Source organism: Lissotriton helveticus, chromosome 5_1 (assembly GCF_964261635.1).
Source record: "Lissotriton helveticus chromosome 5_1, aLisHel1.1, whole genome shotgun sequence".
NCBI classification, from domain to species: Eukaryota; Metazoa; Chordata; class Amphibia; order Caudata; family Salamandridae; genus Lissotriton; species Lissotriton helveticus.
In genome coordinates this window covers 228,465,038-228,537,126 of record NC_136065.1, presented here as the reverse complement: position 1 = coordinate 228,537,126, position 72,089 = coordinate 228,465,038, and positions in this window count along the sequence as shown.

The window sequence follows — 72,089 nt, the reverse complement described above, 5'->3', positions numbered from 1 at the left end:
CTTGAGCCTGAATTTTATCTTTCCTACTCTGTTCCAATCATCTAAACAAGAGACTTCAGAAGCATAAAAACAGACCATTTTTTGCTAATATCCTAGGGAAATATCTTTACTGTCGCTGACTTTCCTCTGTATATATGACGAGTGCAGCTACGTGTTCCTTGCTACTCCCTTCAGTGCTACTTTAAGTAAGCGCATTGATACTATTCTTCTTTTCATCGAACTATGGACTATCTGATGTCTCAAGATTTACCTTTTTCATCTTTTTCAGTATTTAAAGCAAGCAGTTTTGACCGGTCTTTGATCTTCGCATTATCCAGCATGCCACATACAAGTGACTGAATGCATACCTCTTCGTAGAGTTACACATGAATAACTGTTGTGATTTGCTGTCAATGACATTACGTTTCTTCCGAGCCATAGATTTCTTTTTTAACTATCTCCAGTACAATTTCTAATTTCAGAAACAGTATTGCAGTCCTGACTTACGGTGACTTCAAACCAAACAAATCAGATTTTTCTGGTGAAATGAGGAAGAAGAAGAATGTTTTTTTTATTGAAAGTATCACATATTATTTGGATTTAGCAAGGGAATTACCGAATTAGGAGGTTTAAAATTGTGTACTTTTACATTTCAATATTTGTTCATTGATTTCTAACAAAATGTTAAAATAAGAGGATGACCCTATTGGTATCAACTGTAATAATTTTTTTTATTTTAAATACATAGATCTCATTAAAATGTACCCTAGGTTAACCTATCAAAGCAGTCTAAATCAAGTAGTTTTTCGACATTTAGGCACACTTACCTACAGTAACATCTGGTAACTCCTGTGACTAGTACCATTGGTGGGATGTCTTACTTTCATTATTCCATTTACTGTAAACCTTTATATCTTTATTGTTAAACTTGGTTTTGTTATTAGATATTTACTTTTTTGTGTTTATATTTTTGTGCAATTTATATTCTACATTTTAGACAGAGGTGACTATGATGACAGATGTCCTGTGGTCCAAAAGAAATCTACTATGAAATTGCTCAGAGTAGCTAAAATGCCCAAAATGACCATTCAAAGACCTTCAACCGTATTTCTCAATAGATACTGATGTATAGTCCCTTTGCGAAGATGTTTCTATTTGGTCAAAACATAGTGTAGATGTTAAAAGTTCTACTTGTTCTTATATTATATATTTGCAGTGTGTCATCCTCCTACATGGTTGTAGTGTTCTATCCCCCAATTAAAAAATTTAAATGGTTTGCAATATTAAGTGATTTCCTGGTCGCCTCTCGAGAACAATATTTCTTTCAACTGTTCATTTAGAAATATGCCTTATTTGTGAATCATATTCTTTTGTTGTAATAACCTATTTATACAATATAATAAATAGTATCTTGAACCTTTCTGCCTTCTTGTAACAATTAAATAAAAGGGTATGGTTGTCTTTGTTTTTAGCACTTCCTAGGGATTTTTTTGACGTATTTTTCTTTAAAGAACAAATACACATCATAATAATTAGTGTTTGTGGTTCCCTTACTGTTACTACAATTTTCAAAGGCATTATGGAGAGATGTATTTTCTATTATATAAAGAAATTCATGCTTGTGGCGTGTATCCTCAAGTTTTGCGTTTTTCAGACAGATATTGCTTTAATTAATCTTATTTCTATGCTGTTTTGGAGAATGTATCGCAGCACAGTGTACTGTACTATGTTCAGCAGCTCACAGAGAAGGTCTGTCTCATGAAATCTTTACAGTGAGTGTGATAGGTATGGTCTGTTTTTAAACGTTTGTAGAATGAAATATTTATTTTCTCCATATAATCATGTTAGGATGAACATTAGGGATTTCTGGGTACTTGTTAGGCTCTGCAAGAGGGTTCTAACCGTAGATATTCACAAGTATGATCGCCTTGGCCTAGGTCCAGTCTTTAAGATTCTTCTGGGCATCTGGGAGATTTTCAGATCACGCGTCCTGCTCGGTGAGTTCCAGTTGGCGCATCTTTACGTTACCCATGTGAGTGAAAATGTTATGGGGAATAATGAGCTCTGGATAATGTGTGCAAATAGTGAAATCATTCACTTTCGCTGAAGTGCTATATTTACTTGATAGTGGGCAATAGATAGTAAGGACAATTTGTTTCCCCGTGAAGTTGGAACCTGTTCGAGGTGGTCTGTAGACCAGCAAGAGGTGCTCAGTTTGATGATTTACTGAGCAGACTTCCACCAGCAATTCACCCATATTATTATAAATAAAGAGCAACTTTTATGAATGATTCTTTGGAAAATTGCCAAACATCTCGTTCAAGCTGTTGTTCTACTCAGAGTAAAGTTGTGCCCCAGTAAGCTCAGCTCGTTAAGCGTAAACTGTGACTGTGAGTGAATTTTTAGTCAGTGAGTGCTTTACTATATCAGTGCACAGGCAGTTAGAGACCCTGCACTAGTACTGCATTAAATGATGCATCAGTTTCTGTGCATAGTGTCAGTGCATTCTTTTTTAATATCAGAGTACACTTGTCTAGTTTCCCTCCATGATCTTTTTCAGTGCATATTCTTTCAGTATCAGTTTATACTCTGCTATTGTTAGTGCATGTTCTTTTAGAATCAGTATATACTCTGTTATTGCTAGTAGGCATTATTTTAGTAACATTGTATACTCTGCTGTTGTTCATGTTCATTCTTTTGGTATCAGTGTATACTCTGTTATTGTTAGTGCACATTCTCAGTATATACTCTGCTATTGTTAGTGCATATTCTTTTAGTATTAGTGCATTGTCCGTTATTGTTAGTACACATTATTTTAGTCACAGCGTATAGGCTGTTATTGTTAATACACCTTCTTTTGGTATCCATGTACAGTCCGTCAGTGTACACTCTGTTATTGTTAGTGCATATTCTTTTAGAATTAGTGTATACTCTGTGATTGCTAGTACACTTTATTTTAGTCACAGTGTATAGGTTGTTATTGTTAGTACACATTCTTTTAGTATCAGTGTTTACTCTACTATTATTAGTGCCTATTCATTTAGTATCAGTGTATACTCTGTTATTGTTAGTGCACATTCTTTTAGTATCAGTGTACACTCTGTTATTGTTAGTGCATATTCTTTTAAAATCAGTGTATGCTCTGCTGTTGTTAGTCCATATTCGATTAATATCAGTGCATACTCTGTTCTAGTTAGTCCATATTCTTATAGTATCAGTGCATACTCTGTTCTAGTTAGTCCATATTCTTTTGATATCAGTGCATACTCTGTTCTAGTTAGTCCATATTCTTTTAATATCAGTGCATACTCTGTTAGAGTTAGTGATTATTCTTTTAGTATCCGTGTATACTCTGTTACTGTTAGTGCATATTCTTTTAGTATCAGTGCATATATTAGTGCAGAGTGTCAGTGCATTCTCTGCCACAGCTTGTGCTGCTAATATCATGGCAACTCTTAGTATCAATGTATTTTTGGTTGGCATCAGTGCAATTTCTATTGTCAGTGCACACGTGGCTATAGACAGTGCATAGTCCGTATTATTGCATACTCTGCTGGTGTTCGTGTGTTCTGCATCATAGCCAATGCATCGTTGGGGGTTTCAGCGCATCCTGTGTTAGTGTTAGGGCACACACTGATAGTATCCAAGCATAATTTGTCAGTGTCAGTGCAGCCGCTGTTAGTGTGAGCGCACACACCGATATTGACCGTGTGTAATTTGTCAGCGTCCGTGCATGCTCTGCTGGAGTCACTGCACACACCGATAGAATTCACGTGTAATTTGTCAGTGTCAGCACATGCTTTGCTAGCGTCATTGTACACATCGTTATAATCCACGTGTAATTTTCCAGCATCAGTGCATTCTTTGCTAGTGTCACTGAACACACTGATAGTAGCCGTGTGTAATGTGACAGTGTCAGTGCATGTACTGATAGTGTCTTTGCACCCACTGATAGTATCCATATGTAATTTGGCAGTGTCAGCACATGCTTTGCTAGTGTCACTGCACACACCGATAGAATCCACGTGTAACTTGTCAGCGTCTGTGCGTGCTTTGCGTGTATCACGGTACGCACAGATAGTAGTCACGTGCCATTTGTCAGTGCATTCCTGCTGGTGGCTCCCTTGGATCGATTATTTACAGTCAGGTCCGCAATGGCTATTCTGCACTCTGGCGTTTCCCCGGTTGGCTGCCAGGACCACTCATGTAGCTTGCCACCCCAAAGGTTTCATTTCCAGCAGCTGTCTCGTGCAGTGTGGGACTGGCTTGAAGATTTTGGCCAGTGCTGATTTCGGATCCCAGTCCTCTCCTTTTCGCAGCATACTGTGGCGCACTCAGAGACTTAAGCACGTGGGCCTCTCACAACAGAGCACTGAGCCAGGCACTTGGTAACACACGTCACCCTTGGGAAACGCTGTCACTAAATCTAGGCTACTTACATCATCATAAAGAGCCCCCGAGGACACCTATAATTAACTGACTTCTGGCGCGAGCGAAACACCTCAGCTGACGCAGGATAAGAAACAGGCGTGAGCGCGAGGCACGTGCCCTCTGGGGTGCGGTGAACCGGCCGTGTACATCGGTGGGTCATGAGAGAAGGCGGAAATGACTGCGAGAGAGAAATATTTATTTTTTTTTTTTTTTTTTTTTTTTTTTTGGGGTTCAAAACTGCTTTATTGGAGAAAACAGAGTATTGTACACAGCTCGATCCGCCTACAACCCGGAGGCCAGCAGCAAAAAATCATGAACAGTACACAGCCCAGAAGCCGGCATCCCGGGGGCCCGGCGGCGTATAGGAAAACATACAAGACGCTGGTTCTGCAGCCTGGGGCGTAGGACAAGCAAGGATGAGCAGCAGTTGAACAGGGCGTTGTAGCAGAGAGATGAAATCCCTCTCCTTTTTTTGTTTTTTGTCGTCAAACAGGAACCAAAACTTCCCAACTTAGGTAACAACTATGAGGCTGTAGAAGACTGTGTGAAAGTTCCAATGAAGGGTGGTGTAGCAAGGCGGGTCAGGCAGGCCGCAGCCCATGGGGGAGCTAATGTCCAGGACTGCAACCCAGTGAAGCAGAGGTCTGTAAAGGTGCATCCTATAGAAGCATGAATTATAACGGGGTGTCACTCAGCAGTAGTGTGAGGCGTGCTGTGGATGCAGAAAAAAAAAAGGGATATACATGTCCAATCATGAGGGGGGTGTGGGTCAGGCCAAGAGAGAGCGGCCCAGGTCATTCAGGACGCTGCAGGGGCATGAGAGTGCATGGGGACAAGGAAAGTCAGACGAAGCAGGAGGTATTGACAGGTTGCGTTCCAAGAAGGACGTCAGCGCATTGAGGAGGGGGAGGCAGATCATCCGATCGTGCATCGTCATCCGAGCGCGCGAGCAGGTAGTGCACCAGAGGTTCCCAGATATCCCTGGGCCTACAAGAAGGGGGTATCAATTCAGCAAAAGTAGTGTGCTGGTCTTGGCAATAAGTCAAGTCTGTAAGCCAATCCTTAAATTTGGGCGCCCTTCCTCTGCCCCAGCGACAAGCCACCCGTCTCTTGGCTAAGAGCAAGGCGGTGTCAACAAATTTCCTGCATCCTCTAGGCAAGTGCACTGTGTATCCGAGGATAGCGATCAAGGGGTCAGCGGGCATCGTCTCACCCACCATCTCCGCGATAGCCTCCACAACCAGCTGCCAGTAATGAGCAACCTGGGGACAGTCCCATGCCAGGTGTAGGAAATCAGCATGGTCGGCATGGCAGCGTTCACATCTGTCGCTGTCAGCCAGCCCAAACCTATACTTCCGAGCCGGAGTATAGTATAGCCGCTGAAGGAATTTGTAGTGAATAATTTTCAATCTGCTGCTAGCGGAGACGCGAGCGGTGAGCGTGCAACAGTAGTTCCACTGCTCATCGGTGATATCGAGGGCAAGTTCAGTAGCCCATCGCAGCCGAGCATTGGAGACCGGTTCCGGAGCCGCGCTTCGGATTTGGCGGTAAAGACCAGAGACTAAGTGGGTCCCGTCTTGTGATCCCAACAGGAAATGCAGTGGCGCTAGGGTCTCAGGTTCATTGGGATAGTCAGGTAAGATGTCCCGCATCCCCGCACGCAGCCCAATATAGTAAAAGAGTTCAAGGGTGGTGTGTTCCTGTGCCCTAAAGAACAGTTCCTTAGTCTTGAAACTACTCTCATGGAACAGGTCGCCCCAGCGGGCGATGAGTAACCTATCACATAATTGACGGAAACCTCGTTCCGACAAGAGAGATAATTGCGGGTGATAAGTAAGCGGTAATTTGGGAGAGTAGGGCATCGGACACGACAGGTGTCTAGCGATGCGACGCCACGCATCTAATGTGCAGGAAACTGAGGTATGCGCAGTGGTGATGGATGTCTCAGGACAGTGTAGCAGTCCGTTGAGTGGTATGGGGTGCACAATCCAGTCCTCCACCGCTATGTGTGGCATGAAAGGAGTTGGAGCCATCCAATGGTAGGCAAAGTGTGCCTGTGCACATTGGTAGTAAGTTTCAAAATTAGGGATGTCAAAACCTCCTCTATCGTAGGGAAGGGTCAACGTCGACCATTTTAAGCGGGGGGACTTGCCGCCCCAGAAAAGTCTGCGCAGCTCCGCACGGAGCGTCCTGAAGAAAAAGGCACCAGGGTAGTAGGGGATATTGAGGAATAGATATAGGAAGCGGGGCAATACCACCATTTTTATAAGTGAGGCTCTTCCCGCCATGGAGAGTGGTAGCGTGATCCACCTGTCCACCGAAGCCGTTAATTTGGTCACGGCCACTCCATAATTGGCACGGAGCGTCTCATCTTTATCGCGAGATATGCGAATTCCCAAATACCTAAGATCATCACTACACCACTCCAGTGGGTAATCGAGAGGGAAGGCATGCACCGCATCCGTGAGGGGGAAAAACTGCGATTTAGCCCAATTGATGTGGACACCCGACACCCCTCCGAACAATATGAATTCTCGAAGCAGGGGATTGAGATGCGTCTCGGGATGTTTAACATAGAGCGTGATATCATCAGCATAAAGTGAGACATCTATTTGCCGCTGCAGGCAGTGTACTGCCCCCGCTCGGTGTAACTGCCGTATACGACAGGCGAGTGGTTCGACCGCGATGGCAAATAGCAGGGGAGAGAGCGGGCATCCCTGACGGGTGCCTCTGGTGAGTGCAATTGGTTGTGACAGGCGGCCATTGATTAGTACCCTCGCCGTCGGGTCCGTATACAAAAGTCGAACCCAAGAGAGAAATAATTTGGGGAAACCCATGCTGGCTAAAACCGAAAACAGGTATGGCCACTCGATCGAGTCGAATGCCTTAGTGGCATCTAGGAACACGGCAGCGATAGGGGTGTCGGGGTGGACCGTGCGAAGCAAGGTAAAAAGGGTGCGAAGATTGTGGGACGTAGATCTCCCTGCCACGAAGCCAGACTGATCAGGCAGGACAATCCGGGTCATGAGCAGCGACAACCGGGTAGCTAAGACTTTGGCCAGTATCTTAACATCGCAGTTCAGAAGGGACAGTGGACGGTACGAGTCGCAAGCGGCAGGGTTTTTATCCGGTTTCAGAAGGGAGGTGATCGCCACTTCACGCATAGAGCAGGGAAGTATCCCATCGGCCAGTGATTCCGTGAAGACCTCACTGAGCACCGGTGCCATTATGTCAACATAGGTTTTATAAAATTCGGCCGGTAAGCCATCGAGCCCCGGCGCCTTGCCATTCTGAAGGGACATGATGGCCTCACGGATCTCATCCAGCTCGAAGGGAGCCGCAAGAAACTCCCTGTCCCCATCGCTAAGCCAGCACAGCGCCACATCATTAAGGTAGGTAGCATATGAAGTGTGTACCTGTGCCGTAGAAGTATAAAGTGAAGAGTAGTGTGCTGTGAAAGTGGATAGTATCTCTGCCGGGTCCCTGACAGCCGTGCCGGTGTCATCAATAAGCTCCAGTATAGTGTTGTGCACCCGTGGTGGTCGTGTGAGTGCAGCAAGCACTTTTCCGGGCCTATCCCCCTCACAATATCTCCGGGCCACCCAGTGTTTGCCCCGGTACTTCACCTCCCTGGCCGCCTCTTCTTCAAATTTTGACAGTGTCTCTCTAAAGGTGGCGTGTAAGTGAGGGTCAGAATCTGTGATCATGCGGTGTTCCAGAGTCCGCAGTTCGCGTTCCAGTGTAGAAATGGACTGAAGGATATCACTGCGAGAGAGAAATATGAATGATATATCTCAATAATTGTTCTTCCATATAAAGTGACAATGTTACGGGGAATAATGAGCTCTGGATAATGTGTGCAAATAGTGTAACAGAACGGGGAGCTCTTTAGGCCTCACAAGTGGTACGAAAAGCGCTACACAAATACCTAACGTGACGATGCGTGGACCCCCATTACTTTTGACAGTAGACCCCCGAGAGGGGCTTCAGAGGAAATTTGTCTAAAGAGCAGAGGTCATGGCGGGTCAGGATTACCTCATTGTCCTTTTCATCCCCTGTTGTACTCTCCTCTCTTGAAGCACCCCCTACACCCGCACACTAGTGAAACGCTTCACTCTGTCTACCTGCATCGAAGTGGCATTTCTGGCGTCAAGCAGCTAGTAAGTAACCCCATGCTGATGGCTGTGGTCCAAGTTTATATAGACCTCTTTCACAGAGGTCGTCCCTCGCCACTAGGGGGAAACACCTGTCTTCTAGACTCGCATAGTGACAGGGATGCTGCAGTTATCTGCCGAGAGCACACTGAGCTGCTGGCCCCATCCGTCAGTATCACAAGAAACAAGCAGATGCATTGACTAACGCCTGCTAATGGCTCCATCAATAGTCTTACTTCAAGCTCTAGCAGTTTGTTGTTTCTGCCGTGAAAGGTCTTAATGTGTCCAGTGATATTTCTCTTAATGGCCTGAGGGGCCTTCTGTGGCGCTGGGTAACAAAACATCTGTAATTAAAGGAATTCAATGTGAACTTATATAGGGTAACTGTGTAAGGTAACAGAGGGATGCGCACAATAAGGGACGCGTCCTGTAGGGTCACTTATGACAGCATTACTGCACCCTTTGCAAGGGGGAATAGCTGTGTGTCTGCTGATATAGTAGTTATAAGCCACTTCAACAAGGTGTATATGTGAACCCTTAGGCCGAAGTTCTGAGTGCATTTCTTTTTTTTTTCTTTCTTTATAAACAACTAGCAGCCCGTCCCGACGTTGTCCGGGTACGAAAAAGAATGTCTTAAATGGTTAGAATAGGCAAGGCAAAGTTTTTTAAAAAGTTCATGGCATAGTGCATTTATTGTTTCATGCGACTTGTCTGTGCGGCTGCTCCGAACCCCTCTTTCTGTTGGTCGGAAGGTGAGCGTGTGCTCTGCGGTTTGTTGTCCTTTCTGCAGATTGCGAACGTGTGTGTCCGCTCCTGCCGACGCCCCTGATCAGTCCTGGCATGCACCCTGAGGGCGTGTGCCTTAGTAGGTTCACACACTCCCCAAAGACTTGCTTGGTGCACTTAGACGCCCCACATAGCGTCACTGCCAAACGCCACAACTCCAAGGACGCTATGCCCCCTCTCCGCAATGCTTCAGGCATCTCTGAAGGCACACGCCCACAACAATGCTAAACGACACGCCCACTTAAAGACGTGTCAGAACGCTATTCTCACACAGAACGCTTTTCTCACACAGAACGCTTTTCGCAAGCATTGCTTTACAGCAAAACGCCCACGTCCACAACGGACTATTTTGTCCCACAACGGTCTTTTTCACTTGTAATGTATATATTGGGCTGGTGTATAGCCTATGTCCATCTGCTCATACTCACCTTTCAAAAGCTGTATTGGGTGTTCTGATTGGGGCTGTAGTTCTGGAGCTTACCCGCCTCAAAGGTTTGGGCTCTCTCTTTATAATATTAGTATTGATTTGGCTCAAATTTAATGGCAGGTTTGAGGTCTAGGTAGAGGGTATGTTATAATGACAACAGGCCAGTATCAAGCTCCAAAAATTCTAACACTTCTCCTTATTTGAATTTGATCACGCTATCAAAAATGCAGGCCATATTCATAAATGCTAGATAGATGGGGCTACCTTTAGATGAAGTGTATTTATTAATAAATAAATGTTGAGAGACTGCTCTTGGGTGCCCAAGCCAGGTCTAAAATCATATTGTACATTGTAGATGATATTGTTTTCAGTAACCCACAACATAATTCTGTTGAGGAGGACACTGCCGATAACATTCACTAAGGATTCCAATAGAAAAATAGGCTTATAACAACAGGGATATGCCCTGTTACCTTTTTTTAAAATTGCAACAATAATGGATGAACATCACGACTCAGGCAGGCCAGCCTTATTGGCTGTATTGGCGTAATTTGTAATAATAGGTGCCCACAAATCCTCCTCCGACCATCAGGATGCGGGAAGTAATAAGTGGGGTATTCACGGATGGCTTAAACTGCATAGGCATACGAGTATCGGATTCCAGGCTGACTATGTTGGACAAATGGAACACTTGTCTAAAGTGGGCCACCCAGGTATCTGCACTATTAGTACAAATCGAGTTGACATCACTTTTAAGGAGTTTGTTATTGTTGACAGTGTGCTAAAACAAACCAGTATTTCTAGGCCTGCAGGAGGTAACCAGGGTGGTCCATACTTCCCCCCTAAGTTCCGCCTTCCGCCTGCTGATGGGCAATTTATATGACCATCTTCAGGAGGCGACGGTGACCAAATCCCAGGGATTAGCCCTTAAGGCACTATGCAAAAACCTTTTTGCCTCCCTGCATGCCTTTTCAAATCCGAAATGGGCGACTGTCTTGGTGCTTGCTAAGAGCTTCAAGAGGTATGCATGTTTTAGTGGTATGACCTGTGGAACAAAAAATGTCCACACTACATGTAAAATCATTAGTCCATCTAAGGCAGTCGTAGAGCATACTCAAATGATCTGCTCAAAGCATGAGCTGGATGTCATTGAAGTTGGTAGTCTTCCACACTAACCTAAGTCTATCACTCCTCAGAAGGACATTTCTGTCTGCCAAAGCAATGCCCCAGGAGCTAAGCTCCGGGCATGTCAATGTAATAGACAGGGGGTTGGGATCACTATAGGTGCTAGGAATAACCTCAAAATCCACAGTATATTCAAGGAAGTACCTCCTGGCAAAAAATATTGTCAATTATGGATGTCCCAGCCCCTCCGATAAAAGTGGGGGTCAAAAGGCACTGTGGCACTACCCATTCAAACATGTTACAGATGTCAAATTTAAGCAAAATGGGAAATAACATTAATCCGCTACAATCCTTGAAACCAGCAGGGGCTACCAATGAATAGGGTTTGAAAATTTATGGGTCAGGATCTGCTAAACCTTCCGTCTCATAACAAAGTTTTGCATTGAAGTCCCCAACAAGAACAATATTCAGACGATTGTCTTAGTCGATAAAACTATGTTCCAGGTTACAAATAAAATCAAAAAGAGAGGCGAAATTTGGGGTATCATTGGTGGAAAAATTAACATTATAGAAATTATTGAGGACAAAAATAAAGGTTTTGAACCAATTGGCTTGGAACACCTGGATTAGCCTACTATTTGTAGGGATGGGCAAGATGAGGCAATCAAGAGTGGCTTTAAACCAAACGGCTAACCCAATACAAGCCCTTCCCATCCCAGAGAATATAGCAAGAACAGAAAAACAGATTAAGCCATCACAGAATAAGTCCAAAGGGGCACCGAATCGCCTGTAGGATGAAAATATCGTATGGTGAGATACAATCCACCCAAGTCTTCATTTAGACTTTGGCTAAAAACCCAGCTATATTCCAACACATCAGTTCGACCTTTTTACTGGGGTGAGATAATACCAATGAGGGCTTGATAGTGGGTCTGTGAACAACTTCCATAATCAAGTCAATAGCAGGTACTCTATTCTGTATCAATCAACAATCAATCAATCAGGGGCTTGTAAAGCGTGGCTACTCACTCATGAGGGTCTCAAGGTGCAGGGGTGGGGGAGGAGGTGCTGCTGGTCCCACTGGGTGTAGGATAATTTGAAGAACTAAGTTTTGAGGTCCTTCTTAAATTGGGTCAGTGATGCAAATTGCCTGAGGTGGAGGGGCCAAGTGTTCCAGGTCTTGGCGGCGAGGTTGGAGAATAAACTTCCTCTGGTTCTAGTCTTCTGGATCCTGAGGTTGGAGGCTAGGGTGGGTTGGGTGGAACGGAGTTGCTGGTGGGTACTTGGAATGCGAGGCGGTGGTTTAGTATTCCTGTCCTTCGTCATGGAGAGCTTTTTCGAGATGTGTGAGGAGCTTGAAGGTGATTCTCTTGTTGACTGGGAGCCAGTGGAGTTGTTAGAGGTGTTGCGTGATGTGGATGTGTTAGGAGAGGTGGAGGACCAGTCTGGCTGTGATGTTTTGGACGTTCTATAGTTTCTTGAGCTGTTTCAGGGTGACGCCGGCATAGAGTGCATTGCTGTTTTCGAGTCTGCTGGTGATGAGTGCATGGCTAACCGTCTTTCTGGATTCTGTGGGGATCCAACTGAATGTCTTTCAAAGTAGGCAGAGCATGTGGAAGTAGGCTGAGGAAACTGCATTGAGTTGGTGGTTCATTGTGAACAATGAGCCCAGTATGATGCCGAAGTTGCAAGCATGGTCCGTTGGGGTGGGAGGGGGTCCCTGAGCGGCTGGCCACCAAAAGTCATCCCAGGCTGAAGGGGAAGGTCCCAGGATTAGTACTTCGGTCTTGACCGAGTTGAGCTTGAGGCAGCTGTCTTTCATCCAGGTGGTAATGGCCTTCGTTCTGCTGTGGGAGTTGGTTCTGGCGGTTGTGCGTTTGTTGGTGAGAGAGAGGAACAGATGGGTTTCACCGGCATAGGAGACGATGTTGAGTCCGTGGCTTCTGACAATGGCTGCAAGGGGGGGCCATGTAGACGTTGAAGATGGTGGGGCTAAGGGAGGAGCCCTGGGAAACCCAGCAGCTGATCTCTGTAGGTTCTGAGAGGAACAGGGGTAGTCAGACTCATTGAGTCTTGTCGGTGAGGAAGGAGTGGATCCAGTCGAGTACCTTGTCACAGATGCCAGTGAAGTGGAGTCTCCTGATTAGGGTGCAGTGTGAAACGGTGTTGAATGTGGCCAATTGGTCAAGTAGGATGAGGGTTGTGGTCTCACCCCAGTCTAGGAGGGAGCGGATGTCATCGGTGGCGGCAATGAGTGCGGTCTCTGTGCTATGGTTGCTTTGGAAGCTAGATTGGGAGGTGTCCAGGACGTGGCTCACTTCTATGAAAGCAGAGATACCTTGGCTGGGAAGGGGAGGAGGGAGATGGTTCTGAAGTTCTTTAAGTCCGTCGGGTCTGAGGACCTCGCGATGGTGGCAGCTGCTCTGTGAAGTATGTGGTATGGACAAGGATCCGACTGTGGCACTGCCGGGAAGTTATGTTGTTGTGCATTATAAGCACAGTAGTCCTGGTGGGAAGCATAGGTCATGCCCATTATGATCATAGCAGGCTTCTTTAGAAGTATTCGTATGGTCCATAATGTATAAGTATAGCTACCCTGCTGAGAAGTGCTGTTACTGTCCATTATAAGTACAGCCACTCTGCTGAAAAGTACAATTACTGTCTATTATAAGCCGAGCAGCCCTGTTGGGAAGTGTTTGCACTAGCTGTGGTAAGTTTAACAGCTCTCTTTAAAAGTTAAGAGGTACAGGCAACAGGGAGTGGTATTCTTCATTTAGAGATATAATCACTGAGAAAGTAACTAGATTTGAAATATCTTGTTAATTTACAACAAAACTTTTTTTTTACAAGGACACTATCCGGGGCTAAACGTAGGTCGCCATTCACTAAGTTTACAGAGATAATGCTTTCTCTATAAGCCCAACGCTGAAAGAGGCATAGAGGTGCCTAAAAGTACCAAAAGTAGAGACGTCATGTTGCTTGTGCCCCACCACAATGGATGCAGCATTGGCATCCGTGCGGTATGGCCAAAGGTACCCCCAAATTTGAAGTTAAATTAGGCATCCGGCAAGGCTGTGTCCTTGCTCCATTGCTTTTTACACTCTTTATCAACGCAGTGGACGCAGCACTTAAACTTGTAAAGTCGGATGCACCTCAGGTGGACGGTCAAGATGTGCTGGTTCTGCTTTATGCAGATGATGCCGTACTTTTATTGAAAACACCTATAGGATTACAGAGGTTAATGGATAAGTTTGTTGATTTTATTAAGGGTACAAAATTGCAGATCAATAAGACCAAAACTTATTCTATGATTTGTGGCTCGAGGCTCAGGAAAACCAAATCCTTCTTTGTAGAAAAAGAGAAAATACTAACAGTAGATATGTTCTGTTACTTAGGGATAACTTTTTCCTGTAACGGTAAATGGTCACAGGAAACGATGAATGTTAGGTCCAAATTGGTAAAAAATGTGCACGGGGTTTTTAGGTTTGCTACCAAAATCTGGGACCGCCAAATTAAAGATATGGTGCATATTTATCAGTCTAGATGTACCTCAATCACACTTTACGGTGCGGGGGTATGGGGCCATTACCATAATCATGACCTGCAAACAGAGGAAAATAAGTTTCTTAAAAAGTTGCTCTGTTTGCCCACTTCTGCATCTTCTGATTTAATACAGAGCGAAGTGGGGATCAATTACCTGACAGATCTAATTGGGTGAAGACCATTATTTTGATAGAAGAGACTACATTTAACAGAAACATTATTAAAGATTGTCTCCAATTAGATAATTGTTTAAAGATTCTTTGTCTCAACTATATAGTACAAACTTTTAAAGATCTATTTAATATATCTATTTAATATAAATATCTTGGAAAACCCCAATAGAGTAATAGACATTCCGAAGATTGAATTGAAAAATAATTTTTTGCGGGAGAAAAAACATGACCGTAAAAAAAAGGAGTGGGCATTAGACAACTTGCCAGTTCTATTACTCTTATCTAGAAACTGAGGGGTTCCAGGCTTATTTGTGCCAGGTAACTAGATCATCACATCGATTCGTTCTTACAAGAATGAGATTAGGCCTTGTCCACCATTTGGTACCATTTCCTTGTGTTAAATATTCCGCTTCCCCGTGCCCATGTGACGGACATACTAAACTGAGCACTTTGCACTTTCTCCTTATATGCGACTTGTATTTGACCTCTGTATTGGTTTCCTTAAACCTTTGTTTAAAAAACACCGCACTGTAACTACGAATGCTGCTATGAGTCTGCTGCTTACCATGCAAGAGCCTGATATTTGTTTTTATACTGCAACTTATATTTTAAGATCAATTAATTTAAGGAAAAGTATTATGTTTTAAAGTGCACTAATAGTCAAGAATGTACTCCATTGATATAATGAATTGTATAGGTCTAATCATGTTTTAATACGTGCTTTTATGGTCGATTTTATTTCAACCGAATAAAGCTTATTGAATTGAATTGGATGTGCCATTGCATAAAATCATAAAGTCATACTTCTCAGCAGAGCTGCTGTGTGTGCAAACAGAACCGTACCACAATATTCAGGACGGTGAACAGACAAAAAATCGAGTTAGTGTGTATTTCAAATGTATTTGTTCTAAAGATTTAACACAAATATTTAAAAACAAATGCAATACTTACACAAAAAATAGAAGGTATAAAAAATGTTTTAGGTAAATTTAGCATTTTTGTTTCGTAGATGGGTTGTGGGTTTATAGGGGAATAGGGTGGGAAGTAATTTAATTATAATTAACTAATTAATCTTTTTTCTTAATTATTATGTATTTAATCATTTATGTTGTTAATTGTGGCAATAAATTTATTATTAGTTATTAATTGGTTGTTCATTTTTAAAAATTATTTGGTAAATATCTTAATTTTTTTTTTTTTTAGGAGTGGGTTGTGGGTTTATACAGGAATCGGGTGAAAAGTAATTTAATAATAATTTATATTTTTGATTATTTAATATTTATGCCCTTAAATTATTAAATTGTTAATTGTGGAAAATAATGTATTGTTAATCATTTATTTATTGGTTATTAATAATTAATTATTTCTTATTTGTGTCATTTTGTGTTTTGTGGATTGATAGGGGAGTAGACATTAAATTGTAATATAAATGTCAAATCAAGCGCACACAACAATTTCAATGATATGGGTAATCAAGATAAAATGTTCTCCAAGGATAAGATCACACAACCTTACCCCATCGTTACTGCTTTACCACTACATGTTGTGCGCCATCCAGGTCTGAACATTGATAACCCTTCGGGGAATTGTAATTAAATTGTAACATATATTTTTACTTTTTTTATTATAACATTTATTTTAAGTTGTTCTATAGTGTTAATTGTGTGAATTAATTTATTGTTGACTGCTTTTAAATAGCTTGTTAAATCTTATTATTAATGAATTAATTAATAAATAATTATGTTAATTGTGTTATATTTTACAACATTGGTGGTGTCATTTATGAGGGAATATGGTGGAAGGTAATTTTTTTAAATTAATTAATTGTTTGTTAATAAATTTTAATTATTTTGCTTGAGTGGGAATAGTAAATTATTTCCCTATGCAATCCAACACTTTCCCTGCTGTTGCACTCGCTGTAGTGGGAATAGTAAATTATTCCTCTCCGCTATCCAACACTTTCCCTACGTAATGGTAAAACGTAAAAATATTTTAATATTTTAATGTATTATATATATATATATATATATATATATATATATATATATATATATATATATATAATTTTACTGGTGTATGTATATATATGTATAATGTATTAAAATAATTATTTATTAATAATAAGTACATTTATATATGATATTTTATATATCTGTATGTTTAATTTTTTTAGATTATATTTTTTTTAATAATTTTAAGCATTTTCTTATAATTCTATCTTCAAATTATATGTATTATGTACTTTATTTTACATTATTTTTTAAACATTTAACAAAAACGAGATTTTTTAACAGCAATATCTTTTTTCTCTATTTTTGTTCCAATATTTTTGTAGCTTGAGATTTTTGTTGTAGATATTCTGACAGTGATCCATTCAGGTCACACCAAAATTTCAGATCAACCCAAAATGTGCCTCAAACGGTTCTGCCCCGTAATTGATATTGCTCTAAAAGGCACCTTCCCCAAACTCAAAGTTCAAAATGAGCAGCAAAATCATAAAGAAATCAAGCAGTATCCATAGTAGAAGACAAAAGTCTTCTTAAAATCGATCTGTCAGAATTACAAATGAAACTGGACAGCTTCTCTAGTGAAATGGGAAATTTTTCTGGCTCACCCCAAAACCAAGGGGTTCTTATTGATAATTCTTGTATAACAAAGTAGAGAAAACGCAGTCTCATTGCGGTATGATCAGAAGTAACAATTTTTCGGCAAATCAGAGAAATTAAGGTCACTGTTAAGTACATAAGCACTAACCCATTAAAAAAAAAATCGAACATCTATGTTATTATCCTCTAGATATGTCTAAAATAATATTAAAACATTTCAACAATGATGTTATCCACCATCTACAGCGGAAGGGCCTTGAAAGCTGCAACAGTTCGGAACACTAGGAAGCGCATTCAAAGTACACAGTAAAAATCCATGACATCAACTTGTCTTTGCTTCTGCAGATGTGCAGGGAGTGAGATGGGAGGGTGAAGAGCAGGAGTGAGTAGCAAAGCAGCATCAGAACAGCATCCATGTTATCCAATGTAGCATTTCTACATAGATGTGGCGCATCTAAATTACATTAATAAACAGACTTCTATATATCATATTAAAAATGTTCAGCTGTAGACAGGTTAATTCGACATTTGCTGATTGGACCCAGCATAAAAATCATTCATTATTATTATTTTTCACAAAAATATAAAATCTGGTAAAAACGTGACCACATGTGCTGATAAGGAGCAGTACCAGTACCTCTCAGCAGGACGGCTATGCTATAGTTTACCACCAGTTACCGGCAGGGCTGCTCAAGTTTTTTTTTGTTGTTTTTTTTTAGTTTAAAAAAAAAACTTTATTCGCTTTCCATACATGCACACAGCTTTCGCCTACAACCCTGGGGCCGGCAGCAATCTAGAAGCACGTCAATACCATTGTCCTGTACCAATGTTCCATAAATTATGCCAAGTTTTGATTGATGGTACCAGCATTGCACTAGGGGGCTGCTGTGCTCTGAATGGGCAGTACCAGTGCTTGGTAGTAGGGCTGTTGTGTGTGTGTGGATTGATCTATGTTAATAAAAAGAAATGCTAATGTCTTTAAAGCTATTACCACAACCACAAAACCATTAGCATAAGCTAGTATCATCAATATTAAATACGTCAGAATCTCGAACCCATAACAAAAAACACCTTAGCCACGAAAAAGACATCCACTTTTTTTTAAAGTAAGATATTGTTAGGTTTTAATATATATTCCTTATACGAGATCTGTGAATAAAAAGATTTTAAACTTCCCTGGGGCGTTCATTTCACACCCTCTCTACACACCTTAAGTAATCCAGATTAAGAATGTTGATTCGCAGCCCACACTGCATTGCGGTGATGCAATGTCAGCCCTAGTTGTAGTGGACTTTCCGGGAAGAGGACTACTACAAACAAGGCCATCCCGAACGTCCCATCTCACTGCCATCATTGATCCAAGCTGACATATTCCTGTCTAACCTTGACAGCGTTCTTCCTTTTCTGAGAACCTCTCTCCTGTCTGTTAGCGTGCCTTAGTTTGATTACACCCCCTGACCCAGTCCCAGCTGTAAAACCCACCTCCCTGACCGCTCTCTTCCGCTCATGAGATCCCTTGTACTGTGTCTACCCTTCCGTTGTCCTTCTACAGTCCCCCTTCCCTGCTACCCACAGTCTGTCGACCTATTCCACCCAAGGTGGATGGACTCAGCTCCCCGGATTGACCCCACTCCATTATTTATTCATCATTCTGAGTGCTGCATCGTGGGATGAACAATGTAAAGGTAACAGGCGTCTGTCATTCCACTCCACTGCCAACCTCTAATTTACCTCTCTCCTTTTCAAGCTATTTCCTCTCTACTCGCACTCTTTCGCTTTAGACTTCTGAAATACATGCATTTATGTTTGACGGAAAGCATAGTACAACATTTGGAAGTTTGACACCTGACCTTCACTTGCACAGCTTCAATTTATTCAGTCTTATATGAAACAAACTTAGCTCAAGGTCATTAGAACTCTCTACACAAGAACACGTTTTACATGTGAACCAGATATTACATTTTTGTCTCGGCATGAGAAGGTTGAGTGATTTGCCCAGGATCACCGGATGTTTAAGCCAGGAAGGAATTCAAACCTGCTCCCTCATTTCCAAAGTTCGCAGCTCTATCCATTAGGCCACATCTCTTGTCCACGTTGGTACTGTACCATTACCTGCCCATACCTCCTGGTCTTCATGCACTTATTCAAAGATATGCCTGGTATACCCCGCCCCAGTGGACATGCCAGAAGCTTTGCTGGGGATGGGGTGTCACCGTTTTTGCCAGGCCTTTCTTGGGTTTATTGCCAAAGAAGCAGGTCTAAACAGATCAACATGTTCTGTAGGGAAAGTGGAACACTGTATTTGTGCCACCTAGTGCTGAAGCCGCATTAGCTGCATGAACAAGGAACAGGTCAAGACATCTTTTTACTAATAACATGTTGTAACAAGAGAGCGGGCCACGAAATGCCCTGGGCAGAAACCCACACCTGCCTCCCCTTGTGATGGTCCTGCGATAAACTTCAGACATGTTCAGCAAAAACAAGCACAAGGTCTCCCCTAGTGTGACGTGAGCTGTCCACTAGCTCCTTGCCATGGTGGTGTCCTCAACCAATCCTGGATTTTTAGCCAAACTATTCTTTGGAAGCTTTACCTTGTAGTTCCACTTCAAGGCATTTGTAGTGTAGCGACCAACATGCCCCATGATTCGGACTTTTGACTGAAAAAAGATAACTACAGATGTCCCTCATCACGACAAGTACTCAGACGTCAGTGATGGCCTTAACCATAGACATCAAACTCAGTTCATCTTCTCCTTGGATGACAAAACACGCACTGTGTATGAGCGCCTGCTTTTGCCAATTGGGGTAATCCTTTTCTGCACGGGTTTCTTTGTTTAATACCGTTCTTCATATTTGAGTAAACGTCCCTGCAGTGAATGGTGTCACAATAGATCCCTAAACCCTAGCAGATGTCATCAAACAAAGCAACCTTCGAGAATGCTTATTGTTGGTGATTGTTAGTGACGTAGGTCCGGGTAAATAGAACAGGGTTTTTCTGTTCACTGCATGACCGCTTTAAATATCTGCCTTTGTCACTTTCTTTTATAGACAATATGCTCTGGTTTCTTCCAGACCCCACAGTCCAGGTGCCATCCTGGCCTGGTTCATTTTCAGACGTTTTCCAACTCAGGGAGCCACTCCACACTTCTACCAATGCGCTTTCGAACATAGAGCGGGGGCATCAGTTTAGCCCTTTCTTCTCACTTTGCTGGAGGTAGTGCCTCGTCCTGTAGCTCTGTTCTGTCGCGGTCTCGCCTTGGCCCATGTCGTAGGTGTTCCATAGTCTGCAGTCAGGCCTCGTGCTCCCACATCCGGTCCTTCTCTCTCCTGACAGCCGTACCCTTAAACGAGTTTGAAAAGACAGTCTTTAGAGAATTTGCAGAGGAAGGAAATCACAAAAGTCTATTTCTCTCCCAGCTTCAGATAGAAATGAAAACGTCCGTTATTTTAGGGTTCACAACTAACATATAAAGGACCGATGATGGGCCTGTTGGAGGTATTATGGCTTTCCTTCATAATTACTTATTACAGTTTCGACGGTTTATCTGATGGAGACCCACCTTCGTAAGACGGGCTTGACAAAGTTATGCCGTTCTCTAGGGCTTTATATTTACCAAGGGTACTGTGTGCTATCGACATGGTACTAAACAGATATTTTGCTGAGGGACGAACATAGGCTAAACAGTTCTTTTTATCAATGCGTCCTGTTTTTCAACTAAACACATATTTTTTTTTTTTTTTTTTTTTTTTTTTTTACTTTCGGCAGGGTTCATTTCAACGACTTCTTCACTTTGGTCTAGTCTTTTAACCTTGTAAAACATCATTCTGGTTCCTACGTAGCTTCCTACGGCCTGAGTACTTAATCAGAAAAGACAGGGGTTTTATGGGAGACAACTAGGGACATAGAAACTTGTGGTAAGGGCGTAAATCGACCCATTCCTCACAACCGGGAATGAGGGGTAGTTTCATAACTCCAGTTTGGAGCGGCTGATACAGGGGATGTAACAGGGGTGATCATTTTTCCTGTTTGGGTATTGCGACAATTCGGGGCGGGGAAGGTCACGTATTCTGAGGTCCTTGTTTTATACCATAGGAGCCGTTGACATGTAGTTCCCTTATTACGGGCCAGATTAGGGAACCTCTGTCGCCTTACCTGTCCTTTCCCTTACGGCCCAACCTCGGTTCATTGACTTCTAGCGGAAAAGGAGAGGTAATGACACGGTCTCAGGGTGATTGTATTAAAGACAAGTTTTTGTGCAAATACTGACGGTATTTGAAGCCAATTAGGTGGTGCGCTAGGGGTGGCAGTCTGCCAATTTCGGGGCTAATCGCTCGGAAGAGTGGGAGTGAAAAAAATAGAAGGAGAGAGAGAGAGAGAGAGAGAGAGCGAGAGAGAGAGAGAGAGAGAGAGAGAGTGCAACGGCAGGCTAAATAGTACACGTGCAACAGAGAGGGTGGCAGTGTATTCAAGAAAGGCTATTTAGTGCATTACACAGTAAAGGACATTCACGGGTCTGCGTTAGGATCTTGTAATCATGCAGTTTGAGTATTAGACAGGGTAGAGGGGACGTGCCTTGAGAAAAGGAAAGAAGAGAGGAGGTACCATTTTGTCGCATTTTCTCGCATTCTCGGTCCTTCGACCAGTTGGGTCAGCGCCTCGGTCACACACACACATTCTCTCATAGTTTCGCATCATACGTGACATGGGTTCATTCGTCCGGTCTGGTTTAAGGGTGATCACTTTTTATCAGGTCGTGCTAATTTTTCGGGTTTGTTCGATACGTGAGTAGTTTGCAGGCGTGCTTAGGCACCACCTTGCGGCGCTAGTCTGCTTCGTGTATTAGACATGGCAAGGCTTCAGATCTTCGCCACACCTCGGCTGTAATTTCTGATGTAACCTGCAGAGGGAGGAAAAAGGGGGAGGGGAGGGAACAGCATTCGCGCATATTTAAATACATGTATTCAAGAGTCCTTTACTCACCTCTTACTCGTCTTCCCTCCTCGGGGCAGAGTCCCCGGGGATATGGTTTCTGGAGTCGGGGGGGGGGGGGGGGGGCAGTGTGTCCATATAGGTCGTGTGCGGGGAACGTGAAAAGGAAACCAGAGGTGCCTAGTGCGAGGTATCTAGTCAAAGGACGTATCTCACTATCGGGATCCTTAAACCTCCTTCAACGCTGTGGCGTTCTAAGGTTCTTCGGTTCTTGGGTCAGCTCCGTTCCCTGATACCTTGGAACGTTGTACTTTATAACGTTTACATTATTTCATTTCACCCTCCTTTTACATTCCCTCATTTACACCGTTCGTTTTACCCATCCTTGGAAGTCAAGGTCTTCCTCCACGCGAGAGTTCATGAGTCAGTCGCGTACTTTGAAGGCAGAGTGTCGTGTTGTCGATCCGATCCGTCCTCCAGGGCTGGGCAACCATCTTCTTTCAACCTTAAAGAGAGAGCAGAGTAGGGTGCACAGAAAAGAACTTTCCCACCGATCCCACATTTTTTAAAATAAAGCATGCAATACCCGTCCATAGTTTCGAAAACCTTTATTTCTCGGAATCATTTCAGTACGTGGATGATGAGGGTGCAGTCGTATTTGGTCGGACATGGCAATGGTTAAAGCGCGTATAGTGGGAGTGTCGTCTTGCGGAAATAAATACATTGGAAAGTTTTATTCATTCATTTGCAGGAAACTAAAACGTCTATTAATTGGCTGGGGGTTCGGGGGCATTTATTTCATAATTTAGAAACATAATCATAATAGTTGCAATCAGATTTCCTATATGCATACTGTATGTGTGCGTCGTAGATGAGGTTATACATCAGCTATAAAAATATAATACATTGTACATTTGTAATCAACATTTTTAACGGGATCCTTTCATACTGTTCGTCGAGTGAGCTCTCCTTGTCTTTTCTAGCCAAGTGTACAAAGGATCATATAAAGTCTCAGAACATCAAGTTTATATTAGTGCGGAGGAACACCACGAGGTGTTCGCAAGTCCCTCTTGATACCGGCGCCATTTTGGGCGGGGCCAGCTCAGTCCGGAAGTAGCATCAGGGGGAAATGTTTCCCATTACTGGCAGTTTGGACCAGAGTCCTTTTCGGCAGTTCTAGAATTCATGCTAACAGAAGGAGTGGCAATGTCATGTTTATTTCGTTGGCGGTCAAGGCAGCCGTCCCTTACCGGAAACCTGCAGAGGCCGAAGGTTCCGCCGGGGACTTTTGTAGGGTCTTCAAGGCTGCGGAGATGCTGTCGGAGATGGGGGCTCGTGCCCCAGTGGGCAAATGTCCGAGTTATATTGCTGGTCAAAGTTACTCTAGTGGCCGGGGCCCGCCTTCCAGCGGACCCAGACGCCATTTTGAGGCCCTACAGGGGCCACTCTCGTCGAGTTTGCAAGAGTGGAAGAGATCCTTCGGAGTGAAAGGAAGAGGTCCCTGTTGTGTGAAAGCGGGACGTTCGGCTGGGGTGCAGCTGTGATGCCCCCACCTGGGGGGGCGAGGGAGACTCGTTCGCGCCGTCTCCTTCTCCCGGTGCACTCCATGCTGCTCTTTTTCATCGCCCCGCATGAAGGTCTCTCCCCATCCGGTGTTCCCCAAGTCTTGTGCTCAGTGCTGTGGGAGTATGGCCACCTGTGGCGCGCATTCGGCGCGGCACGAGTATCGGTGCAGTCATTGCAGGTTCGGTGTTCCGAAAATATGGCCACCATTGCACGTTCGGTGCTGCGCAAATACTGGGGTGCCACCATGGTGTGTTCGGTGCTGTGCAAGTATGGGCACCATCGCCTGACTGGGGGTGTTCGGCGTTGGGCCGGGGGCTGGGAGACCTCCTATCGGTGGAGGTGGGAGAGGCTCGTCCGCGTCGCCTCTCCCTCCCGGCCCGACCTGGACGCATTCCTGCAGGGGTATGGACAGGGCATCCGCCGCCCAGAGCTGCTGCGGCTGTTGCGGAGGAGAAAAGGAAGAGGTGCCTCGCTCTTCTCTGGACATGTGGCGGGACTACTTAAGTCTATCCAGGCCCGTTGCGGCTGGGCCGAGGAGGCATGTGGCGGGACTACCGGCAACTACCTAGGGCCGTTGCGGCTGGACTCCGCTGGCCCCTGCCTCTCCTCCGGCTTCCCCATATGTTAAGATTTCCTGACCAAGAGTTGGCAGCGGGGCCCGCCTTATATGGGTTGCCGCTGGTTGGGCGTAGCCGTAACCCTGCCCTACTTTGGAAGGTTCCAGAATGGGGGGGGGGGCGAATGTTCTGTTTGACTTTCATTTTCTACAGTTTACCGTTATTATTTCTTGTTTGCTGTGTTAAATTAAAAGTTCAAGTTCATCAATGGTCTACGGATTTTGTTGTACCATTTCTTTCTTTCCAGGTTGCTTTTATGCTAAGTTTCTGCTTAACAGAGGTTGAGTAACACGGAAACACGTGTAGAGGGATGACGCAGATTCGTACATTACATACACACAAACTCAGACGGGGGGGGGGGGGGGGGACAGTACAAGTACGACATACAAAGACCCAAGACGAATATAAAACAGTTATTGGTCATAATTATCTCTTTCCGTTTGTGAATCTTAAAGCGTGGCTGGGTTCCCGTCTTGACGTTGCCCGACCTAGGAGAACTTGAGCGAAATTGTCCTGGCGAAATCTGTGCCATCGGGCATAATCAAACATGGTGGTTCTATCTGGTCTGTCTATGTAAGTCGGGTTCTTCTTTGTCTCGCGCTTTTTCTCATACTGCCGATCTGTCGTTCCTGTCGGCCCTTTGCCTTTACTCACGCTCAGTAGAGTCGGGCATTGGGCTTTCCAGTGTCCGACATATCTACAAAAAGCGCATTGGTCTGGCCCTAAGTCTGGTCGTCTTTTGCGTAGTGTCGGGGGATAACTTGTGGGTAGCGGTGTCCTGGGGTTGTCCTGTCGGTATATTTCTCTACTTGGTTTGTCCTCGTCTTTTCTCTGTCGTTGCATAGCCTCTCTGCGCCACATACCGAGACTGTCGAGCATAATAGGCGTTGTCTTATTATTTCGAAGGGCTATTTCTAACGTTTCTATTTTATCAAGGTCAAAGGATCCTGTCAGTGGCCACTGTTTGTCTTGACTTTCTTTGGTATACCTGTGCCACAATTTATTATAGGCTATGGTAACTAATCCATAGTTTATGAACATGTCCTTATTAGGGGTGCCTTCTAGTGGAGCTATATGGTCCACCTCTGATACACAGTCCGGGCTGAACCAATTATCAATCAATGGGGAGAAGACAGACATGACGGCTCGTAACGAGGGACTAATAAGTCAGCAGTGCCTATCTTATCACTAGGTGCAAAGACTAGACAGAATATTCCTATTCTACGTTGTTTGCAGGCAGTGAATACCTCATGAACAAAAAAATAAAAAAGAGTAACCAAGAGCGCGGAACAATCAAGCAATTAATAAATAAATAAATAGGATAGAAAAAGGACAATGGGGAGAGTAAGTAGGGCGCAAAAAGTCTGCGTCCTCTACCCTTTCACTAACCGCAAAGAGGAAGCTGTTGTTTCCGGTTTGCAGACAGAGAATCTCCAGAAGACAATCTGTGAACAGTAGTTCGGGGTTAAAGAACCCAGTTTAATCAGTGAGGGAGAGGGGAGTCTCCCAAAAACCGTTAAGAAATAATAGAGTCAGTGGGGGAGAAAGATAGGCGCGACGGTTACGTTACCTATCCTTCACCGTTTGCAAAAGAGAAGGAGCCTACTGTTTCTCCGTGTGCAGACAGTGAATCTCCAAATAGGTCAAACAAAGAGTAATACTAGTATTTTATAAATAATCAAGCAATCAAACAATCAAGCAATCATTTCGCAACTTGTCGTGATTACACGACCTTACCCGGACCATGTGGACAGTTTCTTGTCTTCCGAATCCAGCGCCCGTTCGTCCTCTTTTTCTCGTATTTCTCACGGCACTCCTAATGGTTCCCAGTCAGGACCGTAGATCACTCGAGAGAGGTCTGTTCGGAACTAGTGAAGTTTGGATGATCGGCTGCCAGACGAGGGTCTATTGGGCAAGAGCTCTCCCGATCGTTGCAGTCGTTCACTCTGTCGTCGGGACCTCTCCCACTGGATCCACGAGTCGCTGATGGGCCCCACGCTTGGGACGCCAATTGTTAAACCTGAGACGGGTCGGGGACAATCGGTATTTGCCCGGCGGTATTGCCTCTGTGACCCTCTAGTTATTTAATCAATGAAGAGGCAGGCGCTGGAGACTGGAAGGCAGGAAACAAGGTTTTTTTATTCTCTCCGGAGGAGAACACAACAAAACGGGCAGAAGGTATCGTTCTGAGGTGCTCTAGCTACATTTCTGAGGCCTGGCCTCTTATACACTGTTTTATGACTTTATTGCAGATCACATATTCATGTTAAAGCTTTGATGTATGGAAAAGACATTCCCGGAACTCCCCTTTGGGCCCGTTCCCACACACATTTACAGTTGAAGTCCCCACCCTAGTCACAACAGGTGATGAGTATCGCGCAGCTGGATATTCCGCCGATTCACGGAATGTGGGGGGTTTGATCGGATCTCATGGAGTGGGGGCTTTGATCAACCCGGGGATCCTTTGGTGGGGGAAGCTTTCTATTGTACGGGGAGGGGCAAGGAATGGTATCGGCAGTGCTGGGTGTCGGCCTGGGAACGGGGAAGACAAACGGGCACACGGGGAAAAAAAGGGGGGGTTTGCATCTAAGGGCCGGGGATCGTGAAAGGGAAGAAGGGAGGTGTCGCGCTGGGAACAGGATGAGGGCCTGGGGCAGAGCAGCGCCGAAGAGGGGTTTATGATTCAAGGCAGGTGCAAGCAGGGGGTTGGTCAGCGTGCAGGCTTAGTGAGGGCGAAGGGCTATATCAGGGGCCAGCGGCATGCAAAAGGGTTCGCTCTGATCAGGGCATCTTAAAATGGCGGGTGCGCACGACAAAAGTGTGGCATCAGGGGAAGAGGCAAGATGGCGCAGATAATGTTCACCAAACCGTACTAATTTTCAACATCTTTGCTTTGTGGGCCCGTTGCGGGCCCCCAGGTTGAAGGTGGGGTGGGGGTGCACATGGGGGGTACCTATCCTGTGTTTCCAAGTACAACGGCAGACACCGTGCAATGCTTGTCATGTTGTGCTTTGAAACGCACAACATGCATTTTTAGCATTGCAGCGGGCGGTGCTTTCAGCACCGCCTGCCGCAATGTTAAAAATGCGGGATCCACCCGCCACTGTGGCGGGTGCATCCTAATACGACGCACAGGACCTCCACCATTATGGCGGACGGTCCCTTGCCACAACAGGATGTCGGACGGACAAAGTCTGTCCGCCATCCTAATCGACCCCCAAAAGCTGATATATGTAAACTCTTAGAACCCCGATAGTGAGAACCACATATCAGTCTACCAAGGCAGTGCCATCGTTCTCAACGACCATGACCACTCCACTGACTCACCTGCAGCAGTCCCACTGGTGGATGTTCACAACACATAACACCAACCTGAGGCAGGCTGTGGTGTCCTGGGTACCCTGCTCCAGTATGCCTGAGCTGGGCTCATGGAATGTTGGTGTGTGGTCTGCAGTGGGAGCCAGGAGATGGGGACAGCAGGAGGAGGCTGGAGCCCTGTCAGGGCCTAACTGCAGGTGCTGTAACCTAAGAGCCTAACAAGAAGTCAAGGACCTATTTGAGGTGCTTCAGGTTCTTGTATAAAGACCCTGCCCGCTGACCGCAGCACAGGCCCTTCTGTGGCAGTAACAAACCCGGGTGCAATAGCACAGCCTGTATACCCCAGTCACGACTTCAAATACATTTAGCTACAGCATGTGTACTAGTTCCAGTGCTCCTGTCGCTGACGTCTGACCTCCCTCACTATCCCCTTACAGGGCGCCACATACAACTCAGCCAATGCACCTTCATATATACCTGCAGCATTCCCTGCTCCATCATTACCTGGCCTACTCACAGCTCTTCCCAAGTACCTCATTCTTGCCCTGCTCAGCCTGCCCCGGCGCAGCAGCGAACAGTCCAGCGCAGGCGTCCAGTACTGTGTCCAGTACTCCTCATTCTCGCCAAAGGACCCCTGACATCCCAGAGTGAAGAACATTGAGGTCTATGCATGCACCTCAACCCTGCCCGCTAGAGCTCCTGCTGCCTCGGAATGGGAAGGAGGACAGAACTGCGGTCAGGCAGCCTGGTCCTGACCCGCCACCTCACTTCTGGTCACATTCTTGAATCCCACACATAATTCCGCTGATGCACTTAACACTGGCCACAATACCACTTGTATGACACTACTGGGACCTAGACATTCCTGACAATGCACTTTAGTAAGCCCCCTGCCATCTCCCACACAGCTCTACCGGTGCTTCTCCACAACTGCAACAATCTGCAAGCCCTGGGGAGACACAGCTCTGCCAAGGAGTCTCTTTTCTGCCCATCTGCACCCCCTGCAACGCCATGACACATGCTCACTCGCAGCACTGCCAGGGCAGTCCAGCCCCTGATGGTCCAGAGGTGGGTCCCGCACAGCTCTGCCAATGTACCTCGATTTGGATCAGATTTCTAATATTTAAATAGAGCAAAATCAAATTATGATAGTGTGCATGAGTATATTGGGATGTATGACGGTACAACGCGGTATAAAACACCGCAGACCATCACAAAGCAGGATTTACAACGCAAGTCGTTACAACGACTTGCGCTGTAGGGTGCTGGACTTAGTAATAGTAAGATTTACTATTCCAACACCGGCCTACGTACAGTAGGGAAGGTGCTGGAACAGTAAATCTACTATTCCTTAGCTTAGAGCGCCATCCAGCGCAAGTCGTGGTAACGACTTGCGTTGTGAAACCCGCGTTGTAATGGCACTGCAGTGTCATTACCGCGTTGTAAAGGATGTTCCCCGTATATAGTGCACAGAAATATCTTATCCTTGCACGCTGCCTGTGAAGTCTGTTCAGAGAAGCATGGCTGCTCATAGTTGTACTGCTTTGAGAAGGCAAAAACGCACTGAATTAACAGAGTAAAGCAGAGGACAGGGCTGAGCCGGCTGGCACCAGTAAAACATTCCCCTCGATTGCCCTCTTCTCACTTGAAACTGAAATGGTCCTGCCAGGCCTGGCTGTCTTCCTTGTATCTGATGTATTGCCTGCTCAGACGTTGAGAGAGTGGCGTGGTGCTAAATTAGTCTTGGCTGTCCCCCATGGTGATTGATCTGCGGATTGTCGGTTTAATTACTTTGAGTGTTTCCACAGATAAAAACAAATTTCAAAAAATGTAATTACAATGCCAGTTATGAGCACCCCTCAAAAAGTAAATTCCCTAAACGCTTAACTGAGCACTTTCTGGTGGCTCTGTGGACTATTGCACTCGCTGCAGTGATCTGGGTTTGCACCCCATCACTGGAGAGTAGTTCTTTATAAGGGCCAAATCAAATGTGTGACCACTTTGACCTGAAATAATCTGAACATGCAAGAGAGATGGTTAGCAGTTGTTGTGGCAGCGATGGCAGGTGCAAGCTGCAGTGGCCCCTTGGTCAGAGCCCTGGCACTTAACATTTTACAAATTAAGCACTGCCAACAGCAACATGGCTAGGTGAAAAACATTGCCATTTATAATACCAACAACTCCAACTTTGTAGACATGCAGTGCTGGTGACTCGCTCACTAGGGAACTCTAGGAGCAGCTTGCGGTACTGCATCTATAACATAACATGTATCTGTTAAAGCGCACGTTCACCCAGCGATCATCTTGGCACTGAAATAACAGATGTATATTGTTACCCAACTCAATGGTACTCTTTTTATCAACCTCAAATGGATGAAAGCCTGAGTGGACTCGCTGGGATTTGAACCTGTGACCATGAGTTCGAACACAGGCCCCTGCAGTGGATGCATTAGTCCACTGAGCCACCAGACCTGGCTATATATACATGCAGTGCTGGTGCCTTGCTCACTCTAGGAGCAGCATGCGATACTGCACTGAGACATACAATGCTGGTTCCTGGCTCACTACGCAAGCATTTGCAATGCACTAGGTCTTGCATTACTGAAAGTATGAGCTGTTGGCGTTGCATTATTATTTGCAATGCCAATACCTCAAACTATCAATAATGCAAGACCTATAGCATTGCAAATGATTGTTCCATCCTGTTAATGAGATACAGTATTTTTGCGCTAGAGACATCAGCCCCTCTTCTCTTCTAGGGCAGGGGAGAAGGTTTGGCAAACCCTTAGACACTTTTGCCTCATGAAGGATGGGGCCTACCAGCCTCGATTCAAAAGTAATCCATAACAACAAAATATGTGAAACTGCACCGAGTATAGGGGCGTTTCAGAAACATCAAGAAGAGAAACAAACCACTTATCCTAGGCCGGGCTGGAAGCGGGGTGAGGTTAAAGGATGGGTTCAAACAAGGGCGGGCACTGTGGGTCCTCTTGGGGTTGGTCTCAGCGGAAGAGTGATTGGTGCGCATACACAGCAGGTGATGTCCCAGCACACACTGCAGTGTGTCCTGTGGCACAAGGTGGAAAGGATGCCCTTCCTCGACTCATTTTTAAATTACTTTCCCGTAATCACCATTACTTTCGGTCTTTTCTCCCAGGCCACTTCATACTGCTGGGTAATGAATTCAGCTGTGTGTGGCGAGCAATTGTTTGGCCCTGAATGGTCGCAAAACTGAATAGATATCTGTGGAATGTAATTTTCAGGCCCCCCTCTTCTCAATTACGTCTACGTGGGGGCCAGTTTGAGTGATATTCTACAACCTTTTTTATGGATGACGTTAGACCCCACTCTGTCCAATGATATGCAGAGAAAAACTATAACCCTTCCTGGAAGAGAGGGGAGGACATGCACACACCTGGCGCTGGGCTAGATTATTGCAGTGCACTGCACACAGTGTGTAGAAAACTACCTGAAATACAAAACTCATCAGCAGAATTGAGCACATATATCATTGGCATTGCTTTGATTACACTGGTAACCAGTGGACAGAATAATACAGTTATGGTTGCAATGCTTGTTCTTGAAGCTTTATGGTCATGATACATAACATAGAAGCCTTAGAAATGTAGGAGGAGTGTACGCCCCGCTGCAGGTTGGTTTCATCTACTGTGAGGGCAGGGGCCAGGGCACAAGTCCTAAAAAAAGAAGTGGGGGGATGCTGTCACCGGAAGTGACGTCACGACAGGAAGTGATGTCACGAAAGGTGGCTTGCACCGTCGGGCTCATTGCTTCCCCTCGCTCACCCCTTAGATGCGATTGCATCTGAGAAGTGAGCGCGTGAGCAGTGTGCTGTGAGCTCCTATCTCGTCCCAGAGAGACCAAAGAATGAAGTCCAGCTGTTTGGCAGGGGGGACGCCGTCCACCCGGTAAAATAAGTGGGGGGACGCCGTCCACCCGTGTGGTACCCCGACTCGAGCCCTGTCTGAGGGTTTGTACATCCATGGGTACATGTAAGTCTCCTCTGTGACTTCAGTTCAGGAGCTGTCAGTCTGAGCTGTGTGCAGACCCTTCAGCCATGGATCCCAAACATAGCTGCTATTAAAAGATTGTACGTCCTGTGCCGCTTTCATAACGCGCACTGCTGGGCCTTCGAGTGCCTAGGCATTAAAAGCCTGTACTCTTTCTTGCCCTCAAAAGAGGCCATCCCCAGTTAGCACAACAAAAAAATGCAAATAAGAAATGTGCAGCCTCTTGAAAGTTTATGAAAGCATATGTTGTTTGTAAACCACCTCATTCATCTCCGAGGGGGCCTCAAAGCGCTGAGAATTGCGTTAGGTGGAAAGGAATGCCCATGTAATAGTGGAGAAATAAACAGGAGAGATTGAATGATAAAGGAAGTATGTGACAAAACAGTATGACGTCACAAGATGCTGCAGTGCTAGTGCACTGTAGTTTGAAGAAGAACTTAGAGGAGAGAGCAAGGTGGAATATAAAAGTTTGGTAGCTCCCGGGTTGTATATACTGGCTCCGCTTGCATACAATGTGTGACATGCATACATCACATTACTGTGCATCTTACAGACAAGCAAGGTGACAGAACCTGCCCTGACAAGAAGCCCATCTGGTTTGCAGGAGAAATTATTGCAACTGACAATCTGGTCGTTGCTTGATCCTAGTACCATGGACGCTGTTAGTCTTTATATTAATGATATCAGAAGCTTGAAGCTGTAGCAGAAGGGCCTGGTCTCCTGGCTGCAGTGCAGGTCAGTGTGTATGAAGGTTTGTCAGACGTTTTGTCATGGGAACATCCCTGTGCCTTGACTCTGAATGAGGAGTATTTGTCTGTGTGGCACTAGACCGGGGGAAGGGTGGTTGCCAAGGCCTGTGTTGTGATCTGCATTACAGCAGTTCCCACAGGAACTGGGGGCTGGATGCAGTAATGGGTTACTGCTTCACTTGTAATAATGCAGGGCCCTTTTGAGTGTGTGCTTGGACATTGTGTCCACCTAGGCGTTTAAGTTAATGTATGAAAGAAAGTGTCCTAGAAAATACAGCATTTCCCCTATTTTTGTGAATAACCCCCATCGAATGCCCATCGGTACAGATGTGCTCTTACCCTTTCAGCATATTCACCCCACCACTTTCAAAGTTCTCCAGTCGCCACTACAAAACAATTCCAAATGTGTTTTATTTTCTACCCCAATATGCACACCAATAAAGTTACCGGGCCTTTTACATATTCTTACATGCCTTTGAGAACTTGTCCCAGACCATCTACCTTTGTAACTTGAGGGGGAGTATTCAGGGAACATTGATAACAAATTGGTACATAAAGAAAGAACTGTTCCCTCTTTTCACTTTTCCTAATAGGGAGTTGGACGTTTCAGGCCCTATGAGAAAGGCATGCAAGAGTACATAAAAGAGTACTCATGAGTACTACTCCCCATGCTCAAAAATGCTTTTCTGAATCAGCCCAATAGTTCTGAAAATAAGTCGCCTTGAACAGAATGATTATAAGCGTTTGGAAAATTGCTGAAGCCAAGACCGATCCAGAGAGCACATGCTTGAACCGCTGGGCAGTACTAGGCATAACAAAGGGTGTTAAACTGTATGAAAGAGTGTGCATCAAAACCTGATGGTAGGACAAGTGCACAAAAGTATTTTTTAAAGCCTGGAGTGCATGTAAACACTGTTAAGCAGAAGTTACCTTTGAATCACCGCAAATTAACACACAGTTCTATGCCTATGAAGTTGCTTACAGTTACGATTGGGCCAAATCCCTGTGATGGCTAAATCAGCTCCCTCGCTCGCTTCTCTTAGCCTCCTTTCAGGCTAGACAGTCAGTGTCTGTACAGCCTCGACATAACACATTCAATTTATTGTAAAGCAGAGTTCACCACACTTCAGAAGCAATGATGGAGAAGCGCTTTCAGACTTCCTAAAGTTTCTGCAATTTTTTCAGGATTCATGCTGCACATTAATTCAATAACTTCTGTATCTCCTCTTCCCAGAAGACTTTGCTCCATGGCTCCCAGATGCAGAATGGCCTTCATCTTTCTTGAGTTTTGCAAATCCTAAATTTTATTATCCATTTTTAGCAACATATACCTTCCCATGAACTTTCTTAGAAAGTGATGTCCCCTATCCTGTAACCCAATTTTAGAAAGAACACAGTAGTGAATGCATTTGCATAGCCTAAAACCCAGTAAACATACATAAATTATTATATTAAATGTTATGACATGTAAACAATATTAATGAAAGCCAACCATGTTGTTTGTATACAAAATATTATTTATAGTTTATCCTGTAACCCACCACCATGATGGTTGATCATCACTACTCTCATGTTCTAAAGTTTGCGGCTTCGAGATCAGTTCCTTTTCCCCGCAACAGATGTTGGAAAACAACTTCCGGAACCATAGGTCACAGTGATCCAGAGAGTACTACCATCCTGCCAATATTCATCTTGCAAAAGGGAGCCTTGCTCTTGTCTCCTTTACTTTTTAACCCTCCATACGAATTGCCAAATCCTCGTCGCCATCTTCGCCCCTTTACTTATTTGTTGCCACGTTCACATTAAGGCCCCTCTACTGGTTACAGTGTAGCAAACAAGACACATTTGTAAGTGATGTAACACGGGCCTCAAATTCAGAAATACATAAACAACCCTGCATGGGTCAAACTGTAACACACACGCCTCAGAAGTGAAGGCTTTATATCAGGAGTGAAATGGAACCAATTCTAGACAGTGAAACAAAGAACCTGCAGCTGGGAACAAGGAATAAGTCAAACTTTTGACAACGAAAAGTGCAAGTACAGCCGGTTTAGAGCTGTGTACATTGTAAAGCCCATCTACTTGCAACTTTGCCCGTTTTTTTAAAGCAATTGAGCTTCAAAAATTACAAAACTCGCAAGGGGAAGCTTCTTTGGCTCTTTGTAGCAGTGGGAAGCTATTATGAGTTACTTATGTAGTGCTCTTAACTCACAAGAGCCGCTTCAGAGCACTGTGGATCAGTCAGCTGCAAACAACATGAAACACAAACTTCAACAGTTGGCAGTCGTTCCTGAGGTGATGGCTAAAGTGAACTAAAGTTTGTAAACCTGTTTCTTCCATGTTTTTCAATATTTGGATGATTTTCATACAGTTGGTCAATGCTTTTACTTTTTAAGGACCAAAGCTAAACAATACCAGAACTGATGTGCAACAGTTTATTATCTACTAGAGGGGTTTTGCATGAAAGTGACATGTTTCCTTCTGACTTCATAAGGGCATTTCATTACAGGTGTGATGGCACAATAGGGTTCATGTTAAAGTTGGTAAAGGGTCTACCCCCATTTTCAGCCTTGGGTCGAGTCCAAGAATCCATATACCAACTATTGATGGCAATCTGCCTTTTGTTGATTGTTCCTGGTTCTGGCAATTTCTTTTCTTTCAGACTCTGCGCCTTACAGCTTAAGCTCTAAGTGATATGCGAAAGAGCACATCCAAACATTCTCCAGCCATCCATTGAATCGATGAAAACAAATTACATGAAAAGGGCAGGAACCTCATTCTTTGGAATTAATACCACGATCATGTAATTCTGCCTTAAAGGAGGACAGAGAAAGCAACGCGCCCAAAGTGCTGGATCTCGTCTGCTGACAATAGTTGCTTTGAAAGCAGGAAAGAGTCTATACCTCAGTGGGCTCAGCCAGTGCTCCATAAGTAAAAAAAAAAAAAAAGTTCTTGCAGGTAATGTTACTTTTGGGAGCACATTGCCTAACGCGGGGGTGACCGAATGCCATAGTTGCCTACTCTTGATTCTACCACATTCCCCTTTCTTCCTCCACCTACAATGCCACTCACTTTTCTATGGCTGCTTTTTCCCTGTCTATTTTTTTTTCTTCCTTTCTCTTCCTGATGCAGTCTTCCTCTTCTGCACTTCTCTGTCGCTGAAACTCGTGCAATGAAAAATATGGCCCAGTCCCCAGAAATGAGTGTTGATGCCCACCACCTGCAAGTTGCAACCACTGGCACACATTTTGCACAAATCTCAGCAGTGAAGCATTCAACCCTAAAGTGGATGTACTGTAGAGCATGCACTTCCAAACTTTCACGGGCTCGACTGGCTTCTGACGAGCACCAACCTGGTGCTTATGATCCGCCTCTAGTTCCACTCCAGGAGCTTGTCTTCTCTGGCAATGGTCCTTCTCCCAGGCCTGCTTGAGCAGAGTCTGGGATCATGAACCACACTCCAGAAGCAATGATGGTGAAGCATTTTCAGACTTCCTAAAAGTCTCTACAATTTTTTCAGGATTCATGATGCACATTCATTCAATAACTTCTGTATCTCCTCTTCCCAAAAGACTTTGCCGTGATCAGAATCCCTATCCAGCTGCTCACGTTGGAGCACCTAATGTCAATTATTTGCTTTCACTTCAAGTGACATCTGTAGGGGCAGACACTTTTGCTAGGCAAGTTACTCCAAAATGTGTTTTTATTGTAGCCCTGGAGCGCAGTTGTAGCAACTCATAAATATGAGTTAAAAATAGAAAGTCCTAGGATAGTGTTTAACCCTGGGTGGGTAACTCAGCTCCGCCAGCGGAGTTTGCGGAGATTTGCCTACTCCGCACTCCATTGCGAACGCCGAGGTAGGTAAAACTCTGACTCCGTGGCAGAGCGGAGTTAGCCGCTCCCTCCCAAATTATTTACAATTTTAAAAAGAAGGCACTTACCTGCTTGGCTGCCGCATCCCCTGCCTGGCCACTCTCCTTTCTGCTCCTCGCGTCCTTCTTCAATGAAAAAACTCCTACGTTGTAAATCTTGCGCAAGATGTACAACGTAGGAGTTTTTTCATTGAAGAAGGACGTGAGGAGCAGGAAGGAAAGCGGCCAGGCAGGGGAGGCGGCAGCCACGCAGGTATGTGCCTTCTTTTTTAAATACCAAATCATTTAAGAGGGGGGAGGGAGCGGAGCTCCACTGAGTTTTTTTCAAACTCGGTGGAGCTCCGCGTAGAGGCACTACGCCAGCTCCGCCCACCCTTAAAAGTGTTTCTCTCTTTGTCTTTATATTTTTCTCTGTCGCTCTTCTTTGCTCATTTCTGTTACTCTTGTTCTCTTTTCCTCACACTCTCTATTTTTGTGCCTTTGCTCTCTATTGCCCTCTCAGTCTCTCTTCTATTTCCTTGTTTGTTTTACTCCCCTACTTCTACCTCTGTGCATGCTTTGGCCTTCTCCTTTTATTTCTTTCCCCTAACTACTTCTTCTCTCTTCCATCTCCCTCATCTCATCATTGCCCTCCTATTTCTCACTTTTCTGATCTCTCACACTTTCTTTCTTGCTATCAGTCTTACTACTTGTATATCACTCTTTACTTCACAATCTCTTCTGCTCTTTCGTGTTTGACTTTTTTGTCCTTTCCTAAAGTATTAACCTAGAGTTATTTTCGTTTTCAATGTATTGTCTCTTTACTGTCTCTCCATCTTTCTTTCCCTGTCTCCCTCTCTTTCTTCCTCTCACTCTACTGACATCTCTGTATCCTTCAATGTCTGACGTCATTCTCTCCTTCTCACCACCTTTTACTTTCAGATTTCTATTGGCATCATGTAATTTTCAGCTCTTGCTAAAAATTGAACCACTCTTTTAGTTACATAATAAGGGGTATAATAAAGGTAAATGCATAAGGCCCACTAAGGAAACAACATGAAGTGCAGGTGCATAATGGCAATATTTGTGGCTTAGTGGCAAGGAAAGTGATCTTGGAGCCTGGAGACCATTGCCCACATGCATCATTGAGAATTGCATTCGCAAACGGTGCAAATTGCAATTTTCGGCCGTTTGCGAATGCAATTCTCAAATTTTGGATGCATCATGCTTTTCGCAATTTTAGGAATCGCAACCATGACAATGCAAACATTCTCCCCAGTCAAAAGATCTGGGTTAAATCCATCATTCTTTTGCCCACTACGCCACCCCAGTTTGGACCCAGCCATATGCAAATCAGTCTTGACCCTGTGCACCGTGGGAACAGTCCAGACCAAACTGCCAGGCCAGGTCCTCCCTGGACCGGAAACAAGCATCCTGGGACCGGTTTCAGGGTTTGTCACCCTTCTTCAGCCAGGCTAGCTTGAATCCAGTGGCACAGTGAGCAAGGGACCCACGTCTGGGCATACCCATCCCACTTAGGGCGAAAAGTGTTAGAGCAAACAAATGATGGACGGAATGCTGACAATGAAAACATTCTCCCCAGTCAAAACATCTGGGTTAAATCCATTGTTCTTTTGCCCACTACGCCACCCCAGTTTGGACCAAGCCATATGCAAATCAGTCCTGACCCTCTGTCCCATGGGAACAGTCCAGACCGAACTGCCAGGTAGCATCCACTTCATGTTTGTTAATGTCACAAAAGGGCTCGGCAGACATGAGGTGGTCGTGCAGGGGCAGTCAAGGGGAGCAGGCTATTCTCTGGGGTACCTCAGCACATCCCTGAGCTTGGGAGTAAAAGGCAGAGAGGGCAACAGAGGCTCGCGGGGGGCACCTGCGAAGGAAGGTGCTGCTTCTAACCAAGACAACGTACTTGTAACACGTCTTTGCATGGGAATGGCGAGTTTTGTCTTGGAAAGTCACATGTGCAATATCTTTTCGATGCTGTATGCTTCAGAAGTCCGAGGTAGAGAAAATAATGACAGCGAATGTCAACCTTTGAGTGAAAGGGCTCGAGAGGAAAAGAGCTAAGGGCGCATGTTGAGACAAAGGGTTGAAACAAGGTAGGATGTGGAGAGAGACAAAGATAAGGTGCGGGGAGACTCGGTCCGTACAGCCAGGCGAAGAAAAAAAGATTTAAAGGATCGCTAGCCAGCAGTATGTAGGAGAGCAGGGCAGGGGACCCAACTCCGCCAGAGAGTGCTTTAGTCTTGGAGGTCCTTGGAGCATTTCAGGTGAAACAGCAGTGTGTTCCAGGGGGTGCGAGCTGCACTGGAGCGGGACTGTCAGGCAGTTTTGTGGGAGCTGACATTTTTGTATTTCTGACTAAGCTTATCAACACCCCTCAAGTTCTTCATGCCACCAGAGACTTTAAAAATAGGCTCTTAGGTGGTCTGTGTGGTGATTGTGAATGGCTGGACATGTGATGCTTGCTAATCTACATTTTTTCTGGCTACTAGAGGAAGACAGTCCCGTTGTTAAGCTCTCGCCTAGCATTGCAGTGCACATGCGCTGCTCACTTTGCAAGACATATTAACACACTATCTTCATCCACTTCCCATCATGTTTACCATGCTCGTCGCCTGAGGCTTCGTTCCTGAGTCCAAAAAAGATCATCCGTCCAAGGGTATAGTGAATGTTCACGTTCTCGGCTTAGCCCCTCTAGACCACCTCATACCCTTTAAAAAGTAAGGGTAAACCATAGTCCCTGAAAGCCCCTACTTACCTCGCCAACACAATAGAGGCAGGCCTGCTTTCCTCCGTGACAGCACGGAGCTCCAAAGTATCGATCCTCCCACCCCCCACCCTCCGTACAATACTGGCAACGCGGCCGAGCGGGTTCAGTGTCTGAATTCGACGTGTTTGTGACCTGGCAGGTGTAACTGAAATTTTCACAATTCAAGGGGCTATCTGTGTAAAACATGTTTTCTGCAACTCTTAAATATGGTAAACGTTTGGTATCTAAGCCCTTTGTTGATTCTTAGCACTTCAACTACTTTAGACGTAGCGTCTCGTCCTCGATGACAACCTGGAGCCAGTGCTTAATTTGAGCAGGTGCTTTCAGGTGCTCAGCACCGGCACTTCTTTCACAGGGCCGGGGCTTCAATTTCTGACCCTGCAGGTGGTGGTCTCAATGTTAATTGTTCAAATAAAAAAAAAAAGAATAACATACATTGTATGGTGACTGGCTGGTAAATGATCATAGACAGGCCAGCATACGCCTGTCCAGGCAGGCATGATTGTGTATCACCAAGTTAGTGATGATGTCATCACGCCGATCAAAAATCCAAGAAGTCATCAACAAACTATGGCTTGCATTCTATTCCCCGAGTCTGCTACACCCTGCCACTGCCTGAGCCTAAGCCTCCCATTGGATAATTGTAGCTGGGGACTGGCTCATGACGGAGTTGAGGCAAGGAAGCTGCGAGAGCGCATTTGGAACTTGGGAGTGAGGGCTCTTGAGGAAGAATAAACGAAAGTACGTGTGGACTTTCCACTTGCTACGTAGCCAGAGTAGCATATCCTGCAGCCCTGCATTGCTGCTATCCTCAACGACCTGGAAGCGGCTGTGGACCAACACAACTTTTGTGCGCCATGGCATCACCTGTAGAATCTGTGTGCTGCACTGCAGCATGGCAATTGCTGAGCTTGCGTGAATCCAGTAGGCACCACAGCCATACTTACCGGCATTGGCAGCATTACAGCTGGGGACAATGACTGTGCTGTAGCAGGCAGGGTCACAGCAAGCTGAGCAGTGGATGCCAATGCCGTCGCCATCCCTGGACCTACTAAATACAGGCAGCACTACAGTGACATCACCTGCTGTGCTCAAGCAGCCGTCTTTTCCACAATAAACCCAGTCGTGGCGCACTGGTTAATATATGCAAAAAAAGCATTTTCATGTGGTGTACATTTTGTTTTTGCACTCGGTGTAGGTAAGAAAGTAAAACACCCCATCTTCCACTTCTTTAGGAATGACAACAGGAAAATGCAGAGTTCAAAATAGCAGGGACATGTGCAGGCTGATGACAGGGGTCACAGGCAGCAGCAGTGTTATAGATGAGAGAGAAAGCAGGAGTAAAGAGGAAAAAGAAACAACAGGAGAAGAGAGAGATAAGACGGAGCTAAGTAGAAGAAAAGGAGAGCAAATCAGATACAAAGAGAAAGCAGCCATGATGTGAAGAAGAGAGCATTAAGAAGAGAGAAGATAGAATGAACGGATGTAGAGGACAAGACAGAGGAAAAAAAGCAGACAAATGATAAAATGGAGACACAGCTAATCACTGCTAGAATAGTGATGGTAAAGAGCCAAGATAGAGGGAAGAGAGAGCAGAGCATGGATAAAGTTGAAGAGGAAAAAGGGAAGGGCTATAACGAATAGAGGGCAAATCAGAAATACAGGGAATAAGGTAACACACCATGTGTGACAAAGATGATAGAAAACAATTAGAGAGGTGAGAGGATATACTCTTAGAGCAAAGACTTAAGGGACAGACAACAGATCAAGGTTTGAAGCAGGGCTGGACTGGGAACCAAAACTGGCCCTGGCAAAGTGCTCGGCCGCCCCCCCCCCCCCCTCTCCCCGGGGGGTTGTGGGTGCCGCCGAGCTCTTTGCCAGGGCTGGTTATTGGCCGATTTTATTACAGGGCCGATTTTGTAGCAAGCTGCAAAATCGGCCCTGTAACAAAAACGCCCCCAGGGGCCCCAAACCGGCCCCCCACCCGGGCAGCGCACTGGGGGATTGCCCGGTACCCGCTACGGCCAGTCCAGCCCAAGTTAGAAGATAGAGACTGAGGCAGTGTTGAAAGTGGGGCTCACCGGAGGAAGAAGTGAGCTGTGGCCTCCTTGGCAAAATTTTCAGCACCTGCACTTCTTTTTTTAGAAATTAAGCACTGCTGGAGACCGGTTTTGCGCTCAGTCCCTTTCGAACACAACAGTAGATAAACGAATGTCTTAAAAGCCATTAAATAGCAGCAGACAAGAAACAAACTGGCTTGTGATTCGCAGTTGGTATTGAGTCGATTTGTAGCAGGTGTAAGAGACCAGACCTGGGGGTTACTCGAAAAGCCAGGTCTCCAGCTTCTTGCGAAAGTAAAGAGAGGAGGAGGCTCTGATGTGTTCTGGTGGGTCGTTCCAGGCTTTAGGAGCCAGGTATTAGAATGCCCTGTCCTCTACCCAGGTTTTATGTATGTTTGGGGGGAGTGGTAGTGAGACAGCTGCAGAGGTGTCTGGAATGTTGGTGGAAGTGAATACAGCTCTTCTGGTAGGCAGGCCCAATGTTGTATGGTGCTTTGTAAATGAAATAAAACGAAAATAAATTAATAGAGTGCTTGAATGCCCAAGGGCGTCATGGCGCTGGTAGCACGGCAGAGGGATGGTTATAGCAACTAAAGCAGAGGCTGTACATTAAAATGTCAGGTTTTAATATTCCTCCTAAAAATTAACATGGAAGAGCTGGTCTTTAAGTTGAGGAGTGGGGCATTCCAACGTTTGGTTAGGTGTGGGTACAGAGTTTAAAGTGTGCACATTTGTGTATTGGGAGACAGTGGATTTTCCTAATGTGTGCTGTGATGTGGGCTCCGCGTGGGAGGATAAGGACTAGCCTGGCCGTTTTTCGAAGGTCTGCAGTCATCTTGTGAGATGGTTTGTAATACGTGTGTCCAGGGTGTTTCATTGTGTTGTCTGCTAGTTATAAGGTGACCTCCCCCTGCCCCTTCCCAGTCGAGCATCCTCCAACTGCCATCAGTTGCTACAAGAAGGGGAATTTCTGTGCTGTGGTGCTGTCAAGAACCTGGTGTTTCGTGAGGTTGTCGGTGAGCTGCTTGTCGATGGCTTAGTCTGGTATTTTGGCTGAGTAGGGAACTGGGGGGCTCTCGTCTGTAATTTGTGAGCTTGGTAGGGTCAGCCAAGGGTTTTTTAAGGAGGACGTTAACAGATGCATGTTTTTCTGTTTAGGAATGTGGCTGTACCGATGGAGGTGTTGAGGATAGGGATGCATGCCTCACTGCTAGTTTGCTCCTTTGTCAAAGGTGTGGTGGGGACAGGCATTTTCAACTTCGCTGCCAGTGTGGCTTAAGCCATTTTTGGAGTGCAATAACGAGGGACGCATTCATTCATATTACACCTACACAAGCTCCATTTGTCATTGCATGTTTCTGGACTGTAAGCCACTGGCGGGATTTTAAGCCAACATACAGCAATCAGTCTTCATTTTAACTGGGAGGGTTCATAGATCGCGTCAGTGCAAAAGGCAGAGCCTTTAAGCTAGGGGTGGGCGGAATTTGTGTAGTTGCGCTACGCAAAGCTCCGCGAAACTGTAAAAAATCTCTGCGAGCACGCAAAAGTTCCGAGAACATGCGGAATTGCTTGTTCCGCGTGTTCGCAATACTTTTTTCCTGTTCGCAAATGCTGTTTGCGTGCTCGGGGAGAAATATCTCGTGAACACGCATTTTGAAAACGCAAAGAAGCAAAAAATTCCGCAAAGAGGCGGATCGAGGAATTTTTTCGCAATTCCACATTCTCCTCGGAACTCGAAATTGCCCAAATTCTGCCAATTCCGCGAGCGGAACGGAATTTGCCACCCAGGCCTACTTTAAGCGCCAGGAGGTTGCTTATGCCTGATGGAATGTATACTCTTGATTTGCAAGTATTTATTAGTCTGGAGGATGCAGCGTTAACCAAACGGGCAGCTAGTTTCTTGGTGCCTGTTTATTTTTCCAGGGGAACATATTTTCCCAACCGGTGGTGTCATTAAGCTGTGTCGCAGGATGAGGGAGAGTGAGAGGTGCAACAAGCTGCAGACTGCCAAGAAGTCTGTCTGATTTGTTTGGCGCATGGTTTTGTCTCATAAGAACCATAGCTCCTACCTTAGTTTTATTTTGAATGAGGTTTTTTCTGCATTAAATTAATATGATTTAAAAAAATCCTTACTAAAAGCCAGTACCATTTACAATAGAAAACTCACACTAGTAGAAATCCAATGCAATAGGTTAGACAATAACAAAAAAGTGAGCTATTGCCATTTGGCATCACACCATTTGATTAATGCTTCACAAGTGGATTTAAAAAAAATGACAATGCCAACGGCTCAAAATAATGTCAGTGCGGGACCTATTGCATTTCAAATGCTTGTTCATAAAAGCTGTCCGAAGTGTAAAAAAGCTCACCCGTACACCTCAAGGCGTGGTAGTGTCCAAGCATCAATGAAGGTGAGTGCCGGCAACCAGCTATGTTACCAGGCACCAGGGGATATCATCTCTACGTGTCTCTCCTTACTCCCACCATTTGCACAAATCACCGGATGTTAAGAAACCCTTTTGAGGCGAAGGGAAGCCAGATGAAGCATGAGAGGAAATGTGTGCAATTAAAAGAGAAGTAACAGAGAAGGCCTGTGGGGGAGGAATACAAAAGAGATAAAACGTGAGACGACAAAGCAAATGAAATGTGTGAAGAGAAAACACTCAATAGGGCCTGCGTGGGTAGATGAGGGAGCATAGAGACAGAAGGTATAGGAAGTCTTTAAGGAGAGAGGAAACAACAAGACCAGCGAGTGAGAGGAGTGAAACGAGGAAATGTGTAAGGGAGGATACAGGAAAGTATGTGAGGAGGATTGGGATGTGGAAGTGAGTGATGGGAGATGCAAGTAAGGTGTTGAGGGGTGCATATGAAACCACAGGGGAGGTAGGATATCTGTGAGGAGAGAATGGGGTGGTGAGAAGGCAGATGGGGGCTTGCAAGGCACATTAACCGCATGCGCGCAGCGGCTTTTCCCGCTGTACGCGGCGTTTTTAAAAACGCGCGTTACATGACGAGCTCAGCTCGATATCAGCGTGCGAGCGGCGCAACTCATGACGAGCTGAGATCGTCATCAGCACCGAAGTGGTTAAAACTGCTAGGGGGAACATAGTGCATGACGTTTGTGAGGGAAGATGTTGCAGTGGACAGCATCGGATTGGTAACGTGGGCATTCGGGCAATGCCCTTAGGGCCGGTGTCCAGTTCCAGCTGTGGGCTGCTTTTTTGAGCAGTCTGGGGCATTTGGGCGGTTTCTACTTTGCATGGATGCTGCCAGTGGGTGCCCGAGTGACCTTTCTGGAGACAGATGGGCCTCATTTGCCTCCCTCTTTTTTCAAAGGGCAAAGGTGTCACTCCCTTTCTCTCGCTGGGGCCGGCCCATTAACATATGCATATTGAGTCGGGGTAGGTGACCGGAGCAAAACTGGCCTCACTTGTATTCCGGTGTGTTTTACCAGTGTAAACTTATCTGTGCATTTTTATCCCCCCCCTTTTTTTATTTTATAAAAATTCGCCGAAGCAGTGTTTTGCAAAGGCAATATGCAAATGTGGGCCACTTTTTTATAGCGTGCCCGGGCCGATTTCTAATCCCAATCCAACCCTGGCAGTGGGGCAATCTGGAGGAAGCAATGAAGTAGTGTATGGGTGTTAGAGACTTTGAAGCATGGAAACAGAGACTGGAGAGGAGAGAACAGAGGAACCCAAGGGTGGCATTGAGGCATGGAAACAGAGACTGGAGAGGAGAGAACAGAGGAACCCAGGGGTGACATTGAGGCACGGAAACAGAGACTGGAGAGGAGAGAACAGAGGAACCCAGGGGTGACATTGAGGCACGGAAACAGAGACTGGAGAGGAGAGAACAGAGGAACCCAGGGGTGACATTGAGGCACGGAAACAGAGACTGGAGAGGAGAGAACAGAGGAACCCAGGGGTGGCATTGAGGCACGGAAACAGAGACAGGAGAGGAGAGAACAGAGGAACCCAGGGGTGGCTTTGAGGCACGGAAACAGAGACTGGAGAGGAGAGAACAGAGGAACCCAGGGGTGGCATTGAGCCACCCTAAGCCTGCGAGAAGAGCGAGTTAGAACTATGAGGGTGTGTTTGCGATGGAGGGGCAGAGGAAGTGTGTGAAGGGGAGAGTGCAGAGAAAGAGTGTGAGGAGAAGAGGAAGCCTGCGAGGGAAGGAGCCTGTGAGGTTGGAGAAAAAGGGTAAGGAAGCGTGGGTGAGGTGGTGGAGGAGGTGGCACTCACACTGCGCCTCTGGGAGCACTGGGGTGGCAGACAGTCGCTAAGGAGTGAGAAGGTAGTGTGAAGAGCCGAGTCCCAAGCTGCATGTGCACGGGAGAGGGTGTCAGAAGGTGGCGTTGAGAATGGCAGAGGCTCAGGCTTTGTTGGGGCTTCTCTGGCTGCTGTGACTCTCAGCTCAGTGGATTTCCTCGCTGCATGATGAGTGTTGAGGATAAAGCTGTGGCCGAGCGGTCCAGGATTATGAGAATCTGTGGGAGGACTGAGAGAAGTCAGCGCAGGAGGTCAAGGTGCAGCTGCTGGGTATGAGGTCCAGGTGGAGGATGGAATTAGCAAGGTATTGTTAGGCATTGGATCTGGCACTAAACCATCGAGTGACTGTGGACGCATGGAGAGGACACCAGACACATGCACCATGCAAGAATGCATGTGGAAAATGTATAAAACAGTATCTACGGCCATTGAAAGGACACTGATCACACGAAGCGGTACTTGGCCCAAGCTCCATGGCTATGACTAAGACTCTGAAGCTTATGAGGAAGTCAGAGGGCAGGAAAATTTGCTGGCCAATAGGAAGACAGGAACCGTGAGCGATGTGAAAGCCAGCCAATGGAAAATAAGGGTGGGCTCTAAGCCCCTTTTAAGATTATTTTTTTCCATTACAAGAGATTTCGCAAGCATAGCGCAAGTGCTGTGCAGGCGAAACTCAAAAATGGATTTCTAAATTGAAAATGGGCAGGGAATGGAGCAGAATTCTGTGCTTCCGGGTGGCTTTTCATGATTAGGTTACAACCACACTTAAAAAGACTTGCAAAGACAGATAGCAAAAGGGAAATATTTTTCACCTTTATTAAATATTCTAAAATATTCTCTTTTTTCTAAATGAATAATGACGCCAGGCTGTTCAGGCACCTGAAGGGCACAGAGTCAAGCTGAAGTGCAGGTCTAACATGCTCATGTATATTATTTAATTTCATTGTGATATATTGTTTATTGTTCAGATAGCTTTTAACATATTGGTAAGCAAACGTTTACATATTTTTCAATGGTAACATATTAATAATTGTAATATTAAAAATACACACAATGCCTAAAAATAAATATTTCCCAAAAGGCGATTCCTGTAATTTAGTGTTTGTAAGCTTTAAATTGTTTACCGACTAATATGATCACTTTTATTTACATGCATAGTATGTGAATTGTAAATCGTATGCAAGTTGTTGGCAAAGAGATTTTGGATGATGAAATGGCATCCTATGAGGAATTAGCAAAGTGGAAATAGCTAAGAAAAGGTATTGTCGTACATAATTCCAGATTTGCCTTGTCCTCAAGGGCAGCCTAGCTGGCCCTAGAAAATCAAATGTTTGTGATGCAACCAAACCAGGTGTGGCCAGTACAGGTAAGAGCAGCGTGGCGGGTGGAGTTGGAGTCGACAGACAATGGAATAGGGAAAATAAATGAAAAATTAAAAAATAAAACCACTTACCCGGCCCCGCAAGGTAAGTGGGTTTCTTTTAAAAAAAAAAATTATTTTCCCTATTCTGTCGCTGTCGACTTCCGCCAGCCCCACAGCTCCTACCTGTAGCGGCCGCACCTGAGCAGCACTGTAACTAGGGGTAGCAGAGGCACTGCAGCAACCCCCTGAGAAACATGAAGGAGTTCAATTGAAAATGAGCCATAAGAAGGTCTTGCAACATGAACCGGTTTCAAAGATGGCCACATTTCAGGCAATATCTTTTGACCAGCTGCTAATAATTGGTTATAGAATGGACATCTGTGTTTACTTTTTATTTATTTCTCAGGCTAGAAATTAAAAGCCTTTTGTAACTTGAACTTAGTAACACTTTTGCTGGAATATGGCACAGTGTAAAAGAAGACTAAAATTCCATCTGAAAGGTCATTGTCTCTTTCGCCTGAAGTGTGATTGGAATAGATATTTTTATGGAGTCAGAATAACCAGCGACCATTCATGTTATCAGATCTTGCCTAATGACCGCTTTGAGCTGTCTGTTGTTGAAGACTTATTGTGGGCAATACCAACACATAGAGTGGACTCTGGGCCTGCAGATTGCTTAACATTGGTTGACTTTCATGTTGTCTCATTTGCTTGCTTCGTATTCAATTGCGTGCCATTCTAGTCTAGTGCGTGTCCCTCCTTTGGAGCATACTTTCTTTACCTTCCTTTTGACTGATTGAACTTGTATCCTTCCACTGCTCCTATAGAAAGAACTACCTTTATTCTTTGTGCACTCTCTCTAAAAGAGTGGGCACATTTTCTTGCTCTCTCCTTCCTGTGCAGGTCCCACCTCAAATAGCCCTCCCGTGCATTCTGTTTTGCTCCCCTCCCTTCTTCACCTCTCCAGCCTGTCCACTGCTCCACCACCAATCCCTGACAGGTTTATTATTATTTTTTTTTAAAATTGTTCTCTTCCCTGTTTCAAGCTTCTACATTGTTCCCTCACTCCTCCTACGAGTTCCTCCGTTGCTTTCCTGCCCCTACAGTTGCAGCGCTTTTAACCCCTTCGGTGCTCATGACGGAGCGGTTCCGTCATGAGCGTCGGTTGAGCTGTGCTCATGACGGAACCGTTCCGTCACGACCACACCCGTTTCTTAATTCCAAGATGACACATGTTGTTTTTGGAGAAGGTTGGAAAAGGGCCACTCTGGCAGCAAATTACACCCTCCAAAATATGTAACCGAAGAAACCCTTTTACTTTCTTAACCCGTTCAGCGCGGCGCGAATTTTTGCGCTGTGCTGAACGTTCTAAGAAACGGGTGTGGTCGTGACGGAACGGTTCCGTCATGAGCACAGCTCAACCGACGCTCATGACGGAACCGCTCCGTCATGAGCACCGAAGGGGTTAAAAAATGGCAGCCGCACCATGCTGCATGCATGTACATGTATGATGAAGCATGTGTGCATATACACCATCATATTGGGCCACTGCACCATCATTGCGCATAAGCATACATGCTTGATGACACACACACATATATGTCTTTGCACTTTTTTTTGGATGATGCTGCGCAGTGTTGGCGTAAAGCATTGACGAAGCCAATAGGTGTATGCTTGCCTTGTTTGTTGACCACTTAGCTAAAAGATCCCATAGTTATTATTTCTCCACTGTAAATATGTCCTATTTTCTTTTCAACTTCACACAATTGCAAACCCCCATATCAAAGTATTTTGTGGTTTGGAGGCAAGTCTGTTGTTTTATTGGCAATAATTCCTTGCATCCGGCAGTCTAACTTATATACACCGACACCCCGATATCTGCACAAATTAAAATGTACACGCATTTTCCCTACAGCGTTAAATACCTTGCGTGAGGCACATTTACAGCGTCAGACAAGGTAAAGTCATGTAACGGCACTGCAGATGAAAAACCTTGACCCAGAACCAACATCAGAGTCCAGGTAGTAAATGTGCAGGCAGAAGTGTGGAAATGGACACAGTGGGTGTGTCCCTCCATGTTTGGCCTTCTTCAACCTGAACAAAGTGCTGAAGCACGAGGTCAAACTGACCGGAAATGTTGTTCACGTTTTACTGCAATGCTCTTATTGAGCATCTTTTTGTTTCTTTTAACATTGTAATAATGGGCATTCCACATTGTTTCAAAGTATATGTTACTTTTTTAATCTGTGTTATTTGTCCAGCAGGTGCATTAAACCGCTGATCCAATGCATCATTAATTTGGGATTATCTGCTGCTAGGATTCGGTTCTTTCCCCTTTGGACCTTTGATAAAATGGTTTCTGTCCGTTTTTTTATTTTTTCGGCGCCAAAAATGTAATGCTTACCAAACTTTACTCTGTTAGGTACTACAGCCATTTTAAATTGTGCCTAAATCATAATATTCATAAGTGGCGGATTCCTACAATGGATATTAGGTGAGCAAGTTACCAATTTTATTTCAATAAAAAAAAGTTCGTACCAAGTTAATTAACCATGGACCGGTTTGTGGGTTGGTAAGTGGCACATATTTTCCCACACAGGAGTCTGCACCAGCCTCTGTAATAACCCTGAGATGTGCAGGCACCAAGCCTGGCTACCCTACAGCTGGGGCAGATAGCCAAGCTTGCCTGCCAGCATGAACTGTGTGCTACAAGAGCTCTCTCCAACACAGCACCTGCCCACCATTGGAACTGCTGAGAGTTTGTTTGCCAGCTTTCTGCGTGTCACTATGACCCATCTTTCCAGATGAGAGAATCATTTATCAGTGCATTCAATGAACTGCATTCTTCATTTGCTATCGATGGAACCACTTGGATAAATGCACCTGACAATGTTGGCTCGAAAAAGGCAGGACTGTCAGCATGGTGTCTGGGGTTTTGGGGCCTTCGCATGAGATGGCTTCGGTCACAAACACTCTTCTGGGCCATAACTAGCATCAGTCTCCATTTTTCTGAGAAGGAAGCAGCGTATTATTAGTGATAACAAACTCTGCACAATGGCCTTCACTTCTGCTTGAGCAGTATGTATGCTGGGCAGTACTTCTGTGGCTCAGACTTTCTGAATGACTCTGTGCAAATATTTTTATTTGAGAATAAATGGTTTTGGCGTTACACAGGTCTATGTTGCTTGGGGCTCTGATAGTATTTGCGATTATTTAATCCACAGATATTTAATATATATCTGGGGAGAGGATGTGGTCTGACGGCTAGCCTGCCGACTTTGGAGCTGGGAAACCAAGGTTCGAGCCTCGGGTCGACTCCACATCCTGTGATTCTGGTCAAATTACTTAATCTCCCCGTGCCTACCAAAACAAGCATTTGCAATGCAATAGGTCTCGCATTTACGTGAGTTTGAGCTATTGACATTGCAAACGACAATGCTTTTTATTTTTGTTTTTAAAACATAAATAAAAGGCATTGTAATTTACAATGCCAATAGCTTAAACTTGCGTAAATGCGAGCCCTATTGCATTGCAAATGCTTGTTAGGGCTTGTGCCCTGGACAGGAGGTCAGGGGGGTGATATACCGGCATGAAAAAAGAAGAAGGGCTGGGCAACAGAAATGCAGGGGTGGAGACCGAAGTATGGGTAAAGACTAAGGCAGGGAGAGAAACAGAATAGGAGGGGAACAGACAATGGTGCAGGGGTGAAAGAGAAGCATGGGTAAAGATACAAAGGCAGGGGAGAAACAGAGTGGCAGAGGTAGAGACAGAAGTACAGGAAAGACAGGGAGGCAAGAGAGAAACAGCAGGTCAAGGGGAGAAACAGAAGGGCTGGAGTACAGCCAGAAACACGGGTAAAGATAGGAAGGCAGGGGGAGAAACAAAAGGGCAAGGGGAAAAGCAGAAGGGCAAGTGGTGTGAAAGAAGGGCAGGGGAGAAATAGGAGCCTTATTAAAGACAGAAAGGCTGCGAAGAAACAGACGGGCAAGGAAAGTGACGATGGGCATTGAGGAGACAGAAGGGTATGGGGAGAGAAGGGTGTAGGGAAAAATGTTGGGGGAAGAGACAGGTGAGGGGAGAATCATATGGTTGTTGAAAGAAACAGAAAGGAAGGAGGCAGTACAGAATAAGAGAAGTAAGAAAAGGTCAGGGTATTCCTAGTTTTCATCCCATTCATAGGGGCTGCACGTAATTTGACTGTTTATGGGCGGGGTGGGCTCAGTGCGTGCACCAGAGCACACATGGTGGGGGTACAGCGCTCACAGAGCTGTGCACAAGTGCTCGTGTTTACAAGGGCTGTGCATTCTTTTACTGCTTATGGACGGAGCATGCTTGGTGCGTGCACCGGAGCACACATATGTACATCGCTCACAAAATGGGTGACTGCTCCCGTTCACACGCGCTGCATGTTATTTACTTCCTGCCAAAGCAGTAGCGGGCAGGAAATGTGCAACTAGGTTCAAAAGGAACAGGGGAGTCACTGTGCTTAATTCCTGATAACCTGAAACACTCACTAAAACGCTTGTTACCGCTATTCCTGGAAAAATGAGTCTACATCATTGCTCAAAATATAGAACTGGCCATGACGTCCCCCTTCGTCTGAAGTGACCTGTGCTTGCGTAGACCATACATTTCTGTCACACAATAAATGTTAAAAATTGAGTTTATGCCGGACGCGTGCAATTCCCGATCGGACAGTGCCTCCTTTTTTAACGGGGATGTTTGAGTACTGTCAGACCAGCACCTGGCTTTCTATTTCTGGTCTGAAAACTGGCATCTAATCTCAGCTCACGTGTTTGGCTGTAGCTTTGTTTACACACGTCCTGGTGAGTGAGTGTGGCGTCTCACTGCCCTTCCTCTTGGAGTTCATTTTCTGCCTCTGCTCACTGATGTCTATCTCTGGCCGCCTGGCACTTTCCGTGTGCAGCCATTTTCAGGGGCCTTCTTGCTTGCATACAAAACAAGCGGGAGGCGGCTCGGGCGCAGCACGTCTTCCGGAGACGTGCGCGTTCACAGAGCTGAATCGGCTCGTGCACAGGCCAGTAGCGGCTCGTGCACAGCTCTACCTCCCTTGCCAGTTAACACGGTGACTATAGAACTCGCTGGCGGGAGCGCTTCGCGCTCCAACGCCAGCTCGACCTAAAAATGAATGTGTCCTTGTGTAACATAACAGGTGCTCATGTAAAGCCCTCCAATACCTTCGGGTCGAGTTTGTGCTTTATAAATCTGAAGGAAAAAATATATATATATATGGATACTAATATCAGGTCTGTATTTTTGTCAAGTTTTCACGTACCTCCTAGGGAGGTACTGAAAAGTGGCAACTGACTACTCCCTCTATGAGAAGTATGCAAACCTTTTTCCACTGTTATGGTGCTAACAGTAAGCAAACCGGTTTTGTATTTTTATTAAACGTTCTTTGCTTTGGAGACTGACAAATGGAAAGCTCCTTTACAAGAGAGAGAGGAATTCCTTTATCGACCCCATTCTCGGAGACAAGTCATTTTCTGAATGTGTCTTATTTGCAGGGTGTTTTATGATGGGAGGCAGTAGTAGCAAAAGAGGAAATTACACCAGCTAGGAGACAGTCTTACTCATTACACATATATATGGACTACTTCTCAGTAGAGGTTGGGTTTCAGAATCTGTCCAACTGGAGGTGATAGGCTATCACAGTGCTACTTCATTTTGAGAAAATATGATCGTCCAAATATGCCTTCAGTACAGACCATCATAAGCTGTGAAAAGCAAGAAAAACCTGCTTCTCCCTTATTGAAACTCATGGGGTTTAAATCTGTGACCTTGGTGTTCAGAGTATTTCATCTTACAGGACCACAGAACATCTCTGATCACTTTCCGCACTACAGGACTCAGGAAACTCTTAAATCCTTCTATTCTAATTTGTTATCTAGCACCAATTTCAGGCTTAACAAGCATTTACAATGCAATGGTTTCGCCTTTGGAAAAGTTAGAGCTATTGGCATTGTAAATGACAAAATTTGTTATTATTGTTTGCATTTTTACTTTTCCTTGAGTTTAGCTTTCAATATGTTTATGACAATCAAAGGACATTTGAAATTCATAAACCGTGACCACTCAAGCACACCTATTTTTTCTTTGGCTTTTTTTATTGCACCTAAACCCAATGAATTAGTTTATTTCAATTTTACGGTATTTCTATTTTGTCTCCTACCCAACGTCACCGGTAACCATAGAGATCTGTCAGCTACTTATGCATTACCGGCTTCTAATTCAATGCTAATTTAAACAACTGCTAAGGCACATGCATATTATTTAGCACTGTGTGCATTTCTAAAGTTTAATATGACAGTTTGAGCATTCCAGACCCCTGCTCTTCCGCAACTGGGTTAATTAACAGATGCACAAAGACGGGTACTAATGCTAACTTTCAGATGACATTTATTTGCATAGATTTCGTTGTATTTTTGAAGTCATGCTATTTTAACATTACGGTGAGAGGAAACAGTAAAACTATGGAACTACAAAACATGCAGGGAAAAGCAACAAACATTCAGTTGTACCTTCTGGCCCATCTCTAAATAATGTGTGGGAAATGAGCAGACTACTTAACAGTATACGAAAATGTGGCAAACCTTTCAAATAATGATTTCCATGATACAGGCGCAGTATTGAAGTGCGGGCCCCTCTCAACCTCTGTATGGCCTACCACTTGAGACTTTAAGAAACCACGACAAATGACACTATATTTCAACAAGGGAAAAGCCATGGCTGTCAGGGGGATGGATCCTGCATGTGATAGGGATTTTGGACTAAGAATACAGAAGTTATGATAACACAGTATCTTCCTCTTGTGCCAAGATCTCTCCCTTCCCAAAATGCGGAAAGATTCCACAACACAAAATCAAGAATTCGATCAAGAAAATTTGCTCTAGAACTGTGAGGTCAAGCAGCCCATTTTCTTTGAACATGTTGTAGGGAGAGTAGTGCTTGCACAAAGCCCACGCAGCTGTGCATGTGTCTCCTCCTCAAATTACAGGAACAGTTTATGCCCCAAGAAATTGAATCAAGCAGCCTTAACTTTGCACAAGTAGGCATGCATGTTTTGTAGAATGATGCCAACTTGGGGAGGTCAACGTTAGGAAATATACAGATAATCCAACACACAAGGTTCTAATTTACTTCAGATTACTAACAATGGCCGAGTTCCGAGTAATGCAAACAAGTATAAATGCTCTGTTTATAAGTAAACTCACTCACTCTTTGGACAGACATGACAGAAAGTAACAAGAACAACGGGAGGGGGGGTGCGGGAACGGGCAAACACGGACAGCGGGAGGGGGCGGGAACGGGCACACACGGACAGCGGGAGGGGGGGCGGGAACGGGCACACACGGACAGCGGGAGGGGGACATGCATAATAACGGAGGCAAACAGGCAAAGAGGGTTGAGAAAGAAACATGGACACACTCACCTGGACATCTTCCGGCGGCAAATGATAAAAACATGGCGTAAAAAAAAAAATAGGAACCGCCCCCCGCCGCAATGACGACGTTAAAGGGGTGGGATGAGTAAAAATCGCGGGAACGCCCACGAATCTGCTCCGGCAATGACGGGCAGATCTGTCTTCCAATGGCTAGCCTCCATTTATGGAGCTAGCCAATGGAAGACAGAGGCGGGATTAAGCTCCATACTGTTTACAAAAGTTTTCGCCTGCGCGATACTGCTTGCGCAGTAAACACCAGGCGAAACCTAAAAATCAGTGCTTTAATTTAGCCGGTGGTTTCCGGTGCTCGGCACCGGTACTTCATTATTAACACAGTCTGCCACATGGTGGCACTGTCTGTCTAATTTAAAGATGAGCACAAAAGCAGTTGTTTTTTATTTCAATATACATCAAAAATGGCTATTTACTGCTGCCCAAGCCATTCTTATAGCTTTGGGGGCTTGGAATAGTCCGAATTGTCACTCTTGTAGGAGTGTGATGGTTAGTATTTATTTATTTTGAAAGTTTTATATAGCACGAACATGACCCTTGCGGGTATCAGAGCGCTTTACAATTGTTCGGAGAGCAGAGACAAATTAAACCAATATATATCATGAAAAAAGTAACTGGTTAATGGTAAAATATTGCCAAGATATGTAATATTATAATCAAATAATTGTTATCCAAAAACACAGGAAATCTCTCCAAAAATATCTCCATCTGTCTGTCAGTAAGCAAAGATAAGTTATTTTTTCAAGTATAACTATCACAATTTTGCCTCTGGATTCAACATTTAGATAAAAAGTCAAATTTACCCTGTCCCACGCCAGCTGTATTTCTTTATTCACGAGAAACCTGTAATTTCTGTGGAGGCTGCAGCAGGCCACAGGAATATACTGACAACCCTCTAAATTATTAGTATAATGGTAAAAATCCTGCTAAGCTGGCACACTAAAAAGCTGTAAAATAATCAGTGGAAGGTGTCGAAGTTTCGTGTTATTTTGTACTCTAATATGTCTATGGAGATCACGCTCAATGCCTCTGTAAAATAGCGGTTTTTGGCAATTGATATTCACTGTTTTAAGAGAGCTTTAGTTTCTTGCTTGCTTTAGATCACTTTATTGCACCGATGGCGAAGATTTCTACAACTCTGGTGTGGATTGTAAATTATTAATTTTGTGTGTGGGGTGGGGGCATGGTTTACCGACTTAATATCTTCCTGCTATGTCGTTGTGTTGTTACTATTACAGGGAGCGCTGGAAGGGGCAATGTGTGGTGCAAGCTGCAGTGGCCTCGTGACTAATTACCTTAATGGACTACAAAACCTGGAACCAGCTCCCCAGTGTAATAAAATTCGTGGAGAACGAATCTGTTTTTAAGCAAAGACTTACAACTTGGCTTTTCTCCATTCGATGAGCTATGCAGACGATTAACTGCATAATTCTTAGCTGCGCCTTGGTCCTTGGTGTCTGCAGGAGGGCGCTTTACAGGTTTTGCAGTCGTTAGCGAGTAGTTTTGTGTCTGAAATAGCGCTAACATGCCATTTATTGAGTGACAGTGTGCTTTACAAGCGACTTGTCGTTCATTTATTCATTCTACGGTTGTTTCAACTCTCCATTGTTATAGAGAACATACTACGATAAATGATAATACCATACTACATCAGGTTTTAGCCAAAAATATGTTCAAATGTTCTGCAGAATGTGCGATTGCACCTCCAGCTACTGTCTTGCTACTAAGACTGCCATACTAAACATGTTTTGGTTGTTTGGTACTCTTGAAGTGAGATGAGGTCTCTGGTCAACACCCCTTTCTGAAAATTGTTCAAGCACTATTTTTATGGGCTCCACATTTGGTATAGGAGACCCTCTATCACCATCTAATTCAGCTGGGTTTGCATGGTGGTTTTCATGTGGGTGAGGCTGGCACTAGAGGGAAGAGGCAGCTGGTCGAGGAATCCAAGAGCTCGCAAGGGGTCATGGTGTGGGGTAGCTGAAAGAGGGTCTTGCTGCAATGTGTAGGCTGATTATAATGCCTTCTTTATATTTGAGTTTGAAGGTGATGGCGGGCGATCGATGGTCTGAATAGAGGTGAGATAGCCTTGAATGGTTAGTGGAGAACGGCCTTGGGTATATATTTAAACCGAGGACCCATGGCTTTAATTGTACTACTGCAGTGCTTAGTCAAGGCAGTAATTAAAAACAAACCTTGAAACAGGTACCCAGTGGCCCACAAATTCATGTCCATATATTTATAGGCTCTTGTCAATTTCTCAATAATGACCGTAAAACTGCTTAAGGTAATCCATGTCAGTGAAGCAGTCAATTCAATTCAATTTTTCTTTATCCGTCCTTCCGAAGAAGGTCATAAAAGATACACCATATTAAAAACATCCAATAAAATCATACACGTCCCAACAATACAAAACTCATTTGCCATTTAAAAAGAGTACAACAGCAAGCAAATACAGTAATTTTTTTTCTGAACTAAAGTGACAATGCAAAGCGATTGGGTTCATAAATAGCAGCAGATATTATCTAATAGTGCAAAAGACAACAGCAGCCATAAACAGCAGCAAATAAGCAACCAATAGTACATGAATAATAAAAATCAATCCTATAAAGAGGTTAGCAGCAGGGGTGAACATTTTAGCAGCAATACAGATACAATCCATGCAGGAAAATAGTAACGTGCATTGGAAGTGGAGTGAAGCAGTCAAAGTTTACATTTCACATGTTTTACTTCGTCTTGCTTTCTATAAGAGCATTTGCTTTTTCTAGATGTTGTGTTTCTGTAGTTTCTTTGATAACCCTTTTGTTGCTGCCGTCGGCCAACGGCCGTCGCGAGCACTACCTTCGTAGTGCTGCACACATCCGCTGGCCGACGCGGCCCTGCCAACTCATCAGAAAGCCTGCACCGCTGCGGAATTGCCGCCGCGGTTAAGGTGTTAAGGAGGCATATCACTCTTGCATGGTGCATGTTGTGAACTGAGTCTCCTCTGGGTGAGTTCAGGGTGTGGGTGGGTGATCATGACAGGGCACTATTGAGAGCTCTCGAGTTGAGTCTGAAGGCAGTGAGCGTTTCTCAGAAGGCCTGTCGGTGGGTCGTCAAGATGTTCCTACTACAAGCTCAAAGGGCCCAGGGAGCAACGGACACGTATGTGCACATTTTAATTACCATTTTAGTGCGTAATGGATGCGTACACAGCTGTTGAAATATTGACAGAGCCAAAGCAAAATACTGCTGTGTTTACAGTTGAAGCGAGAAAGAGGGTGAGCATATGTGCTGTGGGTGAGAGAGAGGTGAAGTGGAGGTGACGCAAGGAAGTACAGACAGAATGCAAAGGCAGGGATGAAGTGAAATAGACAAGTGGGGTTTTTCGAAAGATGTGTGTAAAAAGAGTGCACCTGTTCAGCAGAGTGTGTGATTACTGAGGAAAGTGACGTGAGGGGGGAAACAAGAGTGACTGAGGCATTCCAAACACCACTTCCCCTTCCACAGACCTTCATAATGTTCAATGCAGAGTATCATATTTGTAGAATTGAAACAGTTTTAATTCTACCTTTTTACAGGTATATCACTGTTGTTATTCGTGTGTAGGATACTATTAATAGGCATTGGCGAAGTCAGTAGGCCTGGCTTATTTTAGATGCATGTTCATTGTTGTATGATACATCTTGAAGCAATAACAGAAAACTCAAAGAAAGACACACACATACTGGTCAGTCAGCACAATGTTCGAAGCACATAATTCTATGCAATTCTAGTTCACATGTTTTAAGCCACACTCTTAATTACAAAGGCCATGCCTCTGGTAAATAAATCCAGCTAGCGATTCTTTAGCCACACTCCTTTTAGAGTCTCTCTACCTTTTTATCCCACTTAAAACACAACCGGGGAGGTTGAGACAGCGCTTTTTTTCAATGAAACATAAAGTGGGGGGTAGGTAGAGGCAAAAGTGTAGTGGGTAAGGCGAGGATGTGGAAGTGAGGAACTAGGCTAGATTCTCTGCGTTGGCTCAACATCCTGTGATTCTGGGCAAATCACTTAATCTCCCCATTCCAACAAACCCAAAATATATGTGTCCTCGTATAATGTAACTGGTGCTCATTTAAAGCGATCCAATAGCTTTGGGTTAAGTTTGCGCTATAAAAAAACCAATGTGTCCCATTATGGTGAATATGAAGCACACTTTCCAATAGGAAATAATGTTAAATGAAAATGAATTATTTAAAAATATTAATAAATATAATTTAATGTAATAACATATTTAAAAATAAGACCTATTGATTATTTAATTATAAAATATGTAACCACTTTTTAAAATAATTGTGACATTTATTTGTATCAAAATATTATTACATTATTTTAATTAATTCTAAACATTACGTCTAATATTTATTAATGCATTATCAAAATAAAATTTTAAGTTGATTTTTTAATAAATCTTTAATTAATGTAAATACATTGAAAAAGATAAGTTTAAATAAGATGAAGATGAAGTTTAAATTAGAATATAAATTCTCACCTAAAATAAAATATTTAAATATTTGATTTTGTTTATTAAGAATTAATAGTTATTAAAAGTAATGTATAAAATTAATTATAAGTAGTTCAATTGTATTTTAATAACATTTAATGTGATATTAATTTATAAAGTCAAAATAGGTTGATTAAACATGTTATAGTTAAATAGTAAATATGTTTTATAATATCTTTTTTGCAACACTAGATTATATTTATTTATATATTTAACTTTTCTAAATAAATCAATTCAATTTAATTTAACATTATTTTGAAAAGGGTTTGACTGTAGGTCCCTACCTCCATTGTTTTCTGTGGGAGGGTGTAGAATAATCAGTGATTGGTCATGTTTGGTGCTGGACTTACTACTATTTCTTTTTGGCTGTAGTAACATACACTCATAAATTTGGCTGTACCCCTTAGACGTGTAACTCTATATTATTGAGAAACTTTACACTCAGATTTTGTGAATAGCCAAAAGTAGTAAAGCTAGCCAAAAGGGTAAGAGTACACTTACAATAAGTGCATGTTACCTTTGAGGACAGCCCTGTAAATGTGTTTTTATTGATAATAAGCGCCCACGTCTAAGACATTCTTCTAGTGAGCATTTTTAATATCTCTTTCCATGTTGTCGGCAGTGTTAAATCCTCCAAAATTTGTTTCGTACTGCTAACATACAGCATTCCAATTTCTGATAAGAGCTTTCATCGCAATCTTTCACCAATTTATTATTATACCTTTCTAAGCAATCATATTGGGCAAGGTGGACAGATGTCTGCCTGATTTTCATGACAGCCACTCTCTATGTATATTATTTCCTTTTGGATCTCATTATATGCACCTTTATCTTATATGGATATACTTCGACTGTGGCATGTATGCCGCCCACCTGGATGTATGTTAGACGGCTGCTTTGTTTTTTACTTACTTTATTCAGCTCTGACTTGCGCCTTATTGTGTTCGTTTGAGGTTCCAGTCCAAATCATAGTGTTATTCGCTTTATCCTTACACAGGGTTATCTAATATTCTTAGAAGCATGTGATAAATAGTTCACGAGACTCAAATACCAGTCCTATATGTTTGGAAAGTATCTTCCATTATATGCCCAAAATACCAATAATCGTATTTCTTCAGACAACCTACTAAGCGTCTATAGTTATAGTAGTAATGGTAGAACTATAAAAAATCTCAAGACTAATGGTAAGGACAGAGGCCTTATTTAAGGTGAACAACTATTCTCCTTTAGTTCCTACTGATAAAGGTGACTTTATGTAATGGACCCAATTTGATGAGGCTCCTAGAGATGAAAAGGACATAGATGAAATTGACTTGGCAGGATGAGTTTAGCAGGAGATGAATCTGTACTCTATGGATCCACCACACCCCCTTAATTTTTCTGTTGACTTCCAGGGTACTGGTCATTTCCATCCTTTACCTGCAGAGTGCAAAAACATCTTGTTTTCCTACAACCCCTCCTCTATAGCAAGTCTCGCCACATAAATCTGCAATTCAATTCCTCATTTAAGTAGAACCTGTACATTCTTCCAAATTTCTGACTGTTTAATGAGTGTTTTGGATGTCTGGTGTCTGTCTTGACTTTGTGGTGTCCATGGGGGACCTACACCCTCCGCATGCCAATTAGGGTATGGCCATAGGAACGTAGAAGGCCACTTCATCTGTTGCATCGAGCCTGCCATGGGTGGAGGGTTGTTTGTGTGCAAAAACCCCTTCTCCAAAGGGCTGAGATGTAGACATTCACAGGAAAGAACACTCTCCTTGCCCCATCTTGCAGCCAGCTCCATCCATCCTTGTCATCGCTCTTGGTCATCTCAACTAGTCCACCCTTCCCATCACAGTATCCATGTGCACCCTGTAGGAGACTTTGGGCTGCACAGATATATATTTTTCTGTTTTAACAGCCATACACACTAAGGGCTTCATAACGATGTCGTGCAGATGTAAGCATTGCAGTTTGGAACCACCCGACCTTAGGATTTGGATGCGACTGCTCATAGGGCAGTTGCAAACATCCATTTTTCAATGGAAGCTTGTGTGGCGGGAGGAAAAAAAGCCCGCAGCACAAGCTTCTGTTGAAAACTGGATGTTTGTAAACATCTCTGTATCATGTGGCAGGCACCATGCGGTGCCTGCCACACTGTGCAGGGTTGTTTAGTGGGAGCAGAAAAAGGGTAGTGATTCAAATTCTGGAAAGAAGAGGCTGGAATCACGTACAGACTAATATAACAAAATATACCTCTCTCACCACAAATCAAATGGTGTTTTCGGTACCATCAGAAGTCCTATTTAATAACTCTGACCTTCTTTCTTTTTTATATATGACTCTTTCTTCTTTTCACTGAGTTTTTTCTTTTTTTACATATTAGAACATACACCTCATTATCATTTTTCACCAACATTGTAGAAACACATTTCAATATTTACAAATCACAGATATAATACATACTAATGTTCTCAAGATAAAATTAATATATGACACAACATATACATTTGATGTGCAAAACCCATAATTAACAGAAAATGGGAAGAAATAAGAAAAAAAAACCTTTGTCCTACAGTTTTTCTGTACATTTGACGGGACCTGTTTTATCTAGATCCTCGATACCTAGTGATTTGGGGGGGTCCTACAAGGGTCAGAGTAATAGTTGAAGACTCAAACGTCTGCACTTGTTTATTCGAGTTCAGACATTGCACTTTACTGTGCGTTCCTTATCTTTTGTGGTTACTCTTGGCCTCATAGAGAACATAAGCCGACGCCTTTCAACCTTCATGGACGGACCAGGGATTGTTTTAAGTGAAGGTATTCATCAGGGCAACATTTATTTTCGTGTAGGACACTTCAGCTTCCAGGTCATTGAGGATTTTCTAGACCCGAGAAGTCATAGATGGTGCAGGAATGTAGCATGCCTGTTGCTTCAATTCACCATGAATCATCGCACATCATTAATCAGGGCAACTTGCACTTGCTGATGGCATGTCTCTCGTTGCACACAATTGAATGGCGCGCTCCAAAGGACTCTGATTGATTTCGATTTCGTATTATATTTGTGATTTGTAAATACTGAAATGTGTGTCTACACTATTGGTGAAAAAGGATAATGAGGTGAATGTTTTAATATGTAAAAAAAAAAGACTCAATGAAAAGAAGAAAGAGTCATATATAAAAATGAAAAAAATATGACTTCTGATGGTACCAAGAATACTGTTTGATTTGTGGTGAGAGAGGTATCTTTTGTTATATTGGGATGTTTAGGGGAGCACCATTGGTGCCCCCCAGGTCCCATAGTAGAGGGCCAGGAAATGGGGCCCAGCTAGGAGCCCCCAAGGTAATTTTCTAACAGTATTTCCAGGTTGTGAAGGCCGACATGGAAAGGCTGTTGGAAACTGACATCGTAATCCTGACGGCAGACCCGAGGCTGGCTCCGTTGTCATTTAAGGGATTACAATTCTGCTTCTCTTCCGATGGGCCCGATGAGTCTGTCAGAAGAGGAGCGGAATCCTCCCGTTGGGTTCCCTCCAACGGCCATCATCATAATACGGTGGTTTGGAGGGAAACCTTGGCTGTCGGGCGGAAAGCCTCCGACAGACTGTCGGATGGCTTTCCTCCCAACATCCAAATTGGGCCCTATGTTGACACTGTAATTCAAGATTGCACTTATACCCTCATAACCAATCACCAGCAAAATAATTTCTGGAAAAAAAAGTAACACAATACCAACCGCACTATTAATGTTTTTCCAAAGAGAGACTGTCCTTCTGTCTAAAAGCACTGTTGCGGTCAAATAGGCCTTTTATTTTGTTTAAATGGCAGACAGGAGGGCTGATCAGATATGTTACAGCACGGCTTCAGAACGAATGTTTCGACTGGCCTCTGGAAAATTATATTGGATCTGCCATATATACGGGTTTGTTTAACATAATTATTAATTTACTGTTGCGAGTGAGGTTTTTAAGGTGGCACTGCTAAGCTCTGAACAACGTCTGGGAATTCCAGGGCCACAGTTGTTGAGAGCGGCCATGGCACAATAGCGCTGGAAACTGTTGTCTTCCACACAAATGCAGTCCGTATTAATCAATAAACATTTTCTCTATTGGAAAGAAAGGTGAGCGCATTAGTAAATGTAAAGTTTAAATTTAAATGAACTAATGTGATAGGAAGGTGGTAGTCTGTGTTAACGTAATTTTCCCTAGCTGCCAATTGGTTGCCTCCCTCCTGATGTCATCCATATCCACTTCACCCCCTCTTCTCATTGGTAGCCAGTGTAATACTTCCCACTTCTAGAACTGGCTTGATAGTGCACCGTTGAGCTTCATTACTCTTAGTTCTACTTGTCCTTGTCCCGGGTGTTACTAATGAGTTGAATCCCTCACCAATGGTAGGAAACATTCATAAGTGCTGAAAAGGTGGGCCCCAACTACTCTACATGAATCCCCATAATAGGAATTGCATTCCCAGACTCCTGCTGTCTCTAGTAAGCATTGTTCTAGGCCTGGTCAGTGAGGAAGGGACCTAAAGGCTGGGACGAGAATGAGTAGAACTAACTAGTAAGTAATCGGCCATTAACTCTATGGCCTTCGTCCTCATCACAGTCATTACTAGTGAGGTATACCATAGCCTAAAAGCCTTCGGCGATATCAGTAAGTAAATAACACCCATCTAGTGCTCTTTGTTAATAATTTTAAAAAATAACCTAATCAGCATGAGAAACAAGAGTATACCTTTACAGAATTAAGAACCCCGACCCAAAATCTGTTTGTCACCCAAAATTCTCTGTAAAGGATAATGCTTAATGAAAGTATGTTCAGAAGCTGCAGTTCAAGCTCTACATCTCTCTTGCAAGGAAACTTCACGAATGTCTGTCCAGGGGACAGATATACCCTTTTTGATTGCTCTGGAGTTTTTCCTGTAAGAGAAACATCTTGCCCTGCATAAGCCAGAGCAATAGTAGTTTTGACTGATCTGCTTATAGTAATCGAAGAAGCTTTCTTACCTTGAAAAGATAAACCAAATGTCACAAACAAAAAATCGAAAATGTGCAAAAACTCCTCTTCCTCAGAGGAAGAAAAAGTAAAGAAGTCTGGTAATACTACCTCCAGGTAAGTATAAAAAGAGTTTATCTAAGGATGGAAAGTAGAGTCCGGTTTTGCTATCACTCCACCCACAAAAATCTCCAAAAAGGGAGTACAGCAGAATACAGCAGGTAAATCCTCCACTCTAAGGGCTGATGTAATGGCCACCAAAAAGACTACCTTAAAGGTAAGACATTTTAGATCAGTAGAAACCAGTGGCTCAAACCGATAGACTTGAAGGGATTTGAGAACCATAGGAAGGTACCAAGAAGGAGACATAGAACGTGCATTTAATTTGGAAAAAGAAAAATGTGCAAACAATGTAAACACCAACGCATCAACCTCCTTGAATTCCTGTCTAGCGGAAAGTCATTGTCACTCACAGCCCATTGTCTTTCAAATGGATTGGGAAAGATTCAGAGGAAAAGCATTCCCAAAGAACTTCAAGACAGAACGAAGAGGAAACAGCAGATACAGAATGAGCTGTGCACTACTTGTAATGAAGACCATTGTCTATAATAAGACTTCAAAGCAGACGGTCTTCTATATTTCTGGATAGCTTGAGCAAGATTGAGAGGAAGCTCTTTGCAAGCCTAACCTATGAATTTTCAAACCAAATCGATGAGTCTGATCAAAACGGACAGAGTTGAGGACCGGAGGGAGATGGAGTTAGAGGTAGGACCCCATGAGGAAGAACATCTAGTGATTAAAGAAGAGGAAATCAGAACCTTTGGGGAAAGGGAATTCCCCATCTGAATTATTTATAGGAATTTCGGTATGAAAGGAAATGGAGGGAATGCATACAATGACTTCACAGGCCACTTCACTCAAAAGGCATCCACCTCACAATCCCTCACTTTTGGAGTTTGTGAGAAGAATATAGACAGTTGAACATCACTCTTGGAGGCAAAGAGGCCTTGAAATGGGGTGCCAAACCTCCTGAAAAATCGTAAAAGACACAGACAAGTTCTGGGATGAGGTATGCAGTCTGCTTACCTGATCTGCTTGAATATTGTCCTATTTCGTGGTGTGAACTGCAGCTAAGGACAAGAGATCTGCTTCTGCTGAAGCTCCCAGTTGAAAAGCTCTTCAATGAACTGCTACTGCATTCAATGACTTGGAATGATTACTGCTTGGTGATTTATATGTGCAACAACTGTTGTATTGCCTGATATCACCAAGATGCATAACTATCAGAATGGGTTCCTGGTAACGCATCTACTAAACACTGTGGACGTCATTTACAAGCCCCTGTGCGCCACCGAAGCGTCTATTTTATTGATGTTCCGTCGACGCACAGTGCAGTGCCATATCAATAAGGCTGCGCAAAGCTACCCAGCGTGCCTTTTCATGGCCGTGTAGATATGGTGTGAGGCAACGCAGCGCAATTTGCTGCATTGCCTCCCACTGCTATGAGAAGCGTGCTATGGGCGTTATGTTGGGTGTTCCCACGTAACACCCATGGCATTTGACACTTTCCCAGATGTACAACGTCCTGTAAAACTGGGAATGCGTCAAAAGCTTACACTTCCCCAGGGGAGAAATAACATTATTTCTCCTTGGTTTTTTTCTATTTCTATGTGTGCTGCATTCAACAGCACACATAGGAGGAAATTGCCTTAATTTATTGTTTTTGTACAGGAAGGTGTCCTTTTATGCACAAAGACAATTGTTCCCACATAGCAGACACCCTTGAACCATGGTCCACAGGTACCTCCGTTGGCGCAAGGCAGCCAATTGTGCGCCAGCCTATGGGGAAATGACAGGAATTCGCTGTACCTCATAGGAACGATGCATTCTCGCGCTTTTCTTTTGACGTAGGGCAGCTCTGCAAGAAGGTTTGCAATGCTGCCCTATGCCAAAAGCTTCTAAATGAGGCCCAGTGTATGCAGGACTCAACAAGGTATGTCCTAACCCACAAACATATCTGAGTTGCTAGGAATTTTTTCCATGCATACTGCCACTGATCCCATGTTGCGCCCAGAGACTTAGCAGGAGCCCAAGCTCAGTAGGGACCTCTACTCCGGAGTCAAGGCAGGAAACAAACAGGAGGATGCTGGGAATGCCCAATGGTGGCTGCTACCAAATGGGGGGCGTGGGGGAGGGCGAGTTGGGGGATGGAATGAAAGAAAATATAAATCACTTACCTGGGTATGTCACTGCCTCTCCTCGTCTCTTCAGACTCCCGGTCTGAAGCAGGAAGCACACAGGCTCCCCTAAGCCAATCATGACCCTGCTGTCACCATGACAGCAGCATCGTGATTGGTCTGAGCACCGTAGTTCGGCGGTCAGATGGGGACTAGGAGCCTGTGCATGTTCTCCAACCAGGTTGTGCCACAGAGCCTGGTGGAGAACATGTAAAGTGCGCATAACTGTATTGCCAGCCTAAGGTGGTCACTTAAAGTGACACCACTCCTCCCCCTGCTCTGCACAGCCCCGCCCCACACCCAGAACAAAGCAAGTACAGAAAAATAAAATGATAATATTGCATTAATATTATTTTATTTCACCTTTTTTAACTGCTCAGAGAGCAGTGGGGCGACACTCCGCACCTTAGAGGAGAAGCTGCCACTAAGAATGCCAGCCCTAACATTGCGCCCATTCTAGGGTAGGTGGGGGCTCTCGTTTTCAGCATTCCTAGTGGCTTCTACCTCGGAGATGGGGCTAAGCTCACTTGTAATCCACCGATCTGTCCCTGCACACTGACTGCCAGCGATGAGCCCAGGCGGTTCGAGGGAACACTCTAAATTCAATTGCCTGTGCGAATAATTAGATATCACTGACTGCTGGAGCAGTCATCATCTCCGTGTAATTGACCGTCCCACGCGCTCAGCATCCTGAGCCGGTGCCAAGGGCGCCCAAGGACAGGGAGGTTAATTGCACAGGAGATGTGATTACTCTGCATGCTTCTACAGTAGCTGTTTTTAACTCCCCCTTCTCCGATCCTCAGGGCCCTGGGTTGGCCATGTGCCCTATGAGGCGGCCCAATGTTCACGAACGATAATAATAATACAAATGGTAATATTAATAACTTGCTTTGTCATTGCACTGGACATCACAGTTTAATCATTAATTATCTGCATATATAACAGGTGTGATTGGTATCCACCGTCACACTGACTATAATAGCAACCTTGGAAGGATGAAGGTCTGAGTCTTTCCAGTCCGAATTCGTACTTGTGACGTCAAGGTTCTGGCAGATGGTGGTCTTCACATATAATCGGCATTAGCAGTGTCTGGTGGGGCCCTGCCCTTCCGGCATGATGGGCTATCCAGTGGCACAGCAGCACGTCGTAGCAAGGACTAGAAACATGAGTACCCGCAGAAGTGACACCCAGGTTTTTAGGTCGAGCCTAGCAGCAGTGTGTCTGCGCTGCTCACTCTGCGAGGCATGCTGTATTAGGATATGCACTGGAAGGCACGCCCAGTCTCCACCCATATTTGCCATTGGCTTGTGTCATTGTCCTTCGTAAATGCTGTCTTCTGATTCGTACATAGGCCTAATAGTCCCTGCTTTATACCGCCTTGTCTGTATTCTCGCCAGAGACTAGACTAATTAAAAGTGAAGTTAGCTTATATGTACCCCGCCATCACACACACAGTGCTGCACCATTGCTGTTCACGAGTGATTTTATATGTTCCAAAGCAGCGCGAGCTGCAGTGCAACATGGCTTTAAAAAAACAAACGAAAAGCACTGTGATGTAGCCAGCCCTGACCCCGGCATAGCGTTTAAAAAAACATTTCTAAGCCATGTTGCACAGCAGCCCACGCTACAGTGCAACATGTAAAAAACACAGTGTGGGAGGGTAGAGGGGGTAGGAAGGGACACAATAGAGAGTAGGAGAAATGGGGATGGGTTAGAAACATCAGGTAAGTGGGAGGGGTGAGGTGTTTAGTAGCAAAGGAAAGGAGAAGAGTGGGTTAAGGAGAGCAAGAGAAGAGTGAGAAGTGGGTTTTAAGAGAACAGCATGTGGGTGGATTTTAAAAATAACGGAGATCAGGGGAGGTTGAGGCGAAGAAGAGGGACCAAAAAAGAGGAACACCTGCAGAAGCCTACAGTGGAAGGACAGTGGACACCAGGAGCAGTCCTTGGTCCACAGCAGGACGAAGACACAAAGTCCAGGAGGAAGATAGGGGCGAGGCGGAGGCACTGACCAATAGTAAGCAATGAAACAAGAGAGACATGGGAGGCAGCCAATCGTAAGTAAAGGTAAGTAATGGGTCGGCTCTAAGCCCCTTTTAAGAAAGTTTTTAAAATTATTTTTACACGAGATTTTGGAAGCACTGCACACGCGCTGTGTAGGCAAAACCGTAAAACTGCACACTGGATGGCTATTGGACAACTGAGAACGAAAAACTGCAAAGTTCCTGACACACCCGCCCACACTGTCAATGTCAATGTCAAAAAGTTTTTGTATAGCGCCATTCTCACCGTAAGGTCTCAAGGCGCTTGTAGCATAAGAACCGGGGGGGGGGGAGAAAAACACTGAGAGGGCGTCAAACCAGAGGAAAGCAGGTCACAAGCTAGGGAAAAAGCCCAAGTTTTCAAGGCTTTACGGAATTGCTGATACTCCTCAGTGGAAAGAAGGTGGGGAGGCAACTTATTCCAAAGAGCAGGTGCAAGGAATGAAAAGGAGCGTTGCCCGTACCTAGAAGTTCGCACCCGAGGTTGCACTAGAAGAGACTTGAGGCTAGATCTTAAGACCCGCTTGGGAGCGTACCTGTTTAGTTTTTTTTTAAGATACCTAGGCCCCTTTTTATTCAGTGCATTATGGGTCAAGCATAAGATCTTAAATTGACTTCTTTGCCGTATGGGTAGCCAATGTCGTTTTTTCAGGCATGGAGCTGACGCTGTTCTGGGTGCAAGGTCCAGCACCAATCTTGTTGCCGTGTTCTGCAGAGTTTGTAATTTTGATAGCTGTTCCTCATTCAAGCCGTGGTACATGGCATTGCCATAATCAAGATGGCTGATGATCAGGCCCTGAACCAACGGCTGTCTGGCTTCAAGCGGAAGCCATCTAAAGATCTTTCTTAATCCACGCATTATACCATAGCAGGTGCCCGTCACCTTGGCTATATGATTTTTCAAGGAAAGAGCACTGTCCATGATAATTCCCAGATTCCGGACTACAGGCTTAGGGGTCGGACAGGCCCCCAGCTCGGAAGGCCACCATTCTGTCGTCCAGTATCTGTCAGCTTTCCTGAACAAAATGATTTCGGTCTTGCCCGCATTAAGTTGGAGTTTGTTCGATCGCATGCAGCTACTGATCTCAACCATGCACTTCTTAAAGCGCAGGCAGGTGTCAGCAGGGTCAGCTCCGCATGTGATCAGCAGCTGCGTATCATCTGCATATGAAACTGTTCCAAAGCCATAAGATTTAATTATTTTGGCTAAGGGTGTCAGATACAGGTTAAAAAGCAGCGGGCTCAAGATCGAGCCTTGAGGCACGCCTATCGTTGCTGGGCGGCTCTGGGCTGCCATGGAGTCGACTCGAACGGTGTTGAGACGACCAGTAAGATAGTCCTCGATCCAGCCCAGTGCCTCTCCACGGACACCAATCTCCCACAGCCGGTGTATCAAAATGCCGTGGGAGATGGTGTCAAATGCCACGGAGAGGTCGAGGAGGATGAGTATAGCTGAATCGCCCCTATCCACAGTGAGTCTGGTATTATCCACAATCTCCACCACAGCGGTCTCAGTACTGTGTGCGGCCCGGAAGCCAGACTGGGAGGGATCAAGGGCTCCACTGGCTTCTATATAGGCTGTCAGTCGATTATTCACGAGAAGTTCCAACACCTTCCCAAAGAAAGGCAGCAGCGATATAGGCCGATAGTGAGAAGGTATAGCTGGATCGTCAGATGGCTTCTTCAGAATAGGCTTTACTTGGGCCTGCTTCCACTTGGATGGAACTTCAGCTTGCTCCAAGGAGGCGTTAAAGATAGCTGTAAGAGGCTCAGCTAGCAAGGGCATCATTTTTGTACATAGTCGTGGCGGGAAAGGGTCCGTCGGGGGAACCAGACTTTATTCTACTAAGGCCTTCGAGAGTCTCCTTGACCGTGATCGGCATGAATTTTGTCAAGTGAGAGCCTTGACTGTTAGTCGACTCGGATTGTGGCGTCGCCAAATAAACTTCTGGGATTGGTTGGTCCAGATCAGAGGTGGGAAAAGCCGCATATATCAAGTTAATTTTTTCCTCAAAAAAGTCTGCCATTGACTCGACCCAACTTTGGGACGGGCTGAACAATGATAGTTCCGCCCGGGGAGACGTAAATTCCTTTAGTATTTTGTATAATTCTCTACTTGAATTAGCTGAGGTGTTTATCCGCTGTGTTAAGTACTCCTTCTTTGCCAATTTTATTTTTTTCATATAGTCTGAGTGGAGAATCTTATATTTAGCTCTGTCCTCCTTGGTTTTAGTTTTACGCCAAATTCGCTCTGTCGCTCTGCAAGCCAATTTAGCTTTCTTAAGATTATCGGTAAACCACGGAGAGGCCACCAATTTGGTTTTAACAGTGGTTTCCGGAATTACATGGTCTAGGGTTTGTAAAATGGAAGACTCCAGGTTGTCTACCCTTTGCTCTAGCGAGAGGAACAAATTATTTTGGTACTTAAAATGAGCCAAAAATACTTCTGGGGTAAGTTTCCTCCATGGGCGGATCCGCACTCTTGTGCCACTCACAGGAATGGTCGGAATTTTACCAGGAAGGTTAATCTTTAAAAGGCAGTGATCCGTCCAAATCATAGGGAGGGGGGCGGCCACACTTAGTGTACAAGAGCTCGTAAAAATTAAGTCAAGAGTGTGGCCTGCCTCATGGGTGGGGCCACTAACTCGCTGAGACAGACCAAGGCTGTTCATCGTCCTAATTAGATGACTTATCTCAGGATCAGCGGAAAGCTCTGCATGATAATTAAAATCGCCCAGTAAAATAAAGTTTTCTGTGGTCAGTGCGTGGGTAACTATTGTTTCTAACAGTTTATTAACAAAACCTGTTTTCGTACCCGGGGGTCTTTATACTAATGCAATCCGCCAATTGTCTGAACCGGACAGCTGTATATTCACGATCATAATTTCAAGTATGGGGCAAGACAGTGATTCAAGTACCATGATCTTAAGAGGGGATCTGGCTGCTATTGCTAAGCCACCACCCCTTTTCCCCACCCTGTCCAGCCTTGAGACCGAGTATTCGGAGGGAAAGGCCACCGCTACCTCAGAGGTCGCCAGGCTTTGAAGCCACGTTTCAGTAAAGAAACAGAGTTCCGGCCTGTGTGCCTCGAGTAAGCTCCATACCTCCGTAGCATGTTTGGGCAGGGAGCGGACATTCAGGTAGAACGCAGAAATCATCGTATGTTCAACGGGGACATTTCTGACTGGTGGTTTTACCACGCTGTTTCGCCGCCCGATCTCAGTGCTGCCCTTTGTGGTAGATGTAAAAAACTTTAACATAATCAAACTCATTTTATTTTCAGATTAGCCAACACAATCCACTATCAAAAGTCACTTACCAGATGGACACTAAACACACACCCAAACAACCATACACAGTTAATATACTGAAATCCCAATCCCGTACGAAAAGGGCACCCAGAGTAAGAAAGCATTTCTATGCCATACTATTGGCAGAAAGTGCTGTACAAAGGGTATTAATATATACATTTCATCTTCTACAGTGGAATAGGCAAGAAGTTGATTAAAAATGACCTGATGGAATACCTGCTTTAAAACAGCGAGAATCACCCTCTCCTACATTTTTAAGTTTTGTGTAAGATCTTATCCCCAGATTTACAAAATATGCTAGGAAGGACACGCAGCCAGTTCATACCAGGACCGACTAAACTGTCTTGAGCTCCTTTTTAATTTCAACACAAACACCTTGTTTCACCTCATCATGAGGAACCCTACCACACAGTTTTAAAGGATTTCTTTGGGCTATAAGCAGGTGAGTGGCTCTACTTGATATTTTTTCTGATCTATTCTTTAAATCACCCTTTGATTTATTTGGACTGGGCTATGGTTTTTGAACTTCACAGCAGCTGCATTTTATATTTACGCGTTGTGGAGACCTGGTATAGTTTGTTGAACTCGAGTTGCCCAGCAGCAGCCTATACAACTGACCTGTGACGGCAGCAGTCGCCAGGTCACAGAAGATCAGTCGTAGCACTGCTTCAGGAAGCTGAAGTGGAGGAGTCTGCCAGGGGTTGGGCTGCAAGCTACATCCCAGTGGTATTCCATACTGAT